Source organism: Salvelinus fontinalis, chromosome 37, assembly GCF_029448725.1.
Source record: "Salvelinus fontinalis isolate EN_2023a chromosome 37, ASM2944872v1, whole genome shotgun sequence".
Lineage (NCBI taxonomy): Eukaryota > Metazoa > Chordata > Actinopteri > Salmoniformes > Salmonidae > Salvelinus > Salvelinus fontinalis.
In genome coordinates, this window is record NC_074701.1 from 8465730 (window position 1) to 8526677 (window position 60948).

The window sequence follows — 60948 nt, forward strand, 5'->3', positions numbered from 1 at the left end:
CCCTTACCATCCAGTATCTCCTCCCATGTCCATGAATCCTGTGTAGCAGGCCACTGCTCGAATTCACGCCGCTTGGTTCTGGTAAGGTGGGTGGTTCTGTAACGGCTTTCCTCTTCCTCTTCATCCGAAGAGGAGGAGCATGGATTGAACCAAAATGCAGAGTTGTGATATGACATGATTTATTAAAGTAAACACGAAAAACACGAAAACACTTTAACAAACTACAAAACAACAAACGACGTAGACGCACCTGAACATATGAACTTACATGACACGAAGAACGCATGAAACAGGAACAGACTACATCAAACAAACAAACAAACCGAAACAGTCCCGTGTGGCGTAACGTACATAGACACTGACACAGGAGACAGCTAAAGCCCATGGCTGCCTTAAATATGGCTCCCAATCAGAGACAACAATAACCAGCTGTCTCTGATTGAGAACCAATTCAGGCAACCATAGACTTTCCTAGATATCTATAATAAACACTAACCCACCTACTCTACTTAACCCCCTAAACCATACAACACCCTAGACAATACAAAAACACACAAACTTCCCCATGTCACACCCTGACCTACCTAAAATAATAATGAAAACAAAGATAACTAAAGCCAGGGTGTGACAGATGGATTATAAAAAAGGAGACAGTAGAGGGAGAGAGAGTGTTTTTGGCTTCTTGTGTTCTATTTGCTGTCTACAAATTATTTGTAATTATGTTCCGGCCCCCGACCATCTGCTCAAGAAACTCAGTATTAGGAAGGTGTTACTAATGTTTGGTATACACACTAGGGATTCATGTTTTCCTGAAAATCATTCCCATTGTCCTGGCAAATACCGCAAAAATCATAAGTGCCAATTTAAAACGATTAAAACCAAGACATGTTCATTATGCCATGCTACTCCAAAATAAGATTGTTGCTGCAACACAATGCTGGCTTGATTGCGCCACTATGCAAAGATTTCACAGCAAGTGAAACTGATATTTAGTAATGATAGAGTAACTTTAATTGCCAATGACATTGTTGTGAATTTTGAAACAGTGTCACGACTTCCGCCGAAGTTGGTTCCTCTCCTTGTTCGGGTGGCGTTCGGCAGTTGGCGTCGCCGGTCTTCTAGCCATCATCGATCCACTTTTCATTTTCCATTTGTTTTGTCTTGTCTTCCCACACACCTGGTTTAAATTCCATCATTACATGTTGTGTATTTAACCCTCTGTTCCCCCCATGTCCTTGTCCGGAATTGTTTGTGCATGTGCACGTTTATTCTGGTGTGCGACGGGTTTTGTACCCATTGTTTGTTCTGATTCCGGTGGTTTTTATTATTAAACTGCTCCATTGTAAACACAGTTTTTGCTCTCCTGCGCCTGACTTCTCTGCCGCCAGTATGCACCCCTTACAAACAGGCCGTTCATAAATTCAGAGCGTTATCATGTACCTCAATTAATTCAGCACATTTCAGCAGTAGGCCTAAGCTATCTCAACACAGAGCGCGCTCAGGACGTACAGAGCACACCCTGAGTAGGCTACAGCATTGTCGAATCATACAAACTTTGACAAGCTTTGATAAAGCGACCTATGGATTACAGAATAAAGTTTTTTGAATTTTGTGATTTGGGGTTTTAATGGGATTGGGACAATAGGAAAATAGCCTAAGCTCTATTTACGCAGCTATATAAGGCTACTTTGTGAGTAAATAGATAAATAATACTCTTGATTTAGACTACATTATTGCATGCTAAATATTTCTGATTTCTGCACCCCCACAACATGATGTTGCCAACCCCCCTGATTTTTTTTGATTTTCCCATGATGTCAAGCAAAGAGGCACTGAGTTTGAAGGTAGGCCTTGAAATACATCCACAGGTACACCTCCAATTGACTCAAATGATGTCAATTAGCCTATCAGAAGCATCTAAAGCCATGACATAATTTTCTGGAATTTTCCAAGCTGTTTAAAGGCACAGTCAACTTAGTGTATATAAACTTCTGACCCACTGGAATTGTGATACAGTGAATTTGTCACGATCGTCGATATAATCATACTCAGACCAAAGCGCAGCGTGATATCGGTTCGACATCTTTTTATTAAAGTGAACCGAACAAAAAAACAATAAAGAATAAACGAAACGTGACGTTCTGTAGAGCTCACAGGCATCAACACAATAACAAGATCCCACAAAAACCAGTGGGGAAATGGCTGCCTAAATATGATCCCCAATCAGAGACAACGATAAACAGGTGCCTCTGATTGGGAACCATACCAGGCCAACATAAAACTAGACAACCTAGATAGGAACACCCCCCCTAGTCACACCCCGACCTAACCAAAATAGAGAATAAAAAAGGCTCTATATGGTCAAGAAGTGACAGAATTATAAGTGAAATAATCTGTCTGTAAACAATTGTTGGAATTGTGTCAGGAAATTACTTGTGTCATGCACAAAGTAGATGTCCTAACCGACTTGCCAAAATTCTAGTTTGTTAACAAGAAAATTGTGGAGTGGCTGAAAATGGAGTTTTAATGACTCCAACCTAAGTGTATGTAAACTTCCAACTTCAACTGTAAATACGGTATTTCTTTTTTCTATTTTTACTACATTTGCAAACATTTCTAAAAACCTGTTTTTGCTTTGTCATTATGGAGTATTGTGTGTAGATTGATGAGGAACATTTTTTATTTAATACATTTTAGAATACGTCTGTAACTTAACAAAATGTGGAAAAAGTCAAGGGGTCTGATTACTTTACGAATGCACTGCATATCATATTGACATGGCATAAGTCATGACAAAATGTGTAGAATTGCAGGAAATTTGCTTTCAAACTGCAAACATTTCTCTCCACCCCATGGCAAAACAGGTAGAATTGCAGGAAATTAGCTGTAGAACAAAACTAAAAATATCTTATGCCATATTGGCATAAGTCATTGCGAAATGTGTAGAATTGCAGGGAATTTGTTATAAAATTGCAAAGTTCTCTCCGCCCCATGGCAGAATGTGGAGAATTGCATTTTTCTCTAGAGGAGAGCCACTAAAATGTCCCCCCCCCCCCCCCCCCCAAAAAAAAAAAAAAACAAGTCTAGAGACTTCAATCTGACAGTGGTGAGGTAATTGCAACTTCAATTGGTGCTGGAGGTAGATGGCTCTGCATTTTGATGCTGAGGTTTTTGAGGGAATAGGAAAACTCAAGTTAGAGCAGCTAAATAGACCAGGGATCCATGCACCTAGAAAGGTACCATTATGCCCAAGAGACAAGCTAAAAGCAGAGCTACTGCAGCTTGAGACCTTAGATACCCTGATTGGGTCCACTCACTAGTAATAGTTGAGAAGAAAGGCGGCTCTCTCAGACTGTGTATGGATCCAAAAGAGAACAAGTATGTTAAAATTAAAAGAGAACACTTTCAGCTGCCTACCAGGGGGGTGATATTTGGGGACATAGCATGGGCTAAATACTTCTTAAAGCTAGGCGCCTTCTCAGGATTTTGCCAGATCAGTCTAGACAAGGAGAGTACTGGACAAATTATATTTATCACATGTGCCAAATACAACAGGTGTAGACCTTACCGTGAAATGCTTACTTACAAGCCCTTAACCAACATTGTAGTTTTAAGAAAAATAAGAGTTAAGACAATATTTACAAAATACATTAAAGTCAAAAAATAAAAGAGCAACAATAAAAGAACAACAACGAGGCTATATACAGGGGTCCTGGTACAGAGTCAATGTGTGGGGGTACAGGTTAGTCGAGGTAATTGAGGTAATATGTTACATGTAGGTAGGGTTAACGCATAGATAATAAACCGTGAGTAGCAGCCGTGTAAAAAAGGGGGCGTGGGGGTCAATGCAAATAGTCCAGGTAGCCATTTGATTAGCTGTTAAGCAGTCTTATGGCTTGGGGGTAGAAGCTGTTAAGAAGCCTTTTGGACCAAGACTTGGCGCTCTGGTACCGCTTGCCGTGCGGTAGCAGAGAGAACAGTCTATGACTAGGGTGGTTGAGTCTTTGATAATTTTCTGGGCCTTCTTCTGACACCGCCTGATATAGAGGTCCTGGATGGCAGGAAGCTTGGCCCTAGTGATGTACCGGGCCATATGCACTACCCTCTGTAGCGCCTTGCGGTCGGCGGCCAAACAATTGCAATACCAGGTGGTTATGCAACCAGTCAGGATGCTCTTGATGGTGCAGCTGTATAACTTTTTGAATATCTGAGGACCCATGCCAAATCTTTTCAGTTTCCTGAGGGGGAAAAGGTGTTGTCATGCCCTCTTCAGGACTGTCTTGGTGTGTTTGGACCATGATAGTTAGTTGGTGATGTGAACACCAAGGAACTTAAAGCTCTCAACTTTCTCCACTACAGCCCCATCGATGAGAATGGGGGAATGCTCGGCCCTCCTTTTCCTGTAGTCCACGATCATCTCCTTTGTCTTGATCACGTTGAGGGAGAGGTTGTTATCCTGGCACCACACTACCAGGTCTCAGACCTCCTCCCTATAGGCTGTCTCATCGTTGTCGGTGATCAGGCCTACCACCATTGTGTCGTTTGGAAACTTAACGATGGTGTTGGAGTCGTGCTTGGCCACACGGTCATGGGTGAACAGGGAGTACAGGAGGGGACTGAGCACGCACCCCTGAGGGGCCCCACGTGTGGAGGAACAGTGTGGCAAATATGTTGTTGCCTACCCTTACTGAAGGATACTACTGCTAGTCAGGTGATAACTCACATTGTCATTCTTTGTTCGCCATGGGGTCGCAGGGGTAGTCCGTACGGACAACGCTACACAGTTCAGCTGTTCAGCTTTCAGTGATTTTGCTAAACTGTAGGGGTGCAAGTATGTCAGATCGAGCATACTGCATTCACAGTCTAATGGGTTAGTCGGGAAAGATGTCAGAATAGTGAATCTACTGCTTAAGAAAGCTCTTGACTCAAAGACGGATCCATATCTAGCTTTGTTAATCTACCGGGCTACTCTCCTGGAGAGCTGTTGTTCAACAGGAAACTCAATACCAGGTTGCCAGTGCTACTAGAAACAGAAAAGGATGACAAGGCCATTCTTAACAAACAGAGAGAAAAGGGAGTTACGCATAGGAGAAATAGGAGACACTTGTTACTGTACATGTACCTGAGTGTGAGCAAATAGACAGGCAAGAGAGTGAAATTACAAGTCGGACAATGTCCAGCCCAGACACTCCTGTGTCAGACAACACCAGGGAAGCCTGTTGAAACAGGACAGTCAGGTAGAGAATTAAAGGCACCTCTGAGGCATATTGAGGAAATGTAAATGTGTTATTGAAATACAATGTTCACCATGCAAATGTATTGTAAGTAACCAGGTTGTATATAGAGAATTGTTTTATCTCTTACGGGAAAAAACGTATCTTGATAAGGTGGATGTGGCATATTGTATCTGATGTCCCGATCCAATTCCTGCGCAACCCCATAAATAACCCCCTTGACAGGCGCCCTGCTTCGGAAATTCATACACAAAACACTATTTTCAAAAATCTTTTTGGGGCACAAAGCTGTCATGGTTCTTCCAGGCACCAGAGGGTGGCAGAGACCGCCCTAGAGACTTTGTTTGTTCCTCAGGTGTTGCTTATCATTTCATTATGATTTACCTTTTAAAAGAGCTGTGTTTTCTGTCCATGTTTGCAGAAGTGTGATTTTGGCTGCTCTGAGTAAATTTTCGAGTCCTTGTTGGTTTTTTCAGTACTACTGTGATCCTTCTTTTACCTTCTTTTCAGTAAAGTATTTACGTTGATCCTGAACCATTGATTCCTCATCTGGTCCATTCTCTGCACCTGGGCCCAACCCCACCACGTCACAAAAGCACACTTCTTCTATTCCGCGGAACACACACAAAAAAATCTGAGTAAGAACAGGTCTTGTTATTCTCACCGACATCACCTTACCCAATGCCTCCATGATACTCCTCGTGACTTCGAAAGAATCCTCCAGGCAACATTGATTCAAAACCCTCACTCCGACTATAAACGAATCTAGGGATTTGTTAGTTTCCTTCACAACTTCACTTATTTTGTTCCCTTGATTTTTCACGACTGTAGCCCTCTCACTCTCTGTACCATTAGTTTCGAACAGAACATCTGTTTCCACCATCTTCCTCCATCTCGTGGGAGCCTCCTGCTGCTCTTTTTTCCTTCTGGTCCTACACTCCACATTGAGACCTGTTTGGCTTGTTATGGACCTGTCATGTTACTAATCTTGATGATGGCGATAGCATCAATCATCAAGATATCAATATTTTCTGTGATATTGCACTTCCCTATACACCTCAAGGTATGGAAATATGTCCATATTAATCCTTACTTTATAAGTACTGATAGTTTATTCTCACTTAATATACACTCTCGGGATTATAACATAGATAATAAATAACTGTACATCAAAGGCAATCGCTTTGTGTAATGCTGTAGTTTTTTCAATGGGTGAAGAAGTGCATGACTCTCCCTATAGTAGTGCTGTGTGAGAAGCCTGCCGCTAGTCCTAGTAGGTAGCACCATCTTGTGGTGTGTAAACTACAAATGAGCAGCAGGTACTGATGAGAATTACAACCCTGGACTATCATAAAATAATAGGCCTCAGGCCTATACATTGTATCTTGCGTTCAAACTGTCCAGTAAAATTCCCATGAACTATGTCGTTCACATCCCCTACTTTTAGCCACTGACTTTTTTTAACAGTAAATTCAACAAGTGGTTATTATTAAACTTGACCAACATACTGTATTTCTTCAGAGTTTATCATTTCAATGAAACCCAATTCTTGTGTTATTTTTCAGGCAGCTCTAAAGTGTTGTCCATATGGGTTGGAATGTTCAACTGGTTTTGAACCGAGGGGCAAGTAGACCCCCAGCTCCGCTAAAACCATTGACAACCATACTGAACAAAAATATAAAAGCAACATGAAACAATTGCAAAGATTTTGCTGAGTTACAGTGCATATGAAGAAATCAGTCAATTTAACTATATTAATTAGGCCCTAATCTTCGGATTTCACATGACTGGGCTGGGGCACAGCCATGGGTGGGCCTGGGAGGGCATACGCCCACCCCCTTGGGAGCCAGGCTCAGACAATCAGAATTCGTTTTTCCACACAAAAGGGCTGTGAGGCAGGTTGGACTGTCACGACCGTGTGGAGGATTGATGGACCAAAACGCAGCTTTAGGAAAATAAGCCATCTTCTTTTATTTTTAAAGATGACGAAAAATAAACACGACACACTTTAACAAACTATACAAAACAACAAACGACCGTGAAGCTAAATAACGTTGTGCACATACAGGCTACAAACGTTCTACATAGACAATTACCCACATCACATGAAAGCCTATGGCTACCCTAAATATGGCTCCCAATCAGACAACAGAAATCAGCTGTCTCTAATTGGGAACTCATTCAGGCAACCATAGACTCTCCTAAACAACTAAACCAACATAGACAACGCTAGACACATGCACTACACACAAACCCATACAATACACCCAACACCCCCTTTACCATATAATCACCCAAAACCGACAAAACACAAACATTCCCCATGTCACACCCTGACCTAACTAAAATAATAAAGAAAACAAAGAATACTAAGGCCAGGGCGTGACATAACCCCCCCCCTTAAGGTGCGAACTCCGGGCGCACCATTACACAGTCTAGGGGAGGGTCTGGGTGGGCTTCCATCCACGGTGGCGGCTCCGGCTCTGGTTGTGGTCCCCACGTCACCATAGTCCCTAACCACCTCCTTAGCTTCCTCCAAATGACCCCCCTCCACATTAACCCCATAGCATTAAGGGGCAGTTCCGGACTAAGGGGCAGCTCGACTAAGGGGCAGTACCAGGGTAAGGGGCAGTACCAGGGTAAGGGGCAGTACCAGGGTCAGGGGCAGTACCAGGGTAAGGGGCAGTACCAGGATAAGGGGCAGCACCAGGATAAGGGGCAGCACCAGGATAAGGGGCAGCACCAGGATAAGGGGCAGCTCCGGACTGAGGAATGGCAGCTCCGGACTGAGGGACTGCAGCTCCGGACTGAGGGACGGCCCATGACTGGCTGACAGATCTGGCTGCTCATGGCTAACTGACGGATCTGGCTGCTCATGGCTGGCTGACGGATCTGGCTGCTCATGGCTGGCTGACGGATCTGGCTGCTCATGGCTGGCTGACGGATCTGGCTGCTCATGGCTGGCTGACGGATCTGGCTGCTCATGGCTAGCTGACGGATCTGGCTGCTCATGGCTAGCTGACGGATCTGGCTGCTCATGGCTAGCTGACGGATCTGGCTGCTCATGGCTAGCTGACGGATCTGGCTGCTCATGGCTAGCTGACGGATCTGGCTGCTCATGGCTAGCTGACGGATCTGGCTGCTCATGGCTAGCTGACGGATCTGGCTGCTCAAGGCTAGCTGACGGATCTGGCTGCTCATGGCTAGCTGACGGATCTGGCTGCTCATGGCTGGCTGACTGATCTGGCAGATCCTGTCTGGTTGGCGGCTCTGGCAGATCCTGTCTGGTTGGCGGCTCTGGCAGATCCTGTCTGGTTGGCGGCTCTGGCAGATCCTGTCTGGTTGGCGGCTCTGGCAGATCCTGTCTGGTTGGCGGCTCTGGCAGATCCTGTCTGGCTGGCGGCTCTAGCGGCTCCTGTCTGGCTGGCGGCTCTAGCGGCTCCTGTCTGGCGGACGGCTCAGTAGGCTCATGGCAGACGGGCGGCTTTGCAGGCTCATGGCAGACGGGCGGCTTTGCAGGCTCATGGCAGACGGATGGCTCAGATGGCGCTGGGGAGACGGATGGCTCAGATGGCGCTGGGGAGACGGATGGCTCAGATGGCGCTGGGGAGACGGATGGCTCAGATGGCGCTTGGCAGACGGGCAGTTCAGGCATCGCTGTGCAGACGGCAGACTCCTGCCGGCTGAGGCGCACTGTAGGCCTGGTGCGTGGTGCCGGGACTGGTGGCACCGGGCTGGGGACACGCATCTCAGGGCTAGTGCGGGGAGAAGGAACAGGGCATACTGGACCCTGGAGACGCACATTAGGCCTAGTGCGTGGTGCCGGCACTGGTGGTATCGGGCTGGGAACACGCTTCTCAGGGCTAGTGCGGGGAGAAGGAACAGGGCATACTGGACTCTCAAGGCGTACTATAGGCCTTGTGCGTGGTACCGGTACTGGTGGTACCGGGCTGAGGACCCGCACATCAGGACGAGTACGGGGAGAAGGAACAGTGCGTACAGGACTCTGGAGACACACAGAAGGCTTGGTGCGTGGTGTAGGCACTGGTGGTAATGTGCTGGAGACACGCACCACAGGGCTAGTACGTGGAGGAACAGTAACAGGACGCACAGGACTCTGGAGACACACAGGAGGCTTTGTGCGTGCTGTAGGCACTGTCTTAACCAGACGGCTAGCACGCACCTCAGGACGAGTATGGAGAGCTGTTCCCGGTGACATTAACTCACCAACACGCTCATTCGGACGGATGCCGTGCCTCATGCACCAAACCAGTACATCCCTCATAACTCTCTCCTCCAATTTCTCCATTAATTCCTTTACTGTCTCTGCGTCGCTCACTTCCAAATCCGCCCTCACCGGCTCCTTACGGTAAGCAGGAGGAGTTGGCTCACGTCTCCCGACTGACCCAACTAAACTACCCGAGAGCCCTCCCCCAAGAAATTTTTGGGTTTGACTTACGGGGTTCCAGCCTTGTTTCCGTGCTGCCTCCTCATATCGCCGCCTCTCTGCTTTCGCTGCCTCCAGCTCAGCTTTGGGACGGCGATATTCTCCCGGCTGTGCCCATGGATCTTCTCCATCCAATATTTCCTCCCAACTCCAATAATCCTGTGTAGCAGGCCACTGCTCCAATTCACGCTGCTTGATCCTTTGGTGGGTAATTCTGTCACGACCGTGTGGAGGATTGATGGACCAAAACGCAGCTTTAGGAAAATAAGCCATCTTCTTTTATTTTTAAAGATGACGAAAAATAAACACGACACACTTTAACAAACTATACAAAACAACAAACGACCGTGAAGCTAAATAACGTTGTGCACATACACATACAGGCTACAAACGTTCTACATAGACAATTACCCACATCACATGAAAGCCTATGGCTACCCTAAATATGGCTCCCAATCAGAGACAACAGAAATCAGCTGTCTCTAATTGGGAACTCATTCAGGCAACCATAGACTCTCCTAAACAACTAAACCAACATAGACAACGCTAGACACATGCACTACACACAAACCCATACAATACACCCAACACCCCCTTTACCATATAATCACCCAAAACCGACAAAACACAAACATTCCCCATGTCACACCCTGACCTAACTAAAATAATAAAGAAAACAAAGAATACTAAGGCCAGGGCGTGACATGGACGTACTGGCAAATTCTCTAAAATGACGTTGGAGGCGACTTATGTTAGAGAAATGAACATAAAATCTCTGGCAACAGCTCTGGTGGGCATTCCTGCAGTCAACATGCCAATTGTACGCTCCCTCAAAACTTCAGACATCTGGCGCATTGTGTTGTGTGACAAAACTGCACATTTTAGAGTAGCCTTTTATTGTTCCCAGCACAAGGTGTATCTGTGTAATGATCATGCTGTTTAATAATCTTCTTAATATGCCACACCTGTCAGGTGGATGGATTATCCTGACAAAGGATGAAATGGGCACTAACAGGGATGTAAACATTTGAGAGAAAACTACTTGTCAGGTATAGTTCACTTTTATTTTATATCCCTCAAATATCAAATTAATGGAGGCCAATATTGAGAAATATCGTGAGGCTACCCTCACAAAATTTCCCATGAGAAGCTTGTGCTTATGGGAAATTTTGTGAGGGTAGCCTCATGATATTTCTCAATATTGGCCTCCATTAATTTGATATTTGAGGGATATAAAATAAAAGTGAACTATACCTGTCAAGTATGATTGGTTTAGGTTAATTTCCCATACTTTGTGGGCTCTGCCTGTCAAGCAGCAAAGGGCGCATTTGCCGATGTACTGTTGGCTGATAATGTTTACTTTGCGAGCTACCTGTAGAAACTTTGTACAGTTAGCTAAACATAGTGTTGGCTAAACATAGGCACTTATCTGTCAGGCAACCTTAGCAGCCACCGCCAGCAACATTCATTTTAAATACATCTTTCAATGGAAGAGATTTATTGTTGAGATTTTCAGTTTCTCTGATATAAATCAACAAATCCATATACGCAGCCTGGTCTCATAGACTAGACGTAACAGTAAAAGTAAATCCGGGACTGTAGAAATAGTATGATTGATATGTTATGTTTGATGTGGTTAAATATGACAGAAGGTTACGTCTAGCAATCAAAGGTTGCATATTGGAATCTCATGGACAACTTTAGCATTTAGCTAATTAGCAACTTTTCAACTACTTACTACTTTACAACTACATAGCATGTTAGGTAACCCTTCCCCTAACCTTTTCCCTTTTAGCCTACCCTTCCCCTAACCTTAACCCTTAATCCTAACACCTAGCCTAGTTAATGTTAGCCAGCTAGCTATCGTCAGCGTTAGCCATCTAGACACCTAGCTAACGTTAGCCACAACAAACTGGAATTAGTCAAATGTCATATGTTTAGCAAAATTGTAACATCTGTAGCTTTAGCAAATTCATAACATATCATACAAATTGTAATTCGTAACATAGTAAGTAATATATGATGGTCATCCACAAATGAATACCATACTAAACGTAACATATCATACTAGATGGAGTCTCGGGTTTACATACAGAATAATACTAAATGCTCTGCGACCAGGTTGCAGCCAGCACTGCATGGTTTTATTTCTAGGAACACAAGTTAAAAAATATATGAATTATGAATACAACAAATACAAAAACCAGAAATATACAAACAAGAGTACATAAACCTAACAGACAGGGTTATTACATACCAAGATTAATTTTCAATTTGTTAAATACTTTTATGGTGCGTATTGCTTTTTTGTTTTTACATTTACTGATCATTTCAAAATAATATTTAAATTCTATCTTAATAAATAATGTGAAGAGGGGTTTGTTCTCTGCCCACTTCATTTTATGGATAAATAATCTTACATGAAAGATAAACAAATGAACAATGAAAGTTAAATCAGGGTCCATATCATTTGGATCAAAATAAAACAACATCAGAGTCTCTCATATTAACATTAATAGTCGTTTCTTTCAAAATAAAATATTCTAGAAACACCAGTGATGAGGAAAACTCAGAGCCGGGTCACGTGTGTCTATATCTAATCAGATGCGCTAGGCGGGGTCTGTCCTGCCAACTGCAGTCTAACCTAACGTGAACGTAGCATGCGTGACTGCAGACAGTTTAAAGACCAAAAAAAATCTAAATCCTTGATAGACAAGGGCCTTTACTAAATTAACGTATGATTGTTGTTACAATGTATCGTCTCTGTAAAGATATGTTGTTTACATTGACAGAGTGATAGTCAGGCGTCACGGTATTCGCATTATGCTTCCGATGCCTAGGATCGACGGGGACATTTTTGACTGTATCCAACGAGGGAACATTGATCAGTGTGCACATTTCATTCAACATGATCGATCTATCCTCAAAGAGAAAGGTACGTTTATAGGCCTGCCTATGCATTTTTGTAGTATGCATTAGCCAACAATTAACTGTGTACACATTTGGGGAATTAATGTTATTTTAGATTTTTTTTTAAATCCAAAAGCCTACCATATTGCAGAAGAGCATTTGTGGAAACCAAGACTGTTCTCAGGACAGGCCTGGTAGCTAGATATTTTCGCGTCGCGTCGGAGACAATTTCAACAAACCCAACCCTTTTCGTGCGCAGCCGGCTATACAATTATATGTATCCCCGTGGACCGGTTCGTACATAACATTGTCCATTCAGGCCCGCAAAGGTGTCTATTTCCTCTTTAACTCGATTTAATGGCGAGAAGAAAACACCATGCTACAATGCTTGTCCCGGATCTCGCATACTGTTCTTTCAATCAGGTTGCAGCGGTCAATTTTTTTTTCAACCCTGGGGTGTAATCATTAGTCCAAACAGTACCGTTTTGCTACTAAAACAGAGTAAGGCCGAAACATTGTAAAAGACTCCAGCCACCCAAGCCCTAGACTTTTCACTTTGTCACCGTCCGGCAAACGGTACCGGAGCATCAGCTCTCGGACCAACAAGCGCCGAGACAGCTTCTACCCACAAGCCATGCTGTGCTGTTGTCTTAGGTCTCTCTTTATGTCAATTTGTGGTGTCATTTGTCGTGATCTGTGTTTTGTCCTACATTTAAATGTTTAATCCCAGCCCCCATCCCCTTCATTGTAAATAAGAATTTGTTCTTAATTGACTTGCCTAGTTAAAGGTTAAATAAAAACATATATTAAAAAAAAGAAGGCTGCTAAATTGTCAATTAATGGTACCCAAACTATCTGCACTGACTCTTGTACTGACCCTATGCACACTCATTAGACTATATAGTGTATTCGGAAAGTTTTCAGACCCCTTGACTTTTTCCACATTTTGTTATGTTACAGCCTTATTCTAAATGGATTACATTGTTTTTTCCCCCCCTCATCAATCGACACTATACCCCATAATAACATTTAGAAACTTTAGCAAAATAAATGAAAACATTTAAACTGAAATATTACATTTACATAAGTATTCAGACTCTTGACTCAGTACTTTGAAGCACCTTTGGCAGTGATTACAGCCTTGAGTCTTCTTGGGTATGATGCTACAAGCTTGGCACACTTGTATTTGGGAAGTTTCTCCCATTCTTCTCTGCAGATCCTCTCAAGCTCTGTCAGGTTGGATGTGTGGCGTCGCTGCACAACTATTTTCAGGTCTCTCCAGAGATGTTGCCACCGCCATGCTTCACCATTGGGATGGTTCCAGGATTCCTACAGACGTGACGCTTGGTATTCAGGCAAATCTTGGTTTCGTCAGACGAGAATCTTGTTTCTCATGGTCTGAGTCCTTTAGGTGCCTTTTGGCAAACTCCAAGCGGGCTGCCGTGTGCCTTTTACTGAGGAGTGGCTTCCATTTAGCGACTCTACCATACAGGCCTGATTTGGTGGAGTGCTGCAGAGATGGTTGCCCTTCTGGAAGGTTCTCCCATCTCCACAGAAGAACTCTGGAGCTCTGTCAGAGTGACCAAAGGGTTCTTGGTCACCTCCCTGACCAAGGCCATTCTCCCCCGATTGCTCAGTTTGGCCTGGCGGCTAGCTCTATGAAGAGTCTTGGTGTTTCCAAACTATTTCCATTTTAAGAATGATGGAGGCCACTATATTTTTGGGGACCTTCAAAGCTGCAGAACCTTTTGGTACCCATCCCCAGATCTTTGCCTCGAAACAATCCTGGCTCGGAGCTCTAGGGACAATTCCTTCGACCCCGTGGCTTGGTTTTTGCTCTGACATGCACTGTCTGTGGGACTTTATGTAGACAGGTGTGTGCCTTTCCAAATCATGTCCAATCAATTTTTACCACAGGTGGACTCAATGATGATCAATGGAAACAGGATGCACCTGAGCTCAATTTAGAGTCTCATAGCAAAGGGTCTGAATACTTATTTAAATATGATATCTGTTTTTTATTTTTAATAAATTAGCAAAAATGTCTTAACCTGTTTTCACTTGATCATTATGGGGTATTTTGTGTAGATCAGGATTTTAGAATAAGATAACTATGAACTGTATATACAGAGCATTCAGAAAGTATTTACACCCCTTGACTTTTTCCACATTTTGTTGTGTTACAAGGTTGGATTAAAATGGATTTCATTGTAATTTTTTTGTAAACGATCTATACAAATTAATGTAATGTGGAAGAAAAATTCAAACCTTTGTGAAAAAAAAAAATATATATATACACTATATTTTGATTACATAAGTACTCAAGCCCTGAGTTAATACATGTTACAATCGCCTTTTGCAGTGATTACAGCTGTGAGTATTTCTGGGTTAGTGTCTAAGAGCTTTGCAACCCTGGATTGTACAATATTCGCACATTATTCTTTTAAAAACCCTTCAAGCTCTGAAGTTGGTTGCTGATAATTTCTAGACAGCCATTTTCAAGTCTTGCAATATATTTTCAAGCCAATTTAAACTGTATCTTGGCAACTCAGGAACATTCAATGTTGTCTTTGTAAGCAACTCAGTGTATATTTGGCCTTGCGTTTTAGATTATTGTCCAGCTGAAAGGTGAATTTCTCTCCTAGTGTCTGTTGGAAAGCATACTAAACCAGATTTTCCTCTAGTATTTTGCCTGTGCTTACCTCTATTCTGTTTATTTTTATCCCCAAAAACATTCTAGTCCTTGCCAACGACAAGCAAACCCATAACATGATGCAGCCACCACCATGCTTGAAAATATGAAGAATTGCACTCAGTGATATGTTGGATTTGACCAAAATATAATGCTTTGTATTCATTTCTTTGCCACATATTTTACAGTTTTACTTTTGTGCCATATTGCAAACAGGATACATGTTTTGGAATATATATCCTTCTTGTCACCCTGTCATTTAGGCTAGTATTGTGGAGTAACTACAATGTTGTTGGTTCTAAGCTGACATATGGAATTGTTTTAAGAAGGTCATACCATGGATCATTTAGCTATTTGATTTGGAATTGTAGGACCCCTTTAGGCATCAACAAAAATATATTAAAAAAAATATTTAAAATATACAATTTGGCCTTTACTACTACAGTATAGCCCATAGAAACGCATCGAATAACACATTCCTTAAAAAAGACAGTCACAAAACTACCGACGTACTTCCATTAATTTATATGGGTTACCTTTAAACGAGCCCCGTGTGATTTGGGGGGGGGGGTCATAGAGCAAAACGTGTTCGTGAGAGTCCCCTTTTTATAGAGGGGTTCGTTTGTAGGCCAAACTGTTTGGATCCTACAGACGTTTTTGTGAGAAGACAATTTAAGGACGTCTCCCGGTCTGCCAAACAGCGCTGTAGCTCTGACACTTTCAACCGCAGATGCGGAAGGGCGACATAGGCGGATGCGGTGGATTGAGACGCAGCCCATGCAAAAAAAGAAATGTCCCTTTTTCAGGACCCTGTCTTTCAAAGATAATTCATACAAATCCAAATAACTTCACAGATCTTTATTGTAAAGGGTTTAAACACTGTTCCCCATGCGTGTTCAATGAACCATAAACAATTAATGAACATGCACGTGTGGAACGGTCGTTAAGACACTAACAGCTTACAGACGGTAAGCAATTCAAACTTAAGACACTAAAGAGGCCTTTCTACTGACTCTGGAAAAACACCAAAAGAAAGATGGCCAGGGTCCCTGCTCATCTGCACAAACGTGCCTTAGGCATGCTGCAAGGAGGCATGAGGACTGCAGATGTGGCCAGTGCAATAAATTGCCATGTCTGTACTGTGAGACGCCTAGACAGCACTACAGGGAGACAGGACGGACAGCTGATCGTCCTCGCAGTGGCAGACCACGTGTAACAACACCTGCACAGGATCGGTACATCCGAACATCACACCTTCCGGACAGGTACAGGATGGCAACAACTGCCCGAGTTATACCAGGAACGCACAATCCCTCCATCAGTGCTCAGACTGTCCGCAATAGGCTGAGAGAGGCTGGACTAAGGGCTTGTAGGCCTGTTGTAAGGCAGGTCCTCACCAGACATCACCGGCAAATCTGGTGCAGTCCATGAGGAGAAGATGCACTGCAGTACTTAATTCAGCTGCTTGCCACACCAGATACTTACTGTTACTTTTGATTTTGACCCCCCCTTTGTTCAGGGACACAGTATTCCATTTCTGTTAGTCACATGTCTGTGGAACTTGTTCCGTTTATGTCTCAGTTGTTGAGTCTTATGTTCATACAAATACTTACACATGTTAGGTTTGCTGAAAATAAACGCAGTTGACAGTGAGGGGACGTTTCTTTTTTTGCTGAGTTTATACAGTTGAAGTCAGAAGTTTACATACACTTAGGTTGGAGTCATTAAAATTTGTTTTTCAACCACTCCCCAAATTTCTTGTTAACAAACTATAGTTTTGGTAAGTTGGTTAGGACATCTACTTTGTACATGACACAAGTAATTTTTCCAACAATTGTTTACAGACAGATTAGTTCTCTTATAATTCACTGTATCACAATTCCAGTGGGTCAGATGTTTTACATACATAAGTTGACTTTAAACAGCTTGGAAAATTCCCGAAGATTATGTCATGGATTTAGAGCTTCTGATAGGCTAATTGACATCATTTCAGTCAATTGCAGGTGTACCTGTAGATGTATTTCAAGGCCTACCTTCAAACTCAGTGCCTCTTTGCTTGGCATTATGGGAAAATCAAAATAAATCAGCCAAGACCTTGGGTCTCGACCCCGCCCTGTGCAACTGGGTCCTGGACTTTCTGATGGGCCGCCCCCAGGTGGTGAGGGTAGGATACAACATCTCCACCCCGCTGATCCTCAACACTTGGGCCCCACAAGGGTGCGTTCTCAGCCCTCTCCTGTACTCCTTGTTCACCCATGACTGCGTGGCCATGCACGCCTCCAACTCAATCATCAAGTTTGCAGACGACAGTACAGTGGTAGGCTTGCTTACCAACAACGGCGAGACGGCCTACAGGGAGGAGGTGAGGGCCCTTGGAGTGCGGTGTCAGGAAAATAACCTCACACTCAACGTTAACAATACAAAGGAGACGATCGTGGACTTCAGGAAACAGCAGCGGGAGCATCTCCCCTATCCACATCAACGGGACAGTAGTGGAGAAGGTGGAAAGTTTTAAGTTCCTCGGCGTACACATCACGGACAAACTGAAATGGTCCACCCACACAGACAGCGTGGTGAAGAAGGCGCAACAACACTGCCCACAACCGTAAGGCTCTCCAGAGGGTAGTGAGGTCTGCACAACGCATCACCGGGGGCAAACTACCTGCCCTCCAGGACCCCTACACCACCCGATGTCACAGGAAGGCCAAAAAGATCATCAAGGACAACAACCACCCGAGCCACTGCCTGTTCACCCCGCTATCATCCAGAAGCGAGGTCAGTACAGGTGCATCAAAGCTGGGACCGAGAGACTGAAAAACAGCTTCTATCTCAAGGCCATCCGACTGTTAAACAGCCATCACTAACATTGAGTGGCTGCTGTCAACATACTGACTCAAATCTCGAGCCACTTTAATAATAAAAAATTGGATTTAATAAATGTATCACTAGTCACTTTAAACAATGCCACTTTATATAATGTTTACATACCCTACATTACTCGTCTCATATGTATATACTGTACTATATACCATCTACTGCATCTTGCCTATGCTGCACGGCCATCGCTCATCCATTTACTTATATGTACATATTCTTATTCATTCCTTTACACTTGTGTGTGTATAAGGTAGTTGTTGTGAAATTGTTTGATTACTTGTTAGATATTACTGCACGGTCGGAACTAGAAGCACACGCATTTCGCTACACTCGCATTAACATCTGCTAACCATGTGTATGTGATCAATAACATTTGATTCGAAGTGGTAGGCCACACAAGATCACAGAACGGAAGCACAGAGTGCTGAAGCGCGTGTACTCGGTTGCAACACTCACTACCGAGTTCCAAACTGCCTCTAGAAGCAATGTCAGCACAAGAACTGTTTGTCGGTAGCTTCATGAAATGGGTTTTCATGGCTGAGCAGCCGCAGACAAGCCTAAGATCACCATGCGCAATGCCAAGTGTCGGCTGGAGTGGCGTAAAGCTTGCTGCCATTGGACTCTGGAGCAGTGGAAACGCGTTCTGAGTGATGAATCACGCTTCAGCATCTGGCAGTCCGACGGACAAATCTGGGTTTGGCGGATGCCAGTAAACCGCCACCTGTCCCAATGCATAGTGCCAACTGTAAAGTTTGGTGGAAGAGAAATAATGGTCTTGGGCTGTTTTTCATTTTGAAACTATCAGACCAGGGGTGAAAATACAGACTGCTGCAACCTGATTGGCTTAACGCGGTACTTGGCTTAACGCGGTACGCGACATCCGGGACGAGCAATAGCCATTCTAGCATGGTGGTGGAAAATGGTGTTTCATAAAGAGAATATGCATATTTTTTTCATTTTCTCCCGCCTTGAGTTGAGGAGGAAACCGACTTTGGGTGAACCATACTTTGGCCTATTCTAAGGGGACGTCCGGGTAGTGTGCCTAAGTTATACCGTTATTCTAGGTAATTTGTTCTTAACTTCTCTAAGGAAATGCTGAATAATAAGCATGTCAGAGGTGATCATACTGAGATGATTGTTGTCAGAGCTTTTCCAGAAGCCTTTTTCACACAGCTATCGCTTTACACAGTTCCAGAATGCATCACCACTCACTGTTCTTAGATGACTGCTGATGTCTCCTGTTGGGATGTTGTCATGTTGAGGGACCTTGTCTGTTTTATCAGTGATCTGAGATGAGTAGTTAGTCTATCCTTTCAGACATCTCCCGTGACAGTATGGCAGGAAGTCACAGCAGCTAAAAAGACAGTGGTATAGAGACAATAGTAGGCCTACTGCTCTTTAGGTGGTTAGGTTTTGAAGTGACTATCTGTAAGTAATCAAATAAATGTGATCATTTACAGTTATAGCACCCTAATCATCTGTGTGTGTCGGTCTGTATCTGCGTCTGTGTCTGTGTGTAGGTTGGGGTGGTTTCACCCCTCTCCACTTTGCGGCCTTCCAAGGTAACCGTTCGATAGTTAACCTGTTGCTAAGCAATGGAGCTGACCCCAACCTGACCTGCGATGCAGGAATGACGGCCTTCCACTTAGCCTGCAGGTCGGTAACACTACCTGTCTCCTACCACGTCAGTATCTACAGATTTTAATGGATTGAATAGGCCCCCCTATCCAGTCCTATTAGATCTATGGAAAGGGACTAGGGGAAGAGCATTGGGCCCCTGGAGCATCTAGAAATGCCCCCGTCTCTCCTTCTTCTCCCTGAAATGTGTACTCGTACACTCCCCCTCATGGATGTAAAAGGAATGGACTGGTGTAAGACATATGGTGGAACCTCCCTCCAGCCTGTGCTTACATCAGTCCAAATGCTTTGAAATCCTTGAGGGGGAGTGAACAAGTGCAAATCAAATTTTATTGGTCGCATACACATATGTAGCACATGTTATTGCGGGTGTAGCAAAAAGCTTGTGTACTAGCACTGGTAAAGAATTAATTGTGCTATTAATAGTAATTATTATTGACGGTGATGTCTGTGTCTCTCCAGGCACGGTAATGTATATGTGATGCACCAGATTATGCAGCATGGAGCTGATCTACGCATGGTAGACCATCAGGGAAAAACCGCCCTACACCATGGAGTGTCTGGAGGCAACATGTAAGGACACAGACACACACACACACACACAGCTACATAATATTACACACACACACGTAACTCAGCAAAAAAAGAAACGTCCTCACTGTCAACTATGTTTATTTTCAGCAAACTTAACATGTGTAAGTATTTGTATGAACATAAGATTTTTTAGATTTTTTAAAAATCTTTATTTAACTAGGCAAGTCAGTTAAGATCAAATTCTTATTTTCAATGACGGCCTAAGAACAGTGGGTTAACTGCCTTGTTCAGGGGAAGAACGACAGATTTTTACCTTGTCAGCTCGGGGATTCAATCTTGCAACCCTTCGGTTACATGTCCAACGCTCTAACCACTAGGCTACCTGCTGCCAACAACTGAGACATAAACTGAACAAGTTCCACAGACATGTGACTAACAGAAATGGAATACTGTGTCCCTGAACAAAGGACTGCACCAGATTTGCCAGTTCTTGCTGTGAGAACTGGTAAATCTGTTCCACTCTTCCACCAAGGCACCTGCAAGTTCCCGGACAATTCTGGGGGGAATGGCCCTAGCCCTCACCCTCCGATCCAACAGGTCCCAGACGTGCTCAATGGGATTGAGATCTGCGTATGTGCTAGCATGAGCAGTGCGAGCTTCCTTCTTTTGCGCAACTGAAATTGAACATGTTTCATTATTTGAGACTAAATTGATTTTATTTATGTATTATATTAAGTTAAAATAAGTATTCATTGTTCATTCAGTATTGTTGTAATTGTCATTATTACAGATACATAAAAATTGTTCGATTAATCGGTATAGGCTTTTTTTGGTCCTCCAATAAATCGGTATCAGCGTTGAAAAATCATAAATCGGGTTGACCTCTACTTTGTACGCCTATGTAGGTATTCCATAAAAAATCTGCCGTTTCCAGCCAGTCATTTAAAACATTAACAATGTCTACACTGTATTTCTGATCAATTTGATTTTAATGGGCAAAAAAAATTGCTTTGCTGTGACCCCAAACTTTTGAACGGTTGTATGTATGTATGTATATACAGTTGAAGTCGGAAGTTTACATACACTTAGGTTGGAGTCATTACAACTCGTTTTCAACAACTCCACAAATTTCTTGTTAACAAACTATAGTTTCAACAATTCTGTTAGGACATCTACTGTGTGCATGGCAAGTAATTTTTCCAACAATTGTTTAGACTAATTATTTCACTTATAATTCACATTTACATTTGAAGGTAGGCCTTGAAATACATCCACAGGTACACCTCCAATTGACTCAAATTATGTCAACTAGCCTATCAGAAGCTTCTAAAGCCATGACATCATTTTCTGGAATTTTCCAAGCTTTTTAAAGGCACAGTCAACTTAGTGTATGTAAACTTCTGACCCACTGGAATTGTGATACAGTGAATTATAAGTGAAATAATCTGTCTGTAAACAATTGTTGGAATAATGACTTGTCATGCACACAGTAGATGTCCTAACAGACTTGTTGAAACTATAGTTTGTTAACAAGAAATTTGTAGTGGTTAAAAAACTAGTTTTAATGACTCCAACATACAGTTGAGGTCGGAAGTTTACGTACACGTATGTGAACCCTTTGAAATGATCTGGATTTCTACATAAATTGGTCATGAAATTAGATCTGATCTTCATCTAAATCACAACAACAGACAAACACAGTCTGCTTAAAATAATAACACACAAATGATTGTATTTTTTTTGTCTATTGGAATACATAATTTAAACATTCACAGTGTAGGTTGGAAGAAGTATGTGAACCCCTACGCTAATAACTTCTCCAAAACCTAATTGGAGTCAGCTAATGTGGAGTCCAATCAATGAGACGAGATTGAAGATGTTGGTTAGAGCTACCCTGCTCTTTAAAAAAAACTCACAAAATTTGAGTTTGCTCTTCACAAGAAGCTTTGCCTGATGTGAACCATGCCTCAAACGAAAGAGATTAAGAAATGTTGACTTGCATAAAGCTGGAAAGGGTTACAAAAGTATCTCTAAAAGCCTTGATGTTCATCAGTCCACAGTAAGACAAATTGTCTATAAATAGAGAAAGTTCAGCACTGTTGAAACTCTCCCTAGGAGTGGCCGTCCTGCAAAGATGACTGCAAGACCACAGCGCAGAACGCTCAATGAGGTTAAAAAGAATCCTAGGAGTGTCAGCTAAAGACTTACAGAAATCTCTGGAACATGCTAGCATCTCTATTGACGAGTCTACGATATGTTAAACACTAAACAAGAATGGTGTTCATTGGAGACCACCACGGAAAAAGCCACTGCTGTCCAAAGAAAAACATTTCTGCGCATCTGAAGTTAGCAAAAGAGCATCTGGATGTTCCACAGTGCTACTGGCAAAACATTATGTGGACAGATGGAACTAAGTTGAGTTGTTTGGAAGGAACACACAACACTATGTGTGGCGGGGGGAAAAAGGCCCAGCACACCACCATCAACCTCATCCCAACTGTAAAGTATGGTGGGGGAAGTATCATGGTTTGGAGCTGCTTTGCTGCCTCAGGACCTGGAGAGCTTGCTATCATCGACGGAAAAATGTATTCCCAAGTTTATCAAGACATTTTGCAGGAGAATGTAAGGCTATCTGTCCACCAATTGAAGCTCAACAGAAGTTGGGTGACGCAACAGGACAACGACCCAAAACACAGAAGTAAATCAACAACGGAATGGCTTCAACAGAAGAAAATACTCCTTCTGGAGTGGCCCAGTCAGAGTATTGACCTCAACCCGATTGAGATGCTATGGCATGACCTCGAGAGCGGTTCACACCAGACATCCCAAGAATATTGCTGAACTGAAACAATTTTGTAAAGAGGAATGGTCCAAAATTACTCCTGACCGTTGTGCAGGTCTGATCGGCAAATACAGAATGTTTGGTTGAGGTTATTGCTGCCAAAGGAGGGTCAACCAGTTATTAAATACAAGGATTCACATACTTTTCCCACCCTGCACTGTGAATGTTTACACAGTGTTGTTCAATAAAGACATGAAAACGTATCATTATTTGAGCTATTAGTTTAAGCAGACTGTGTTTGTCTATTGTTGTGACATTAGATGAAGATCCGATCAAACGTTACGACCAATTTATGCAGAGGTACAAGTCATTTCAAAGGGTTCACATACTTTTTCTTGCCACCGTGTATGTGTTGTGCATCAGTGACATACGATGTCAATACATGACATGTGTCATGCGCACACACACTACACACACTTACCCTGCGTCGTGTCTCCCAGTGTTGCGATGCAGTACCTGTGGGAGACGGGAATGTTCAGGTGGTGTGATGGAGACATGTACAATGTCACACCTCTACACCTGGCTGCGGATGCTGGCAACACCGAGGTGGTCCGCTACCTGCTCCGAAACAAGGTGAGGTGTACACACTGACTTGCTTGGAGAGTAAGTCTGATGATGACTTCCATGTTCCCCCTTCTATTGGGGAGTTTACCTTCCAGAGTTATGTGCGTCACAATAATATCTCCTTTCTCCTGAAGTGTGCACTCATTCACTACTTCGCACAAATGCAAAAGCGTTGAATTAGTGGAGGCATGGGAAAGTGGGAGTTCAACCGTATTTCCAGTCAGGTCTGTTCAAATCAGTGGAGGGAGGTGAACAAGGGCACAATCTCTGTAACATGCGCTGCTTGCTGAAAGAGCTGGAGCCCGACGGAGCACTCGGCTGCAGTGCCCTTCAACTTTTTAGGATTGCTGCCGCACTATTCAAAATAAGTTTGTGTGTGTCAGAGGTGTATGGTGGAGACTGTGGATGAGGATGGGTTGACAGCGGTCCATGTGGCATCGGAGAGAGGCTGTATAGAGATGTGTTGGACACTGCTACAGAGATCAGGCTTCAGGATACTACACTTGAAGACCTACAGCGGACACACGCCTCTGGACCTCTGCAGGCAGGGAAGGACATTCAGGTGGGTCGCAATAGCTCTAACCTTTACCTGGGTATTAATTAGGCACAAAATGGAGGACAACAGACACAAACAGGGACTTGTGCAATAAGAAACGTATTTATTTTCAGGTGCAAAAAGTTTTCAAACATTTTCCATTGTGTGACAAATACCACCCAGGAATATATCACACTGTCAACCTCTTCTGTCCCATTGCCATACCACCATCACTTTCTGTGTTGGGGTTGTATTTCCACAGACATCTGCAGCTGGCCAAACTACTGATCCGCTACATGAAGGAGCCACCCTTCAGCAAACCTGACGAGTCCCCACGTAAGTGCTACGCCTTTAGTCTCTAATGAGGCTGTGATAAGTTTAACTGTAATGAACTTTGTGTGACATCGAATCATGTTCCTGTGTATAATTGTTTCTGTGTGTATCTGTGCATGCGTGGATCTTTGTTTGTGTGTGTGCGTGCAGTCCTGTACTACTGGACATTATTCTTCCCGTGTCTGATCGGAGGAGTGATTCTGATTATCGCAGCGATGTTGGGGGGCTACGGAGGGATAACGTGCGCCGTCCTCTTCCCTTGGCTGGCCAGGAGTATATTCTCCCAGTTCCACCGCATGACCACCTACCAGAGGTACAGACTGTGTGTCTATGTGCGTGCTAACTGTGTGTTCGTGTATGTCTGCGTTATACAGTATATTCATCCATTGTATTGTTCTTTGTTCCATTAACTGTTGTGTTGCAGGTTGGCCAACCCCGTCTACCTAGGGACTATGATAGCTGGACTGTTCCACTCTCTAGTCTGTTTCTACTACAAAATACTGCCACCTAATATCCTTTATCTTACAGTGATACTGTACTGCCTAATATATATATAAACATACAGTTGAGGTCGGAAGTTTACACACCTTAGCCAAATACATTTAAAGTCAGTTTTTCACAATTGCTGACATTTAATCCGAGTAAAATTTCCCTGTTTTAGGTCAGTTAGGATCACCACTTTATTTTAAGAATGTGAAATGTCAGAATAATACATGCTTTTATTTCTTTCATCACATTCCCAGAGGGTCAGAAGTTTACATACACTCAACTAGTATTTGGTAGCATTGCCTTTAAATTGTTTAACTTGGGTCAAATGTTTCAGGTAGTCTTCAACAAGCTTCCCACAATAAGTTGGGTGACTTTTGGCCCATTCCTCCTGACAGAGCTGGTGTAACTGAGTCAGGTTTGTAGGCCTCCTTGCTTGCACACGCTGTTTCAGGTCTGCCCACAATACTTTGACTTTGTTGTCCTTAAGCCAATTTCCACAACTTTGAATGTATGCTTGGGTCATTGTCCACATATTATACGTATAGTATATATATTATACATATGCGTAAATATGTATGTATGTATGTATATATATGTATATATATATACGTATAATGTGTATATGTGTGTATATATATATTAATTGTTTAATACTGTATATAAATATATAATATGTATCATATATGAGTAAATAATGTGTGTTTGTGTATGTATGTATATATGTGTACATGCATACATATATATACACACACACACATATGTATGTTTATACACTGCTCAAAAAAATAAAGGGAACACTTAAACAACACAATGTAACTCCAAGTCAATCACACTTCTGTGAAATCAAACTGTCCACTTAGGAAGCAACACTGATTGACAATACATTTCACATGCTGTTGTGCAAATGGAATAGACAAAATGTGGAAATTATAGGCAATTAGCAAGACACCCCCAAAAAAGGAGTGATTCTGCAGGTGGTGACCACAGACCACTTCTCAGTTTCTATGCTTCCTGGCTGATGTTTTGGTCACTTTTGAATGCTGGCGGTGCTCTCACTCTAGTGGTAGCATGAGACGGAGTCTACAACCCACACAAGTGGCTCAGGTAGTGCAGTTCATCCAGGATGGCACATCAATGCGAGCTGTGGCAAAAAGGTTTGCTGTGTCTGTCAGCGTAGTGTTCAGAGCATGGAGGCGCTACCAGGAGACAGGCCAGTACATCAGGAGACGTGGAGGAGGCCGTAGGAGGGCAACAACCCAGCAGCAGGACCGCTACCTCCGCCTTTGTGCAAGGAGGTGCACTGCCAGCGCCCTGCAAAATGACCTCCAGCAGGCCACAAATGTGCATGTGTCAGCATATGGTCTCACAAGGGGTCTGAGGATCTCATCTCTGTACTTATTGGCAGTCAGGCTACCTCTGGCGAGCACATGGAGGGCTGTGCGGCCCCACAAAGAAATGCCACCCCACACCATGACTGACCCATCGCCAAACCGGTCATGCTGGAGGATGTTGCAGGCAGCAGAACGTTCTCCACGGCGTCTCCAGACTCTGTCACGTCTGTCACATGTGCTCAGTGTGAACCTGCTTTCATCTGTGAAGAGCACAGGGCGCCAGTGGCGCCCCACCTGTGGACGTCGGGCCCTCATACCACCCTCATGGAGTCTGTTTCTGACCGTTTGAGCAGACACATGCACATTTGTGGCCTGCTGGAGGTCATTTTGCAGGGCACTGGCAGTGCACCTCCTTGCATAAAGGCGGAGGTAGCGGTCCTGCTGCTGGGTTGTTGCCCTCCTACGGCCTCCTCCACGTCTCCTGATGTACTGGCCTGTCTCCTGGTAGCGCCTCCATGCTCTGGACACTACGCTGACAGACACAGCAAACCTTTTTGCCACAGCTCGCATTGATGTGCCATCCTGAATGAACTGCACTACCTGAGCCACTTGTGTGGGTTGTAGACTCCGTCTCATGCTACCACTAGTGAGAGCACCGCCAGCATTCAAAAGTGACCAAAACATCAGCCAGGAAGCATAGGAACTGAGAAGTGGTCTGTGGTCACCACCTGCAGAATCACTCCTTTTTTGGGGGTGTCTTGCTAATTGCCTATAATTTCCACCTTTTGTCTATTCCATTTGCACAACAGCATGTGAAATTTATTGTCAATCAGTGTTGCTTCCTAAGTGGACAGTTTGATTTCACAGAGGTGTGATTGACTTGGAGTTACATTGTGTTGTTTAAGTGTTCCCTTTATTTTTTTGAGCAGTGTATATACACACATATATATATATATATACATATATATATATATGCATATTTGTGTGTATATATATATATATATATATATATATATATATATATATATATATATATACACACACACACACACACATATATATACATATACACACATACATCAAAATATGTATATGAAAAAATGTGTAGCCTACATGTAGTATATTGTTGGTTGAGCCTTAACCCGCTGTGACGCTTGTGGGGGGATAGTGTTCTGGGTCATGTGTCGCTGGTCCAGTTCTCTATGGTTTTGGCCATGTTCTGGAAGATTCTAACCCAGGATCCTGGGGAGCTGGGACCGGGAGATGCAGATCCTCGCTACTCCTCCATAGCAGACCTGCTGGAGAAAAAACAGAATCCTCAGAGGTTCTGCATCTACTGTGAGGTGAGGAGAACCAATCCACCAATCAATCAATCTTTATTATGAGTCAAGAAAACGCACTGGTTCTTTATCTACTGTGAGAAGAGAAACGGTTAAGTTAGCGATGCAGCTGAGGATCGAGTTGTGTCGAGAAATACGTTTATCCTGCCCTCCTTTGGTCATTGTATTATAGTGGTGATGAAATTTAATTGGGCAATGCATGTTAATTTGCCTTTTTCCGATTTCTTTTTTTCATCCATCCTCCATATTCCCGAACAAAACTGTGCACATCCACAGAGAACTACATTTCCTTAAATGCTCACCAAACGGCGCATCGATCCAGTCAGCAGTTTTCTAGATTACTCAACTCTAGATTCTAGATTACTCAACTTTGGCAAGTGTGTTGAGACAACAAAGGAATCTATGTACCCAGAACTTTCCTGCCCCAAAATTGAGTTAACTAAAAATTGTGTTGCAGCAGATTGCCTTGATTTAAAAGTTGACTCAACTTAAAAAATGTTTTACAGTGGGTGTTCATCAATAGCAGCAGATGGCGATAAGCTGAGTTTTCTGTAAATGTTTTGTTACTTAATTAATTGAATTTCCTGTATTTTTGGGAATTGCCAACACTGTCACTTAAAACCAAGGGTTGGAACCAAAAGGTATTTTTCAATCGTTTCGTTCTGAACAGAACCATCGGTTGAAGTCCAAACACTTAAGACACACCCTCGTCCACTTACCCTCGCCTTATGCCCTTGGGGGAATCCCCGTCGCCATCTTGGCGGGTGGTCCAAATGATTAGCCAAGCAAGGGAAGTTTGTAACGTAATCCCCTCAGCCCTCATTTTTAGTCAGCTTTGTGAGTGTACAATTATGTTCACCCCTGGCCTGAAACTCCCCATAATTCAATTTGCGACGATTGTACATCCGCTAAGAAAAGTCTGCGAAAACTTAAAAACAATATCAATGGAGAAGTCAACATACAAGTGTAAGTAAAAACGAAAGATAATAAGTTAGACATTTGCTACTACGTAAAAAGTAAATGGTTTTGTTTGGTTATCTTTTGGAAATTGTAGAAATGAAACATTTTCCTTCTTCAGAAGTTCCAGCTAGGCAGACTAACGTTAGTTAGCTAATTTGTTTGCTAGCTATCATACAGTAGGCGTATATTAATAATGATATATTTAATATGTAGACATGCACTCATAATTGACTGTAGTGCATATAAAGCACCCACAAGTTACCGGTGGCTGGAAACACAACCATCGCGGGATGAATGAGTGACGAATTTCCGGCCAAGGGTGGCCCATTTTTAAAAATCATTCCTTCCTTCTTTTTCCTTCTTTTTTTTTTTGAAAAATCAGTATACATACAAGAAGTATACAAACAGACAATGATAACATATGCTAGGGGGTACAACAAATGACAGATTATAGAAAGACCTTAAAAGATGCACACATATTGATTGTTTTAACAGCTTTCTTATTGGAAGACTGTATAATGGTCTTAATGTACTGCTCAAATTCCTTATAGAAAACACAGAAGCGTGTTTTTGGGGGTGAATTTACATTTATGAATATGACATTTTTCCATTAGCACAATTAGATTTCAGGTAAAATTGTTCTTCTTTATTATGGTTAAGGAAACCAAGCAGCATTCTCTCATAAAAAACAAAAGTCATCAAGAAGATTAACAATTATAAAACTGTGAATATCTTTCCATAATTGTTTTACATGTAGACAATGCCAAAATAAATGTGAAACTGTTTCTGGATGCTCAACACAAAAAGTACAATCAATGTTAATGTCTTTTTTAAGTTTCTTCAGGTAATGATTCGCAGGGTAATACTTATGGCTCATTCTGAAAGAGACCTCTTTGACCTTGTTAACAAGCAAGTATGTGTGGTAATAACCAGACTTTTTTCCCAACAGATATTAGTGACCAATGTATTCCAGTAACTTGTGACATAAGGGATGGATACAATATCCCTTTGAAATAAAGCATGTATAGACCTATTGTTCTGACGGAGCAAGGAGAAACATTTTCCCTATTGAAGAGTCAACTGGATTAAGCAAGGGTAGGTCAAGAACGTGAGGTCTGGCTACACCTCTAAATAACATGAGAGTCCCAGATGGAATAGCATGAAGACTATGGCAAACTCTCTAGGTGTTACAGGGATATTGTAACGAGTTAAAAATTCCTTATAATTGAGTATTAATCCTTCTGCATTAAAAAGTTGACTCACCAGAAGGATATGATTATTGAACCAGTTCTTAAAAAATAAATACTTGTTTCTATACAAAATGTCCTTATTGTTCCAAATGAAATACCTATGAGGGGAAAAATTATGTTTATATATTAAAGACCATGCTAAGAATACTTGTCTATGAAAAGCAGATAATTCTGCAGGAATCTTATCAATGTTATAGTTACAAAGTAACGTAAAATTGAGGCCACCAAAACGGGAGAACAAATAATGAGGGATGAAAATCCAAAATTGAAGTAGGATTCTTTAAAAAATGTTTAGCCCAATTTATCAGCATTTGATTTAGTGGATCATGAAATAATTTTGACAAAATGTATGCATTATGGTTTTAAGGAGGTAGCATTGAATTGGGTACAGTCATATCTAACTGACAGGAAACAGTCCACCTATATCAATGGTTCATTTTCTTCCCCTCGTGTTAAACTGTGGAATACCGCAGGGCAGCTGCCTTGGGCCACTTCTCTATTTAATATATACCAACAACCTTCCCTTAGCTGAAACTCAAGCTACTATATTTGCAGATCATACTACAATTTATGCAGCAAGACAATCGGTTCAACAGGTACAGCAAGCTTTACAAGGAGATTTGGAGAATATTAGGGAGTGGCTTTGCCAAAACAAACTTGTTTTAAACACCAAGAAAACCAAGTGTCTGTTCCACTAGGAAAAGGCCAAAACAGCATGGGATACAATTAAGTATGGGAGGAGTACAAATTGAAGAAGTGGCAGAAACGAAACTATTGGAAGTGCAGCTAGACAACTGCTTATCATGGTCGTCTCAAATAACTAATCTATGTAAAAATATATATATATATTAAAACAGCATGCATAATCAGAAGGATAGCTAAATATTTACCCGGGGGAACCAGGCGACCCGGGCGCGAACCAGGGACCCTCTGCACACATCAACAACAGTCACCCACGAAGCATCGTTACCCAGCGCTCCACAAAAGCCGCGGCCCTTGCAGAGCAAGGGGAACCACTACTTCAAGGTCTCAAGGCGAGTGACGTCACCCATTGAAACGCTATTAGCGCGCACCACCGCTAACTAGCTAGCCATTTTACATCGGTTACATATACATCATTTAAAACGGCCAAGTTCTATTCACAACGGTATTCAGTTGGTAAGAGACAGACATTCCGTAAATACTAGGAATAGATTGACCACCATCTATGCGTTGTCAATATATAAATGTAAACATTATTTTAAAACAATTGAAATATAATACATAGAAATGTTGTGGGACTATAGTAGATGAAGAATCAATATTCTTTTAGATTGAGTATTTATTGGGTCATTATGTTAGTATATTATGTATGTTTGTAATAGTGTGTTATATGTGGAAATGTGTTTGTATTATAAATTGTATTTTAATGTTTAAGGACTCTTGGAAGATTAGTCCAAATGGGGACTAAAAGAGATCCAAATCAAAATCTTTCAAAAACAGGGTTGTGTCATCTGCAAGTCATTCCTTCTTTCCTAACCCTCCAAGTGTATACTTGTCAGACGTTATGATACGTCAACAGAAATGTCCACTTAATTTGAAGGCTGAGGGATTAGGTTGTGTCTAAGTGTTTGGACCGTAAACCATAATTTTTGGGATTCCGTTCCGACCAGAAAAATAAAGTTCTGAATCAGTTCTAACTAAAACATAGTAGCGGTTTATATCGTTCATTTCTGTTCCTTTTTAAAACTCAAAACAATATTTTTTGTACATTTAGCTAGACATTAAAATTACTTTACCAATGGATAGAACAGCTTGCTACATGCGTTGGACAAACAAGTGTAGTGTACGGTGTGCAAGATGCAACTGAAATTTCGCAGAGAGCGTTAGGCATCTTGTTGTTATGACATGCATTATCTGAATAAGGCCCGTATAATTATACATACGGAGGTGGCTTCTATGAAGGAACTTTTGAAAATCTTTGAACTTCAGAGAGTTGGTTTAACTAACGTTGGACTAGAGTATGCCCTTGATTAGTTACATTACATTACACATAATGCAGCCTAAAGTTTGAGAGCTAGACCGGAGCTAGCTAGCAAACAAACGTGTGTGCAGTGCGCACCAGAATTAAAATAACACGTCTTACCTTTCTGTAGTTAATACATCCAATGTGAAAAGTGATAACTATGGTATCTGTAACTAGCATTGAAAAGTAAATTCATTCTAATAAAAAAGATCTCCCTAATTTCTGAATCATGCTTGTTACGTCATTAGCTACCGAGGAAGGGAAGAGGCAGATAGTCTACACACTGGCAATGATTTTCAGCTGGCAGGCAGACACTGGAATAAGTTTGAGTGACAGTGAGGGCTTTGCATAGGCACTTTGTTGCGTTTTTTGTGGGACTGAAAAAAAAATGCCCAGAACGTTATTAACCGGTTAGTATAGATCACTTTCGTTCTGGTTCTGTTCCTCAAATTTCGTTATTTTACGGTTTTCAGTTATTTTCCCTGAACCGGTTCCAACCCCTGCTTAAAACAGTTTTTGTATTTATGATATGATTTATAGAAGTGCATAGATGCGGTAAACAAGTCAATCGAACTCGAACATAACAATGGAATTGCCATGGAAACGCGTGGGGGAAAGAACCAGTCTCCTCATTGCCCTCCAGCAAAATTAGCCTACAGTTAGGCGTATTTCACACTATGTTGAGGCACAAATCGGAGTATAATGCTTGTATGGATGTCAACCCCAACACATGTTCATATCATTACCAATCAACTGCATTCGTTAAAAAACGACTGACTACCACCATCGATTTATACAAACGGGAATTAGCATTTAATAGTCACTTCTTCTAAATCTAAAAAGGGACAACTTCTACATTTTAATGCACGAAAACAGACAAACATATCCAAATGTAACTTAACCACATTGTGGGCCTGTTTAAAATACAGAAATCATGACGGATTTGACATCCACTTTGGTGCACATTTAGCAAATTTTGATCTAACAATCCGGTCCGCATCTATAACTTGTCAAGTTAACCACTCAAACAGAACGTGTTTCTCACTGCTATTCCCTCTCTTCTCTAGTTGTTCCAGCCGGACCATACTAAACACTGTAAATTGTGTGATGTGTGTGTGAGGGATTACGACCACCACTGTCTGTTCCTGAACCGCTGCATTGGTAGGGGAAACCACCGACTCTTCATCATCTTCGTCCTCTCCATGGCCGCAGCCCACCTCCTTTTCGTGGCTGCGGCCATTTACCACCTGTATGTGGTGGTGGTGTCCCTTGAGGACCAGTCGTTGGTTAGGGCAGTAGCTGCACAGTTCTGGGTGGTCACATTGACAATAATGAACGCTCTGACAATCCTTTGGGAGGCTTGGCTGTTGACAGAACAGTTTGATGCCATCGCCATGGGGACTACGACCTACTTCAAACCTACCTGCGAGACTCGGCAACGGTCACTAGGACACCGCTGGACAACGGTTCTTACCTTCCTATTGGAGGGGAGGAGACGGTTAGATAATGGACAGACGGGGGACAATATCTCCATAGACATTTAGAAAATATGGACTCTAAAACCTGTGGTGTAATGAAGAACAATGTATATATGAATTATATATTCCATTCTTGAAACCGACTGGATCATCTGTGAGACGGTTAGCATGGTGAGCTAAAGCCTAGGCATTACCTTGGGAAGCTAATACCGCTATTAAACATATAACAAGTGGTGTGTAGACCAGAATTAGTTCTAATAGATCTAAACATTAGATATTCCTTATTGTCTTTGGGAGTTGGGTCGTCAACATATCTGTTAAACTTTATATTTGAACATAGGTATTGAAACGTTCTACTTTTAATATATAGACTACAGTAGACTGAATGCAGAAATCTTGCCAGCAAACAAATCAACATGTCACACTCCTCACATAACGCACTGACGTAACACGATGTCCTGGTAAGCATTTCCTATGTATACTGTACATGTAGAGCTAGTTTTATGTGATGCTCTGAGCTATTTTAAAGCTGACAGTACTTCTACAACAATGTAGCTAGTTTATGAACAACTGATTGTGTGCTGTCCTGTGAAGGATCCCACTATTTTACTACAGGATATCCCGTGGAGTTAGCTTTCTGTTTTACATTTTAATGCATTGGTGTATTTAAAACAGTGTTTCATTGGAGATAACTGGTCACTTGAAACGTGACCGGTTTCTTTTTAATTAAATAAAAGTAATATGATGAAATGATGCATGCTTTTATGTTATTGGTGGTGTAAACCATAGGTAACAGTGGCTAGACTTTAGCTTATAAGTACAATGTCATTTGGCTAATTGCATGACGGTATGGCTGCGTTAGTTCAGGGAGCTAGCACAAGTCTACAGGTCTCATTAGGCAAGAGTGGTTCAACATGTAAAACCACCTTCGTCACATGTTAACATTGGCTAATAACATGTCGTGACTCTGACCTACTCTATAGCAAAACCAAGACTCAACACTGCTAATAGACCACATCCAGTCATCTCCCATTACTCTCACTGATTTCCTCAATATCCCATGGGGACATATTGCTAGATTAAAGGATGATGATTCAGTAGCCATCTAAGCGTGGTTTAGTCGGGTAATGTATATACTGTACAGTGCCTTCGGAAAGTACTCTAACCCCTTGACTTTTTCCACGTTTTGTTAGGTTACAGTCTTGTTCTAAAATTGATGAAATTGTTTTTTTACCCTCAATCTACACACAAAACACAATAAAAAAATTGAAATATTACATTTACATAATTATTCAGACCCTTTACTCTGTACTTTGATGAAGCACCTTTGGCAGTGATTACAGCCTCGATTCTTATTGGGTATGACGCGACAAGCTTGGCACAGCTGTATTTGGGGAGTTTCTCCCATTCTTCTCTGCAGATCCTCTCAAACTGTCAGGTCGGATGGGGTGCAGCAATGCACAGCTATTTTCAGGTTTCTCCGGAGCTGTTCGATCAGGCTTAAGTCTGGGCCATTCCCAAGACATTCAGAGACTTGTCCCGAAGCCACTCCTGCATTGTCTTAGCTGTGTGCTTAGGCTCATTGTCCTGTTGGAAGGTGAACCTTCACCTCAGTCTGAGGTCATGAGAACTCTGGAGCAGGTTTTCATCAAGGATCTCTCTGTACATCTGTTCATCTTTGCCTCCATCCTGACTAGTCTTCTAGTCCCTGCCACTGAAAGACATCCACACAGCATGATTCTACCACCACCATGCTTCACCGTAGGGATGGGGCCAGGTAGCCTCCAGACATGACGCTTGGCATTCAGGCCAAACAGCTTTTAATATTGGTTTCATCAGACCGGAGAATCTTGTTTCTCATGGCCTGAGAGTCTTTAGGTACCTTTTGGCAAACTCCAAGTGGGCTGTCATGTGCCTTTTACTGAGGATTTGGCTTCCGTCTAGCCACTCTACCATAAAGGCCTGATTGGTGGAGTGCTGCAGAGACGGTTGTCCTTCTGGTTCTCCCATCTCCACAAAATAACTATTGAGCTCTGTCAGAACTTTTTTGGTACCCTTCCCCAGATCTGTGCCTCGATATAATCCTGTCTCAGAGCTCTACGGACAATTCCTTCGACCTCATGGCTTGATTTTTGCTCGGACATGCCCTGTCAACTGTGGGACCTTTATATAGACGTGTGTGCCTTTCCAAATCATGTCCAATCAATTGAATTTACCACAGGTGGACTCAAGTTGTCAATCAAGTTGTAGAAAGATCTCAAGGATGATCAATGGAAACAGGATGCAACTGTGCTCAATTTCGAGTCTCATATCAAAGGGTACTTATGTAAATAAAGTATTTCTGTTTTGCATTTTTAATACATTTGAAAACATTTCTGAAAACCTGTTTTCGCTTTGTCATTATGGGGTATTGTGTGTAGATTGAATATTTGTATTTATTTAATCCATTTTAGAATAAGGCTGTAAAAAAAAAAAAAGTGGAAAAAGTCAAGGGGTCTGAATACTTTCCGAAGGCACTGTATCTGAGCGGATTAGCCTTTTGTGTTCCATGCAATATTATTGAATGTCCTCTGTATGGCCTGCTCTATATACAGTGTTTAAGATGGGAGAAAGCAGTCTGTACATGTTGAGGAGGCCAGAAGACCTATCTCTCTCTAACATCCATTCTACTCTCTCCCACTCTCTCTCTCTCTTTTGTCACTCGCTTACAACCACTCTCACTTGCACACTCTCATGCACACACACACATACACAAACATACTCCCTAAATCGGCATTATGGATTCTAGCAGTAGCAATTTTCTGACGTGGCATCGCCTCTGTTCCTGGCATACCATTCCATCTGGTCCTTTTCCATTAGCCAATCAAATCATATAATGTTAATTATCTCTGTCTTATTGGTGAGCTGGTCTGGTTCGAGTTTCCAGGATCAGAGGGGATTGTATGTGTCATGATGTGATTATTGTCTTGGACAGCTGCCGGTGACCATAGCAATGGAATAAACAAACATTATCAGAGTGTGAAGAGTGAATAGCTAGAACACCATAAGCATCAGTGGAGGCTAGTGATTGAAAAAAATTGAGGTGAATGGGAGACCCACGGTATAAATGCAGACCCCACAGAAGCGATAATGCGTGTTTAAAAAAAAATCGAAGAAATGATTTCAACCTAAGACATTTAATAAAGACATGTATGGTCAAATATTATGGGCAATGAGAATGAGATGGCTGCTTAGTGTCAGGAAGATATCACAGCAGTGATTTGGATGAGAGTATGAGTTGGGGTGTGTTCGGAGGCTTGACTTCAGTGCAGGACAGGCTCATCATGGATGGATGGTGTTGGAGAAGAGCTCAACTCATCCTCTGAGGGCAGGACTTGGGAAGGCATAACACAACACATTTAGACAACAAAGCTAAGAATCCATTAGTCCAAGCAAGGATAAAAATCACATTGATGTGTAATAATGTGATGGTGTTCATCTGATTTTCTCTCATCACTGTATGTAGAGTCAATTGACAGAGCTACTCACAGTGCTTGGAGATGAAACATTCAATGCACCAGTGGATGAGAGGGCACATGAGACGTGGCTTCAGTTCATGTCGGGAGAGAGTTGACACTGGTAGTGAAGTGGAGAGGCCACCATGGCTTAATCAGGGAACAGGAGGGGACTTAGCTGTAAATACAAATAGCAGATACATTGAGTTACACATGAATCCCTGATTTGAAAATGTAATTCGCTCTACATAAAGTCATTTACTCCGCTGCAAACAGAAATAGCGGTTACAGTCCGTTACAGCAACGTCTTCATAATGGGCAACGCGTTTCTCCATTAAATTAAACTCAGACATCTGAGAATTCACAAAGTCAAACGCGAACTGCGCATCTCGCCCTCTTGACGTATCAAGGTAGCCCAAGAAACGTTCTAGAATAAAGCACTGATACCTGATGAAAACTGATAACTGCGAGCTACAGCTGATGTCTGTGGTTTAATCCATTTGCCATGCGAAAAAAACGCGCTGAGTCAACCCCTTTTAATCTCACTTTTAATGGATGATGCAATGAAAGCTGTTAAATCATTCTGAATTGATTTCGACATTCCAGAGAAGACCGTAGGATCTTCCAAATGCTCAGTAAGTAAAGCATTGTAAAGTGCAATTTCCTCTGCAAGCTCCATGTAAGAGGAACTTTCCCTTTCATCATGCCCCCTAAAAGCCAACAATTACATGGCCAGAAATACAGTAGTGTCGATAAACTGCTTGAGAACATCCCAGTTTATTCTTACAGTACCTTCTCATTGTGTTGCGCAGTTTGAATATGCAGAACTTCGTCCATTACATGATCGATGCAGTTTTTTCCCAGAAGCTTGAATCTTGGGCAACGAAAGGGGTTCTTCAACAAAATAAATGCGCTACATTGTCGTAGGAAGACATTCTGGCAGAGAAAACTGCACTCTGGTAGCTATCTAGCTTCTTGCTACTAAAGTTAGCAAAGCAAACTGAAATAAATAAACTCAACACACAAAAATGAAGTTCTAAAATCAAGAAAACAATATATATAATTTAACTCATTTGTTTCCTGTAGTTTGAAGAAACTAATTTTAATCAAATAGTTTTTGGGGGATATTATCTCAGTCTCTAACTGTCCAACAATGTCACCGATTCACCAAGCTTCTCCACACATAGGACCCCCATGATGTTCTGCAGCACAACCCCAATACACCACACTAGATGAATTATCTGTTCCTATGATTGGATGGACAACATGTCAGTTCATACTGCAAAAGCTTCGATTGGTTGGACATCCTCCGGAAGTCGTCAAATTACCAAGTAGGTTTATGGAAGAGGGTGAGAAGTATGAGCCTCCTAGGTTTTGTATTGAAGTCAATGTAGCCGGAGGAGGACAGAAAATAGCTGTCCTCCGGCTACACCATGCTAGCCTAGAGGGTGCTGTTGAGACTACTGTAGGCCATTGCAAAACAGTGTGTTTTATTTAATATATTTAGTATAGTTTTATCTAAAAATATATATATATTTTTTTATATTTCAATATTTTTATTTTTATGAAATTCACTGAGGAGGATGGTCCTCGAGTTCCTCCTCTGAGGAACCTCCACTGGTGCTGACGTATCACCATGCAGGCTACGTTTTCTATTGTGATTGGTCAACAATGACGGCACCTCTTGAAAATTAAAGCAGATTCCTATTTTCTCCGCCTCAGCTGAGCGACTACCAGCACCGCAAATCACTCCACCTCTCTTTCAGAACAGACGTAACTTTTATGTTAGCAGGTTTTGCAACCATGGGGTGGTCAACCCTCCTCCTGGAGAGCGATGGGATGTGCAAGCTTTTTTTACAGTCCTGCTTTAACACACCTGATTCAGCTCACCAAGATCCTGATGAGCAGCTGATTAGAATTAGGTGTAAGAGCAGGGTTGGACTTGGAACTAAATCCTGCACAACCAGTAACTCTCCCAGGAAGATGGGGGTTTGCCATCCCTGGCACAGACGAAAATGTGAAAATGTGAATGTTAATGCTACGACTGTCAGTGTGGGCTGTCTATTAATACCTAGAGGAACCAGCATGTGTTTAGCCAGAGGGCTGCACATTCACTTCTCCATACTGACTACCCACTTCCTGAGAGACAGAGAGAGAGAGAGAGGAAGCGTAGTCACACAGCACATGATTCTGACCCCACACTATGTGAAGACCTGTGTCTGCATTTCACACCACTGTCTACGAGCTCTGTATTTCTTTCTGTGTGGATGCCTGTGTGTGTGTGTGTGTGTGTGTGTGTGTGTGTGTGTGTGTGTGTGTGTGTGTGTGTGTGTGTGTGTGTGTGTGTCCTATCTCCACAGTGAGCTATTGAGGACTGAAAGGCGTCTCTCTCTCTGTCTGAGATGACGTGGCAGGTAATAGTCTCTGTCTCCTTAGTAGCAACATCAGTCCTGAGCATAGCCTTCTATAGCTCCAGACTATCACTGCTCTGTTGTGCTGGTGTCAACTCTGGGTATATAGCATTAGTGCTATCATTATCATCTGATTGCCTCTCACAATGATCAATTATATGACTGACCGACTGAGCATTCAGGCTGCTGAATACATCTTGTAAGTGGAGTGACGGTCATGGAGTGAGATAGTTGTTGACTTTCTGTTGTAGTTTTTCTCAGACTCTCTCTCTCTCACTGTGTGTGTGTTGACTCTGAATGTTTGTGTGTCCGGTCAGCATTCCAGATCGTGGTACCGAGCAGTAGACAGATGGAGTAGTGTCTGTGATGAACCTTTCCAAGACTCTACCCATGGACAGACAGAGACGAGGCTCAGGTAATGACCAGCTCTATGCTCTAACAACACCTGAGCTGTGTTCGAATACCCATACTAACATACTGTATACTACATACTAATGAGTGTATGTATTTTATTCCCCCTACCAGAGCTGGCTAGGCTGTTTTTGTGTTATCTAGAGCGTTGGTGACTAACTGTGCTGCTGGCAACAATTTAATTATGCTTTTTTGCCGACTTTTACTGAGACCGGTCATATTCAATGGATGTTGAGCGTTTGTAAATTCATCAGTTATTCTGCACTCTGGCACACTCAGACACAAGTGCTCTGAAATCGGAGTAGAAGGCCGGAGCGAATTAACAATGACCATTGAGAATGCACAACAACTATGCCAATTAGCTAAGGCAAGAATGACATATAGTTAATATACTGGCAAGTTGGATGTATTAGTAGCCAACTAACGTTAGGTAGCGAGCTAACATACCCGTACATACTGCTGTAATGATATGCTACGAGGATAACGTAGCTAACAAATTGTCAGCCAACGTAACGGATTTGAAAAAGTCATTACTTTATTGACACTGCTGAAAATGTTCTTAGCATTTGTCATATTTACTTAAAGCAAAGAAATTGTATCCGCTCTCGCCGGACTTCGGCTGCATATTTTCTGCCATTTTCTTGAAATCTGAAAATGTTGTGAAGCCACGCCCATTTTCTGAAGAATTGTATTATGGGCCCTAAAAGCACAGAAATAGTGTACACAGCTTGTATACTTCGTATTCTGGCGAATTTAGTACGACATCCGGTAACTTTTGGCATACTAACTCTATCCATACTATAACCAATAAGCATACTACATACTCGATTTACATCACAAATAGTACGGTTAGTGCGGTTAGTATGAGTATTCGAAACACAGCTCTAGAGTGTTTGGTGTACACAGAATTTGCTGTTCTAAAGTGATACGAACAGCGTTGGTAGTCTTCTCTTCCTTTTATTGTATGTATTTTCAATTGTCTGTGTCTGTTGTACCTTTCCATAATGAGGTCCCCGTCTGCGTTGCTGGCTTTTTAAGGGAGTCAGGTGGAAATAAAGTCTGGTTGCAGAAGGCTAGTGAATGGTTTACCTGAAAACAAGAGTAGAATAGTTTTACATACCTGGCTAGTAACCTGAAGTGGACTATGGCAAACTGTGAACATGTGTGTTTGTGCATGTGCTTGAGTGTGTGTGCGCCCGTCTGTGTCTGTCTGAATAATGCAGCAGCAGTAATATTAGAACTGAGCATGTGCAGGAGATGTCTGTCCCTCGCTATACCTCTACATCCCTCTAAACATATACCTCTCTCTCTCTCTCTCTCTCTCTCTCTCTCTCTCTCTCTCTCTCTCTCTCTCTCTCTCTCTCTCTCTCTCTCTCTCTCTCTCTCTCTCTCTCTCTCTCTCTCTCTCTCTCTCTCTCTCTCTCTGTGTGAGGAGGAGAGTGGGCAGGGCTGTAAGGACACTGGGCTAGTGAGACAGAAAGAGAACGGGAGAGAGAAAGGGGAAGGAAGAGAGAGTGTAACTGGAAAGGAGACAGAGAAAGAGAGGGAGAGTGGAAAGAGAGCCCGGAGGGTGCTTGCCCAGAAGGAGATTGGGTGGCAGTGAAGAGGAGAGATAGAGAAAGGGTGGTGCCTCAGTGAACAAGAAACAGGGTGAGGCAGCAGAGTGAGAGGAGAGAGCAGTGTGCGTGTGACTGAAGGGATCCAGACATGGGACTAGCACTGCAATGACAACCATGCTTAGCCCTAAAAACAGACAGACACGCAGGGGTAAGAACAATCTTTCATCTCTCCTCCCCTCTTTCTCTCTCTGCAGCATCTCAGCAGTATGCCGGTCTTGCTGTCTCACTCTCTCTGCGACTGTGACAGTAGCTGTGTCTCCATGATGCATGCAGCACACTTGATCTCTTAGTGTTTTGGCTGTGTGATAGTTTACTTCTGTATTTGGATGATATGATTATTGCATCTCCTTGGATGTGATAAAGACACTATCTGATGAGAGCTGTTCTTTCTCTTCCAGTTTCTGCTAGGCTCAATGAAGTTTATGGAATTGATAACAATTTATCAAGTATTCAGAATCCTTGACTTTTTCCACATTTTGTTACGTTAAAGCCTTATTCTAAAATTGATTAAAAAAAATATTGTCATCATCAATCTACACACGATACTCCATAATGACAAAGCAAAACAGGTTTTTAGCCACTCTTCAGTAAAAGGCACATGACAGCCCGCTTGGAGTTTCCCAAAGGGGGCCTAAAGACTCTCAGACCATGAGAAACAATATTCTCTGGTCTGATGAAACCAAGGTTGAAATTCTTTGGCCTGAATGCCAAGCGTCACGTCTGGAGGAAACCTGGCACCATCTCTACGGATTAGCATGGTGGTGGCAGCATCATGCTATGGGGATGTTTTTCAGTGGCATGGATTGGAAGACTAGTCAGGATCGAGGGAAAGAGGAACGGAACAAAGTTCATCTTTGGACCTCAGACTGGGGCGACCTTTCACCTTCCAACAGGACAACGACCCTAAGCACACAGCCAAGACAACGCAGGAGTGGCTTCGGGACAAGTCTCTGAATGTTCTTGAGTGGCCTAAACAGAGCCTGGACTTGAACCCAAACAAACATATCTGGATAGACCTGAAAATAGCTGTGCAGCAACGCTCCCCATACAACCTGACAGAGCTTGAGAGCATCTGCAGAGAAGAATGGGAGAAATTCCTCATATACAGGTGTGCCGAGCTTGTAGCGTCATACCCAAGAAGACTTGATGCTGTAATCACTGCCAATGGTGCTTTGTCATTATTGGGTATTTGGTGTAGATTGATGAGGGGGGGAAAAACTATTTAATACGTTTTAGAATAAGGCTGTAACGTAACAAAATGTGGGAAAAGTCAAGGGGTCTGAATACCTTGCGAAGACACTGTATCAAAATACACGTTCTACCACAGCGACCATGTTATTTTTGTGAAGCCCATTTGATTTTGAGTTCAGACATAAAGTTTATATGTGAGAAATATTTCTAAGATCACTACTTTCAGTTCATCCAAATTCACTTCACTTGCGCAAAAGAAGGAAGCTCGCGCTGCTCATGCTAGCACATACGCAGATCAAATACACTTCTGTAACTCTGATTAAGGTGTTTACATGTCTTAATCATTAGAAAGATTGCCCAGAAAAACTCACGCCAATTAAGATAAGCGGAGAAGGGTGTTTTACATGACTAATGACATACTCGGGCCTGCAGCCATAATCAGTTTAATATCAAATCGTTAGTGTACATGTAAACGTACTCCTTGAAAATTATACACTGTCTCCTTAAGAGCATATGTGAGTGAAGACATTGTTATGGACCTTGTATCTTCTAAAGAATCTATCCTTTTTCCTTTATTTCTGTGCCCCCAAATGTTTAGATATATTGGTAAAGTAACCAGGTTGTTAACTAGCTAGCTAATGAGGTAACATGACTGAACAAGGTGTCGCCTAAACAAATGCCTGTGAGTGGTTTTGGAACGAACCCTTTTGTTCCACCAGGCACTGTGGTAGGTAGATACATTTTTTTTTTTTACCAGCCAATACATTTATTTGCCATAATAACACCGGATTCGGATTTCTGAAACCGGTGGGACTGGTGTTTTGCTAGCAGTATTTCTGTACTGAATGCACAATAGCAGAGCTTGCAAAACAAAAGACCTCCTGATTGTTACAAATGATCGTGATATCATATCATTCTACCAGGTAAGCCTACTTTGCAGTTAACATTTAATTTGGAACATTTTATGGGAAAGCCTTTAGAAATTACTGTTTCAGCATAACTAACTGGCTACACAAAGTGGTAGACACAGGCATTCCCATGTGTTACCTGTCAGAAAGTTGCAAAAAATGATTGCCAAGATAATCCACCCACCTGACAGGTGTGGCATATCAAGCTGATCAAGCTGAAGCTGATTATACAGCATGATCATTATACAGGTGCACCTTGTGCTGGGGACAATAAAAGCCCACTCTAAAATGTGCAGTTTTCAGGGAGCATGCAATTGGCATGGTTACTGCAGAAATGTCCAACAGAGCTGTTGCCAGAGAATTGAATGTTCATGTCTCTACCATAAGCCGCCTCCAACGTTGTTTCAGAGAACTTGGCAGTACATCCAACCGGCCTCACAACCGCAGACCACGTGTAACCACGCCATCTCATGACCTCCACATCCGACTTCTTCACCTGTGGGATCATATGAGCGTGGGGAGGGAGGTGCTCAGGATTATTTCTGTCTGTAATGAAGCCTTTTTGTGGGGAAAAACAAATTCTGATTGGCTGGGCCTGGCTCCCCAGTGGGAGGACCTGTTTCTTAAGTGGGTGGGCCCATGGCTGTGCCCATGCCCAGTCATGTGGAATCCACAGATTAGGGCCTAATTCATTCATTTAAATTGACTGATTTCCTTCTATGAACTATAACTCAGTAAAGTCTTTGAAATTGTTGCATGTTGCGTTTATATTTTTGTTCAGTTTACAAATCACTGATGCATGCATTTTAAAGGTACAATGCAGCCATTTTTATCTCAATATCAAATAATTGCTATTTAACATTTAAGTACCTTACTGTGATTGCTTTCAATTAAAATACTAAAAAAGAAACCAAAATAGCTTCTTAGCAAAGAGCAATTTCTCAAGCAAGAATTTTGCTAAGACTGTCTGGGAGTGGTCTGAGTGGCGCTGGCGAACTGGACACCCCTGCAGCCTCCGCAAGGCGTGGGGCCCACGAGCTGTGGGAGCCCATGGTCCTGTCATCATTGTCTATTTTTTATATAAGTAATTTTAACAGTAACCCTCCAAAAAGTTTTTCATAAATGTTTTTTAATTTCCATATGTACTAGGAAGCTAAGTGTTTGTTTCTTGGACTTGAAGAATGTGATCAAAGTGCCTCAGACCTTGAAAAAGAAATGATTGAACTGATTGAAAATAAGGGGATATTGTAGCGCTCTCAGTTCCATTACATTACACATAAGAGTCAATGGACAAAGGCGTCTTCTGTATGGGGGAGTTTTATTCAGAGCTACAATGCTCGGTCTAAACATTACCACGTATCGTTTGCAGTACGGTTTTCGAAACATATTAGCGAGAAAATCATAAAAAAGGTTCAATTGATACACACGGCCATATTTCCATGGTACAGCGCTTGTTTGCGGAAAACAGACAGAAGACAGAGTGGACTACCTGTGCTAATTAGCTATCTGTGTCTCCGAACACCTGCGTGTAATTAAAAGACTGACTCCACAAATGTGTTGTCGGCTGCAACTGTGTTAAAACCAGTTAAAACAGTGTACAATAAGTGTGTATTTTACATTTGTGAAATTATTTTGACGTGATATGAAAGTAGAGTGATTTATGTTTCTAGAACCATACCCCAATTGAGAATCGATTCACGTTTAGACTGAGTATTTGGCTGTTTTGGCTTCCAGAGCCAATTCACCCTTTAAACAGAATATGTAATGTCCTTGTTAAACCGGACAGAAAGGAGTGGTGCTTCAAATACAGCAGTTCTGGAACATCTTTAGTTCAGCCTCTTGCATTCACCTTAATTGCCAGCCTCAACAGGTTGCGGAAAGAGATTTACTGTAGGCTTTTGGAAGCTCTGGGCAAAGGGTGGCTACTTTGAAAAATTCAAAATATATTTTCATTTGTTTCACACTTTTTTGGTTACTACATGATTCCATATGTCTTATTTCATCGTTTTTATGTCTTCACTATTATTCTACAATATACTACAGAATATTATTTAGTTTATGTAAAGACAAGATTAAATCAAGAATAGTCTGATGGGTGACAATATTACCCTATCACTTGTACCCTTCCCCAGATCTGTGCCTCGACACAATCCTGTGTCTGAGCTCTATGGACAGTTCATTCAATCTCATGGCTTGGGTTTTGCTCTGACATGCACTGTCAACTGTGGGACCTTATATAGACAGGTGTGTGCCTTTCCAAATCATGTCCAATCAATGTAATTTACCACAGGTGGACTCCAATCAAGTTGTAGAAACGGCTCAAGGATGATCAATGGAAACAGGATGCACCTGAGCTCAATTTCGAGTCTCATAGCAAAGGGTCTGAATACTTAAGTAAATAAGGTATTTCAATTGTAGATTTTTTATACATTTGCAAAAATTTCTAAAAATATGTTTTCATTTTTATCACTATGGGGTCTTTTGTGTAGATTGATGAGGATTTTTATTTCTTTAATCCATTTTAGAATAAGGCTGTAACGTAGCAAAATGTGGAAAAAGTCAAGGGGTCTGAATACTTTCCGAAGGCACCTTAGGTATAAAACACAGTTAAATCAAGTTTATGACTGCACTGGTCCTTTAATATTATTTACATGTAGCCTTTGAAGTGAATGAATCAGCACTCACTTGTTCAGAAACAACTGTAAAGTGAAGCCTATCATTACAACAGTTATTATCTAGGTGATTTTCTTCCCAGGTCGCACAGCATTATATCTAGGAGCATGTGCAACCAAAATGGTCGCACTTTAGAGCCCTGGTAACGGATATGCATACATATGCATCTTACAGTGTACAATTCCACACTAGGGAGTTATAGTTATTTATTAATGAAATATATGGTTGCTTGGCCCTCTTATCTCAGAAGGATATTTCTATATTTCAATAGAAGACGGAGCTGTTCATAGTGTACTGTACATACTACGTCGATATGTTGTATTTATTCCCGGTGATGAATTGTAGTTGTGGCTATGTGACATGTAGGACCTACTACTGCTGTATATCACAGCTTACTACTACTGTCAGGGCTAAAAGTGTCCATCACAACAGCTGAGTGATAAACATAGTTCCTCTCACACGGTACTAATAACTGACGCAGTAGACAGCTCCAGGCCTACAGGCAGGCAGACCTGCCCACAGCGTGACATACCTCATGCATGACTGGATGGACATGGATATGGAGGCAGTAAATCACGAGACTGAGACTAGGCACAGACTATATGATGTACTACCACTTAACTCTTGCTCTTGTCGTTCATCCACTCACACTGCTATTTGAAGAAGGTTTTACTTGAAAAGATTGTGATCGGTGGTTATTTTACCTACCAAATGTGTTGTGAAATACACGTCATCTATTGCGATCATGACTCTGCAAAATACAAGAGAGAGGTGGAGAGCGAGAGATGGAGAGAGAGCTCAGCCTTGAGCTGTCCTCAGCAGAAACAGGGATGCAATTAACAAGAAAGAGATAAATAATTTATTCTCTCTCTGTCTCCCTCTTGCTCTCTCTCTCTCAGCCTGACACTGAGGTTTATCCGATACACCAGTGTCTGATGTGTAATTTCTCTTTTAACCAGTCTGTTATGGTTGTTCTGAGCTGTTGGAGAGACAAATAGCATTTATATCTACGCAATTGGAGGGTTTGGCTTCAACTTTATTTCAACATACCTGATCCTATAATCATCTGCCCCATTGGCGGTATCAGGTGTGTTAGAGCAGGGTTAGAGCAAAAGCCTGGACAGTCAGTAGCTCTCCAGGGTGGTTTTCAATTACTGATAATAGACCGGTCCAGGTAGTAATGGATAAATCAGCATGCGTGGCTCAGACTCTGGGATCAGCCTGCTCTCATATTATAGGGACCTCAGTGAATAGAGGTTAGGGATGCTCTAGCTGTGTGTGCCTTTGTACATGCATAGGTTATGTGTGTGTTCATCTCTGTGGAGAATGAACTAGGATTCAGGTGTGTTAGAGCAGGGCTCCAGCAGCTGAGGGTTGTCCATCCCTGATAATAGACTGGTCCAGTTGATAATGAATAAATCATTATGCATGGCTCAGACACTGGAATCCGACTGTTCTCATAGGGACCTCAGTGGAGAATGATTAGGGATGGTGTGTGTGTGCGTGTGTGCGTGCATCCGTGCGTTTGTTTGTCTGTATATAGGTTATATGTGTCTGTGTTCATGTTTCTCTCCCCTCCCCCATCTCGAACTCCCCAGCCCGCTCTAAGAGCATGGTGCTGGGCCGCTGCAGTTCTCCTCTAGGCCAGGAGATGACGCTGAAGGCCGGCTGGCTGAAGAGACAGAGGAGCATCATGAGGAACTGGCAGCTACGGTGGTTCGTTCTCCACACTGACGCACTGTACTTCTATAAGGACCAGGATGAGACTAAACCTCAGGTATCCCACACTCTAGTTTAATGCACATACTCAGGACACTTTCAAGTCACTCTACATATATCAAGACTAAAGGAGACGATGGAGTCTATAATGTTTCGTGACATTTCTGTGATGTTTTTCCATGCACAGCACGTCTTCCTTCCCTGTGCTTTAAGTGATTTCCATTTCAAACAGCGTTAAGTAATGTTTCTGTTTGATTATAGCAAACCGCACAATGCTCTACATTTAATACTGTGTTCTCTCTCTCTCTCTCTCTCTCTCTCTCTCTCTCCCTCTCTCCCTCTCTCCCTCTCTCTCTCCCTCTCCCTCTCCCTCTCCCTCTCAGGGATGCATCATTCTCCAGGGCAGTCAGGTCAGTGAGCTGTCGGCCAATCAGGATGAAGCTGGTCGCCACCTGTTTGAGATTGGTCCAGGTAAGAAACCATGGAGATCATCTAAACCCTCCCTCTGATGATGTGCTTCCTGGTTCAAATCAAATCAAATTGTATTCATCACATGCTTCTTAAACAACAGGAGTAATCTAACAGTGAAATGTTTACTTACAGGCCCTTCCCAACATTGCAGAGAGAAAGAAAATAGAGAAACTATAGAAAAGTAAAACACATACTAAAAGTAACAATAAATACACAAGTAATGTGTGGCTATATACACAGGCTATCAGTACCATGTCGATGTGCAGGAGTATGAGGTAATTGAGGTAGATACAGCAGGATACAGCAGGAGCGTATGTGATGAGTCAAAAAAGTTAGTGCAGAAAGGGTCAATGCAGATAGTCTTGGTAGCTACAGATGAAGTCGTAAGTTTACATACACCTTAGCCAAATACATTTAAACTCAGTTTTTCACAATTCCTGACATGTGATCCTAGTAAAATTCCCTTTCTCAGTTAGGATCACCACTTTATTTTAAGAATGTGGAAAGTCAGAATAATAGTAGAGAGAATTATTTATTTCAGCTTCTATGTCTTTCATCACATTCCCAGTGGGTCAGAAGTTTACATACACTCAATTAGTATTTGATAGCATTGCCTTTAAATTGTTTAACTAAACTCAAACGTTTCAGGTAGCCTTCCACAAGCTTCCCACAATAAGTTGGGTGAATTTTGGCCCATTCCTCATGACAAAGCTGGTGTAACTGGGTCAGGTTTGTAGGCCTCCTTGCTTGCACATGCTTTTTCAGTTCTGCCTACAAATTTTCTATGGGATTGAGGTCAGGGCTTTGTGATGGCCACTCCAATACCTTGACTTAGTTGTCCTTAAGCCATTTTGCCACAACTTTGGAAGTATGCTTGGGGTCATTGTGCATTTGGAAGACCCATTTGCAACCAAGCTTTAACTTCCTGACTGATGTCTTGAGATGTTGCTTCAATATATCCACATAATTTTCCTCACTCATGATGCCATCTATTTTGTGAAGTGCACCAGTGCCTCCTGTAGCAAAGCACCCCCACAACATGATGCTGTGCTTCTTGGTTGGGATGGTGTTCTTCGGCTTTGAAGCCTCCCCCTTTTTCCTCCAAACATAACGATGGTCATTATGGCCAAACAGTTCTATTTTTGTTTCATCAGACCTGAGGACATTTCACCAAAAAGTACGGTCTTTGTCCCCATGTGCAGTTGCAAACCGTAGTCTGGCTTTTTTATGGCGGTTTTGGAGCAGTGGCTTCTTCCTTGCTGAGCGGCCTTTCAGGTTATGTCGATATAGGACTCGTTTTACTGTTTCCTCCAGCATCTTCACAAGGTCCATTGCTGTTGTTCTGGGATTGATTTCCACTTTTCGCACCAAAGTACGTTCATCTCTAGGAGACAGAACGCGTCTCCTTCCTGAGCGGTATGAGGGCTGTGTGGTACCATGGTGTTTATACTTGCGTACTATTGTTTGTACAGATGAACGTGGTACCTTCAAGCATTTGGAAATTGCTCCCAAGGATGAACCAGACTTTTGGAGGTCTACAATTTTTCTTCTGAGGTCTTGGCTGATTTCCTTTGATTTTCCCATGGTATCAAGCAAAGAGGCACTGAGTTTGAAGGTAGGCCTTGAAATACATCCACAGGTACACCTCCAATTGATTCAAATGATGTCAATTAGCCTATCAGAAGCTTCTAAAGCCATCATTTTCTGGAATTTTCCAAGCTGTTTAAAGGCACAGTCAACTTAGTGCATGTAAACTTCTCACCCACTGGAACATGTCTGTAAACAATTGTTGGAAAAATGACTTGTTTCATGCACAAAGTAACCGACTTTCCAAAACTATAGTTTATTAAGAAGAAATTTGTGGAGTGGTTGAAAAACGAGTTTTAATGACTCCAACCTAAAGTGTATGTAAACTTCCAACTTCAACTGTATATACAGTATTTTATACCATCTATTGCATCTTACATATGCCGCTCTGTCATTGCTCATCCATATATGTACATGTATATATTCTTATTCCATTCCTTTATTTAGATTTGTGTGTATTCGGTAAATGTTGTGGAATTGTTAGATTACATGTTAGATATTGCGGCACTATCGGAACTAGAACTGGAACTAGGAACTAGGAACGAGAACTGGAACTCGCTATCGCTATTTTACTGCTGCTCTTTAATTACTTGTTACTTTAATCTCTTATTCTTTCACATGTTTTTTTTAAAATCGCATTGTTGGTTAGCGGCTTGTAAGTAAGCATTTCACTGTCGTATTCGGCGCATGTGTGAAGAGGAGGTTGGGTGGCAGAAAAGAGTGCTCGGGTTGGGGTGTAGGGTTTGAACACAGCCTGAAGGTAGGGAGGGGCAGTTCCTCTTGCTGTTCCGTATGCATGCACCATGGTCTCGTAGTGGATGCGAGCTTCAACTGGAAGCCAGTGGGACTTGGGAAGGTTGAAAACCAGGCGGGCTGCAGTGTTCTGGATAAGTGGCAGAGGCCTGATGGCACAAGCGGGAAGCCCAGCCAACAGTGAGTTGCAGTAGTCCATATGGGAGAGAACAAGTGCCTAGATTAGGATAAGCGCCGCTTCCTGTGTGAGGTATGGTCGTACTCTACAGATGTTGTAGAGCATGAACCTGCAGGAGTGGGTCACTGCTTTGATGTTTGCAGAGAACGACAGGGTGTTGTCCAGGGTCACACCAAGGTTATTTGCACTCTGGGAGGTCGACACTATGGAGAGGTCTTTGAGTGGCAGGCCTTCCCCGGGAGGAACAGCAGTTCCGTCTTGTCGAGTTTGAGCTTGAGGTGGTGGGTCGACATCCAAGTTGAGATATCTGCCAGGCACGCAGAGATGCATGTCTCCACCTGGGTGTCAGAAGGGGGGAAGGAGAAAAGTAGGTGAGTGTCATCCGCATAGCAATGATTGGAGAGACCATGTGAGGATATGACGGAGCCGAGTGACTTGGTGTATAGAGAGAAGAAGAGAGGGCCTAGAATTGAGGCTGGGGGACACCAGTAGGGAGAGTACGTGGTGCAGACACAGATCCTCTCCATGTCACCTGGTAGGAGTGGCCTGCCAGGTAGGATGCAATCCAAGAGTGTGCAGAGCCTGAGACGCCCATCCCTGAGAGGGTGGAGGGGAGGATCTGATGGTTCACAATGTCACTGGCATAAGTTGCACCACCAACATCTAGTGGTCTGCTCAGAAAAATACAAAGATTAGCACAACTGTTAAAGGCTCTTTGTATGGCACATAAGCACAGAGCATTGCATGATGACACTGACAATACCAATGACACCGTACTATGTAGATGGCATCCGTGCTAAAGACAAGCACTGTGCTCATGAAGACATCAACAGTGCACTCTGCATATAGTTACCAATGACAATGTACTACGCATACAGAATCAATTTCCACCTGCCATACTTGATGCTAGTGGTTCATGCGTTGTTTCTAAACCCCCTCAGAGACTGAAGAGTAAGTGTTTAAATGTACACTGTTGGCGTTATGTCGGTTGCTCACACAGGTTGTGCGTGTGTGTGTGTGTGTGTGTGTTTGCAGGAGGCAGTGGAGAGAAGGATCGTTCGGGTCTGAGCGAGTCTTTCCTGTTGATGGCTAAGTCTCAGAGTGACATGGAGGAATGGGTCAGAGCCATACGGAGAGCTATATGGGCCCCGCTAGGAGGAGGTAACACACACAAACACACACACACACACACATACTCATACACACACTCACACACACACAGACACACACGCACAGAAAACACACACATACTCACACACAAATACACACACAGACACACACGCACAGAAAACACACACATACTCACACACAAATACACACACAGACACACACGCACAGAAAACACACACATACTCACACACAAATACACACACGCACAGAAAACACACACAAACACGTAACGTCCTGTAAGAGCCAGTTGATTGTGTGTGTGTGTGTGTGTGTGTGTTCTTGGAATCTGGGTGTCATTGCTCTAGGTATTTTTGGGCAGCATTTAGAGGAGACAATGCAGTGTGAGAGTGGGTGTGGCAGCAGCAGCAAGCCTCTGGTGCCTCTGCTGGTGCAGCAGTGTGTGTGTTTTATACACCAGCACGGCCTAACGGAGGAGGGGCTGTTCAGAATGCCTGGACAAACCAATCACGTACGAGAGCTGCAGGACGCCTTTAACTGCGGGGAGAAACCACTGTTTGGCAGGTAGAAGTACTTTCCCTTTACATCAACTTTTCCTTTACAGGTAACACAGAATAACACAATGTAAAACACAACCTATTGGGGGGCTCCAGAGTGGCGCAGTGGTCTAAGGCACTGCATCTCAGTGCTAGAGGCGTCACTACAGACTCTGGTTCGATTCCAGGCTGTATCACAACCGGCCGTGATTGGGGGTCCCAAAGAGCTGCGCATAATTGGCCCAGCGTCGTCCGGGTTAGGGTTTCGCCGGGGAAGGCAGTCATTGTAAATAAGAATTTGTCCTTAACTGACTTGCCTAGTTAAATAAAGGTTTAATTTTTTTTTTACAAAAACACAACACAGACAGGTAGATGAGCTCTATTGTAAATCAGTCATAATTCTTATCTTTAACAGTAACACTGATGTCCACACGGTGGCGTCCCTGCTGAAGCTGTACCTCAGAGAGCTGCCAGAGCCTGTGGTGCCTTTCAACAAATACACAGAGTTCCTCTCCACTGCTCAGCTCCTGGCCAAGGACCAGGAGGAGGTGTGTGTGTGTGCGTGTGGGTGTGTCTGTGACTGTGTGTGTGTGTGCGCGCACACGTGACACACACGTGCCCTTTTTCAAAGTAGTAATGCTCTCATTCAAACCCTAATGAATAATGATATTGGGACTTTCTCTTTTTGAAGGGGATCCTTGAGCTGGGCAGGCAGTTGAAGAGTCTTCCTCAGGTCAACTACAACCTCCTCAGCTACATCTGCAGGTAAAAAATATGCTCTACTAGACGGTTGAGTTGCCCATTAAAGGAATGCTATTAAGTCTAAGCTAGTGATAATGGGCAATAAAGACATATTTTTATGTTTTTTTTTTTGTCTGTGCAAATATAATACATTTTAAAAAATCCATATCATTATTTACTGTCTGCCTATTATCTTCAATATGTTTCATAATATCATTCCGTACATGACATTAAAAATGTAAATGCAATACATTTACATGCATTTGAATATTCAGATTTTGACACACAAATGTAGCATATTTTATTCATATTTAATATCCTGATATAACTAAGCTTATCTTCCATTATAAGTAAATTAAGCAGACATAATGTAAATTAATGTTGTTGTTTTTTTTAAAAAGTATATTCAAATTCCAATACAGTTTACTGTAATTGGGAAGCTCAACCTGCTGGTTGAGACGTTTGCCCTGTGTTATCTATCAAAGTTTAAGTCATGTAAACAAAAATGATTCATTTATGGCCTAAATACACATATTTTGCAGAACAATCATTTTTCCGATTTCTTTTTTCTTGGTGTGCCAGTTAAAGGGTTAAAGACATCATCTAACACTAGAAATAGATGTTTAATGGCATCGACAGGCAGCTGAGACAGCAGAATGAGGCAGATCACACAGACCGTGGCAACAGCATGACTCACCACCACTTCTCATACTGTATCTGTCTCAGGTTGAATCATACCGAACATTTTTTTTTTTTTTTTTTTTTTTACCTTTATTTAACTAGGCAAGTCAGTTAAGAACAAATTCTTATTTTCAATGACGGCCTAGGAACAGTGGGTTAACTGCCTGTTCAGGGGCAGAACGACAGATTTGTACCTTGTCAGCTCGGGGATTTGAACTTGCAACCTTCCGGTTACTAGTCCAACGCTCTAACCACTAGGCTACGCTGCCGCCCCCAACATACAAGAGTTGAGATATTCAGACAGTCTTGGAGGAAATAAAATGTTCCTTCAGGGGGCTATTTCTATTTCTATATTATTCTTATATTATTATTTTTGTGCGTGCATATATGTGTGTGTGTGCTTGCATGTGTGCATGTGTGTATGTGCACTACAGATTCCTAGATGAGGTCCAGTCCCACTCAAGTCAGAACAAGATGAGTGTTCAGAACCTGGCCACTGTGTTCGGACCCAACATCTTCCGACCAAAGATGGAGGACCCACAAATCATGATGGAGGGTAGATACCAGCACTTTTTTCTCTGTGATGACACGTGCTATGAGCAAACTAACCATAACATTTCACATAGAGGGGATTTGTTCAAGTTGAAACTTTTATTTTACAATATCAGTGAGAAGGAGGCATTGTTTAACCAGAGTTTAAAGCCAATATATGTCATGTATTTCTCAGCCAACCAGTAGCCCTGCCACTTTTTTTCTATAATCTGTGGGATGAGGCTGGAGAAAGCATTTTCATTGTCTGGTGTTAGGTTCTGAACAAACTGAGTAAAAACTCTAGGAAAAAACAACTAGGAAAAGCTGAAACCAAGTTTATTCACCCACTGCGTCAAACAGCTGCAAAGACAAAGATATGTTTACACCAGCACATATATTTATACCCTCCTACTAGGAATATTCAACTCCTTGCACATCTAGACAGCCAATAAATACTTTGTTGCTAGTCAGGAACTTAACTGGTTCCTCTCAATGGTGTAGCCATGGCCCTGCCTCATGCTAGAACCTTCGTGGGCATGAAAGTATATGTGTGTGGGATAGGACTGTTCCTTCTCACTTCATCTGACCTGACCTCGGGCCGAATTCCTTGATCCTCCCTAATCCACGGCTGTCCTAATTTATCAGTGACTGAAACCCTTTGCCTCCCTCCTTAGGAGCCATGAGATTGAACAATATCATGTTTTGACAGAATGCAAACTTTCTGCACTCCCCCCTCCTCACGCAGTAACTTTCCATACACCTAGTTCTTATCCCCCCTCCATGGACCCCAACATATACATGTAAAGTAATCAATAAGTTCTAGTATGGAAACATGAAAAAATATATATTTCAAGCTAGAATCCCACACTGGAAAAGGGGTACATACAAATCCTCTAAATAACGATTTGCTTTTTATTGCACCCTGCAGGCAGTTCCCAGGTGCAGCACCTGATGACTGTACTGATCAGTGAACACTGTCGTCTGTACCAGGGGCAGGCAGAGACTCCCAGGCAGGACCAATCTGCCCCTCCTCCAACTCCCTATCCCCGGATCCCCCCGATTCAGCGCTGCAGTGTGGAATGGAACTCACAGGAGGACATCCCGCCCCCCAACCCCGCCAAGGACTATCCATCCCTGGGACAGACCCCTACCACCCCAAGTCAGGAACCACTTCAACCCCTCCCGACCTCCACAGTGTCCTCTCTTGACACTGACCACCCTGGATCAACCCCCAAGGAAAGAACAGAGGGGGATTCTGAGGGAATGAATGGTGGAAGAACAGAAGAAAAGACGGAGAGGAAGAGTGAGGGAAAGAGCCAAATAAAGGTCTCGGGTGGTAGTGGCGCAGACCTCGGTCCCAGTAAGCAGTCCAAAAGCCAGTCTTCATGGAGGTCCTCTTTGAAGGGCAGGTCCGGGTCAGGGGGGGTAAGGGGGAAGTTGGGGGGGTCAGCAGTTGATGTGTCGACAGTCACCGGAGGCCACTGGCTGATGAATGGCCTGACGTCCTTCCGGAGTCACCGGCGGACCGCTTCGACCGGCGAACGACTCAAAGAGTCCTCGCTTTGCCTGAAAGAGACACATATAGATTCTCTGCTAGACTCATATACTGAGTCCTCTTTGTTGCTAAAAGACTCTTCACACTCCCAAAGAAGCACCCTAAAAGACTCAGCTCTTTTAGATATAGACTCCTCCTGTTCTACTATAGTTCCCTCCTATCCCAAAATAAAGTCCTCCCTATCTGTCAGAAACTCCCCCCATTCCAACAGGCTCTCGACCTATGACAACGTTATTGTCACTCCCTGCAGTCTGAGCTTGCCAATTGGCAGCCCCTCCCCCTGGACCTCTTGTGAGATCCCGTTGGCTGAATCTACAGGAATTGAGCACGACGCACTGATTTCTGATTTAGGGTCAGGGCAGGCTGTGGCGGGGTCCTCGATGGCTGGGGGCAGTAGCTCTCCTCTAGAACTGTGTGTGAGCAGCGCTGAGGGTGACTCTGGGGATGATATCACAGGTCAGAGGTCAGGGGTCAATGAGGGTCTGTTGACAGAGTTGAAGGAGGAGCTGAGGAGACAGAGGATCAGCTATGAGACACGCATACACAAGTAAGAACTAGCTTGTGTTCTTGTTGATATGGCAATGTTATGTTGTGGTGTTTGTGTATATGTGAGTGTGTGCACGTACATGCATGCGTGCACATCCACGCGTGTGTGTCTGCTGTACTCTCTAGCCTCTCTCTCTTTATGTTCTCAGATTAGAGGATTCGTGTTCAGGTCTTCGTCTCCAGTCTGGTCGTTTAGAAGAGGATCTAGGCCAGGAGAAGAAGAGGTTATTCATGATGGAGATCCGACTGGGGAACTCGGAACGCGCAAGGCAAGATGCTGAGAGCCGGAATGTTCTCCTGCAGAAAGAGATGGAAGAGTTATTTGCTACACTGGGGAACCTGACCACTGGCACAGATACCAGCTAGACCTGAGCAGACAGCGTTAGCCCACCGAGCAAAAGCCTACCCGCTGGGCACAAACTGAATGACTCACTGTTGTTTCAACATAATACGTCAACGTATAGCGACATGGAATTTATGTGGGAAATACATGAGATTTGGAAAAAAGTAACGAACGTAAAATGTGGTTTTGAGGGTGAAATTTCAAACACAGGATTATGTCATCATGGTAACCAAATGTCAACATAGACCAACCTTGTATAAAATATGTTGAACTTGTACCTTTAAGAAAACATCAGATCTTCAACCTTATATCCACAATCAAAAAAATAACTATAGGCTGGGCAGCACCTCCTACTGGATAATTTATCTATGACTACCCTTTGGTCTACCATCCAGGGTTTTAACCAAACCCTGCGTAACTATGATATTTGTCACTGACTATCACCAATGTGCTATTGCGAGAATGATTGTTGAGAGATCTCCACTTATTCCACAAACTGGAATTAAAGCCAGACTAAATCAGTGGCACATACGGAACTATCCAAGCAGAAGACACATCTCCTTCAAATGTTGATATTTGGTTGTGTTGACAAATCAAACACAATTCAATGTCACTTTTGAAATAGTATAAATAGCCAATAAACTTGTCGACAAATTAACAAATATATATGTTGGATTCACTTCTCCAACTCAACCAAAAATAAAAGTTAAAGAATGGGATTAAGCCAGTGGCACGGATGCAACTATCCAAGAAGTAGATACATCTTCTAACACAATTCAATATGGGCCCGATTCAGACTTAGGAAAGGCGTACACACTTTTCAGTAGTTCCTATTCAGACTTACCTTATGCAGGTGCGTAACGGGCTTTGCAGGTGTGGTTCCCTTGCACGCTCAGAATAAATGTAATTCAACTGCTGAAAACCCTCCCACTTGCTAGCTAACATATTTTTTTGTGGAGTTTTCATTGAATAGGGTTTTCAGTACCTTACCCCTTTAAATTAGGTGTACCTTTTAATGTTAATTTTCTCAACAGACTCACTATTCAGAGCCCTTGGCTTTTTCCACATTTTGTTACGTTACAGCCTTATTCTAAAATTGATTAAATTGTTTTTTCCCCATCATCAGTCTACACACAATATCCCATAATGACAAGGCAAAAACAGTTTTTTTTGTGCAAATATATATATATATAAAAAGGAAATATCACTTTTACATAAGTATTCAGACCCTTTACTCAGTACTTTGTTGAAGCACCTTTTGCGGCGATTACAGCATCAATTATTATTCGGTATGACGCTACAAACTTGGCACACTTGTATTTGGGGAGATTCTCCCATTCTTCTCTGCAGATCCTCTCAAGCTCTGTCAGGTTGGATGGGGAGAGCTATTTTCAGGTCTCTCCAGAGATGTTTGATCGGGTTCAAGTCCGGGCTCTGGCTGGGCAACTCAAGGACATTCAGGGACTTGTCCCGAAGACCCTCCTGTATTGTCCTGAATGTGTGCTTAGGCTCTGAGGTCCTGAGCGCTCTGGAGCAGGTTTTCATCAAGGATCTCTCTGTACTTTGCTCTGTTCATCTTTGCCTCGATCCTGACTAGTCTCCCAGACACTTCCGCTGAAAAACATCACCACACCATGATGCTGCCACCCCCATGGGATGGTGCCAGGTTTTCTCCAGACGTGACGCTTGGCATTCAGGCCAAAGAGTTCAATCTTGGTTTCATCAGACCAGAGAATCTTGTTTATCTTGGTCTGACAGTCTTTAGGTGCCTTTTGACAAACTCAAAGCAGGCTGTCGTGCCTTTTAATGAGGAGTGGCTACCATCTGGCCACTCTACCATAAAGGCCTGATTGGTGGAGTGCTGCAGAGATGGTTATCCTTATGGAAGGTTCTCCCATCTCCACAGAAGAACTCTAGAGCTCTGTCAGAGTGATAATCGCGTTCTTGGTCACCTCCCTGACCAAAGCCCTTCTCCCCCAATTGCTCAGTTTGGCCGGGTGGCCAGCTCTAGGAAGAGTCTTGGTGATTCCAAACTTCTTCTATTTAAGGATGATGGAGGCCACTGTGTTCTTGGGCACCTTCAATGCTGCAGCCATTTTGTGGTACCCTTCCCCAGATCTGTGCCTCAACACAATCCTGTCTCTGAGCTCTACAGACAATTCCTTCGACATCATGGCTTGGTTTTTGCTCTGACATGCACTGTCAACTGTGGGACCTTATATAGACAGGTGTGTGCCTGTCCAAATCATGTCCAATCAGTTGAATTTACCACAGGTGGACTCCAATCAAGTTGTAGAAACATCTCAAGGATGATCAATGGAAACAGGATGCACCTGAGCTCAATTTCTAGTCTCATAGCAAAGGGTCTGATTACTTATGTAAATAAGGTATTTCTGATTTTTAGATTTTATAAATGTGCAAAATGTTTTTTTTTTTTATGTTTTCGCTTTGTGGTTATGGGTTATTGTGTGTAGATTGCTGAGGATTCTTTTTTTGCATTTAGAATCAGGCTGAAACTTAACACAGTGTGGAAAAAGTAAAGAGGTCTGAATACTTTGCGAAGGCACTGTATGTAGACAACGGTTCAGAAAACTAGAGATAATTTAATGAAAGTCATGTAAATACACACATATGTCTCATTTTCAGCATCTATTGGTATATTAAAAAATGTTCTGATCTTGTATTATTTAGGGTTAGGAAATTATTTATGAATAAAATAAAACAAAAACTGGTTTGTAGAGCCTTTACGTGCAAAATAATGGTGAATAAAACAATAGAAAATATTCCCACGTAAAAACCTCTCACATGTAAACATTTTAATTGGTAGTTTCATGTGAAAAACATTTACATGTGATTGTTTTTCACGTGAACTTGCAATTCCACATGTGAAAGGGAGAATTTCATGTGAATTCTTTTCATATTTGAAACTGCAAATTAGATTTTTTTTACATGTGATCTGTTTGCAATTTTCAATTCCACATGTGAAAATCTAATTTGCAGTTTCATGTAGAAAACTCCACATTTACTCCAATGTTTGTAAACAAAGTAGATGTAAACAAACCATATATAACCTAAAAACATGCTTTAAACTATAATATTGATATCATGGAGTTCTTGCAGCCATAGTGTAGTCTATGGATTTGAGAGCAGTTGCATTTCTCCAGCCCCAGGCCTTACATTTTTTGCAAAACTGCGGTAGGGATCACACTTAGTTCATGTTTAAATTAAGGATTGCCGCTTTAAACACCTTTTAATAGATTAGTAGTGTTATTATATGGTGCAATCCTTTTGTGATTGAGTTACTTTTGTGCCATTAGTATCAAGCAAAACTTCTGAAGTCGAGAAGAAAATTGTTATTGTTGCAAACAAAAATAATGATACTGAAAGCAAAACACAATATTGAAAGGAAAACATGTTTAATGCGAGAGCAATAAATTGTAAATGGATGCAAAAAAAAATGTTTTCAGGTAAACATTTTTTGATAACGCAATTAAATAAAACATCCCCCTCTTTCCTGCAATTTTCCCTCTCTTTGATTGTTAACCTGGCCTTTTTTCCAGTTGCAAGTTCTAGCACATTTATTCCAGCAACATAGCACCCTGCATCACACTTCTGGTTTGCTGCTGAAGCGAAGTACGGTTGGTCCTGTTCGGTCCCTGGATGTAGCTGGAAGTGGTGTCCGAAATCCAAGTCAGACTCGTGAACATTTCACATGTAAAACAAATAAATAAAAGTTATATGTGATTTCTTCATGTGTGTCTGAAAACCAATATTTTTTTCACATGCTTTTTTTCATGTTTCGTTTTAAGGGTTGGAAGGTGAGAAAAGTGTACAATTAGGGTTAAACAGTAGTCCTATAAATATACCCTAATAATCCTCACGAATCATGGAACTGTGATAACGTTCTTGTAACACCAGGTGAAAGTTTTTTGCATTGTAGAAATCATCCACACAACTGGAAAGTTGTTATGTTTTGCAAAACGATATTTTGTGATGTCCTTACAATGTTCTCA

At 42.4% G+C, this 60948-nt stretch overlaps 2 protein-coding genes and 1 long non-coding RNA gene across 7 annotated transcripts; 2 read left to right on the forward strand and 1 right to left on the reverse strand.

Annotated features, from left to right (window-relative positions):
• Positions 1 to 12286: 12286 nt before the first annotated feature.
• On the forward strand, positions 12287 to 34212 carry si:ch211-223a10.1 (putative ZDHHC-type palmitoyltransferase 6). Of its 2 annotated transcripts, XM_055901821.1 has the most exons (10): positions 12287 to 12616; positions 19681 to 19816; positions 20261 to 20371; positions 23615 to 23747; positions 24122 to 24300; positions 24536 to 24609; positions 24757 to 24919; positions 25031 to 25116; positions 27579 to 27769; positions 33049 to 34212. In XM_055901821.1, exons 1-10 carry the CDS (start codon positions 12505 to 12507, stop codon positions 33523 to 33525), a joined length of 1662 nt encoding a protein of 553 aa, XP_055757796.1. In that variant the 5' UTR covers positions 12287 to 12504; the 3' UTR covers positions 33526 to 34212. The 2 variants fall into 2 exon arrangements, with proteins under 2 accessions (XP_055757796.1, XP_055757797.1); XM_055901822.1 differs by lacking the exon at positions 19681 to 19816 and having other exon boundaries at positions 12528 to 12616.
• Positions 32772 to 38153, reverse strand: LOC129836068 (uncharacterized). Its single transcript, XR_008756606.1, has 3 exons — positions 37746 to 38153; positions 36988 to 37131; positions 32772 to 36832 (listed from the first exon to the last, which is right to left on the reverse strand). It is a non-coding gene; the product is annotated as an uncharacterized LOC129836068 (long non-coding RNA).
• Positions 38154 to 39276: 1123 nt separating this feature from the next.
• On the forward strand, positions 39277 to 60685 carry LOC129836065 (rho GTPase-activating protein 22-like). 4 transcript variants are annotated; one of them, XM_055901818.1, is made up of 11 exons: positions 39277 to 39367; positions 39682 to 39779; positions 47765 to 47943; positions 48269 to 48356; positions 51910 to 52035; positions 52350 to 52566; positions 52954 to 53086; positions 53230 to 53303; positions 54395 to 54516; positions 55420 to 56593; positions 56742 to 60685. In XM_055901818.1, exons 2-11 carry the CDS (start codon positions 39731 to 39733, stop codon positions 56956 to 56958), a joined length of 2379 nt encoding a protein of 792 aa, XP_055757793.1. In that variant the 5' UTR covers positions 39277 to 39367; positions 39682 to 39730; the 3' UTR covers positions 56959 to 60685. The 4 variants fall into 4 exon arrangements, with proteins under 4 accessions (XP_055757793.1, XP_055757792.1, XP_055757795.1 ...); XM_055901817.1 differs by lacking the exon at positions 39277 to 39367 and adding an exon at positions 39385 to 39563; XM_055901820.1 differs by lacking the exons at positions 39277 to 39367; positions 39682 to 39779 and adding an exon at positions 41196 to 41542 and having other exon boundaries at positions 51910 to 52121; positions 52259 to 52566.
• Positions 60686 to 60948: the final 263 nt, after the last annotated feature.

Bases quoted from the DNA above. Each gene is read 5' to 3' on its own strand.
- si:ch211-223a10.1 (XM_055901821.1), top strand. From the start codon at position 12,505: ATGCTTCCGATGCCTAGGATCGACGGGGACATTTTTGACTGTATCCAA. The intron at 19,817-20,260 runs GTCGGTAACACT...GTGTCTCTCCAG, and splicing joins GCCTTCCACTTAGCCTGCAG to GCACGGTAATGTATATGTGA. The intron at 25,117-27,578 runs ATATCCTTTATC...ACCCGCTGTGAC, and splicing joins CTACAAAATACTGCCACCTA to GCTTGTGGGGGGATAGTGTT.
- LOC129836065 (XM_055901820.1), top strand. From the start codon at position 41,500: ATGACAACCATGCTTAGCCCTAAAAACAGACAGACACGCAGGG. The intron at 52,122-52,258 runs ATACTCACACAC...CGCACAGAAAAC, and splicing joins CACGCACAGAAAACACACAC to ACACACAAACACGTAACGTC. The intron at 54,517-55,419 runs GTAGATACCAGC...TGCACCCTGCAG, and splicing joins CCCACAAATCATGATGGAGG to GCAGTTCCCAGGTGCAGCAC.